The sequence below is a fragment of the Trichosurus vulpecula genome, chromosome 3 (genome assembly GCF_011100635.1).
Source record: "Trichosurus vulpecula isolate mTriVul1 chromosome 3, mTriVul1.pri, whole genome shotgun sequence".
Lineage (NCBI taxonomy): Eukaryota > Metazoa > Chordata > Mammalia > Diprotodontia > Phalangeridae > Trichosurus > Trichosurus vulpecula.
In genome coordinates this window covers 265,832,663-265,904,751 of record NC_050575.1, presented here as the reverse complement: position 1 = coordinate 265,904,751, position 72,089 = coordinate 265,832,663, and positions in this window count along the sequence as shown.

Genomic DNA, 72,089 nt, shown 5'->3' with positions numbered 1-72,089 from the left:
ATATGGAGGAGTGGCCCCATTTCTATTTGAGTTTGACACCACTGGAGAGGAGTGTATAAGCTGTCACACTTCGTCTCTGTGTTGGTTGGTTTTGCTTTACTCTTTATTCTTCGTTACAAGGGAAGTTTTTATAGCTCTGCATGGGGTGGAGATGGGAGTGTGGAGATATATTTGGGTAAATTATTGTGGTGTATTGGGTCTGCATCTCCTCTTCTGACTACCAAATCTACCTCGTTCCATTTGCTAGCTGGGCAAGTCAACTAATTATTTTGTGCCTCTGTTTCCTCATCTTTAAAATGAGGTGGTTAGACTCAATGGCACCTAAGGTCCCTCCTAGCTCTGAGTCCGTGATACTGTGTGCCCTCAGCCAGGAAGCAGTCAGGTTGTAAAGAGCTTTAAATGCCCATCTGGATTTTATATTTCACTCTGGAAGTAATAGTTTATTGAGTAGGAGGAATGTTATAAGTAGAGAGACGCTTTGCAAAAACTCACTTTGGCAACTGAGAGGAATATGGACTGGACAAAGGAGAGACCTGAGGCAGGGGGATCAGTTAATTGGAGGGCTATTGCAATAGACCTAAGAGAGATGATAAGGGACAGAACTTGGGGTTTATAAAAATAAAAGTCATCAATAATACTTTTAAAAATTAAGATTCCTAAGATTCTATTGTAAACTTGATTTTGTGTATGGAATTTTCCTCCTGAGGCAAATTATGACAATTGCAGGACTAAGTTCTTTTATTTAAATTTCAGATACAACATACAGTAATAAATAATTTTCTTGTGGAAGGAAGATTCTCTGTGAGTAGAGAATATTGGTTGTCACCTATGGATTTTAAATTTATAAGAAAGCTGTGAAAAAAAGGGAGTCACTGGAATGTTACCTTCCCCAGAGCCAGAAGCTAGAAGGACTCGCAAGCAAAAATTAACACCAGGTAGTCAGAAGGTTAAACTTCAATCAACCCACCAACAAACATTTGTGAACTTAGTGCAGTTGAAAGAGAATATATCTCAGCTAGAATCTGCAAATGAGCCCCTGACATTCTGATAATCTATGAATGAGTCACTGGCTCCTGTTGCAATAGGATTTGACTCGGTTTCAAAGTTCCTTAACTGGTGCATTGGATTTACTTCTCTTCTGACTACCAGTCTTGCCTTGGTTCACTGCTTGGTCTTGGTAAATAGGTGACATAATGAATAGAATATTAAACCTGGAAGCAAGAAGACCTCAGTTCAAATCCTTCCTCAGATACTTTATTAACCAGTCAAGTCAATTTATTGCTTTGTTCCTCAGCTCCCTCATTTTTCAAATGAGGAGGTTGGAATCCATGACATCTAAGATCCATTCTATCTCACTGAATCTATGACCCTGTCAGTCCCCAGCTCCAGTATATTTGCTATCTGATTCCTTTGATGTTTACTTAGCTTTTTATCACCACTTTTTCATGACCTTGAGCTTCTGCATAGGCACTAGCCCCTGAGTGCTGTTCAGATATCAAATCCACTATTCCACCTTGATTCCCAACTTCAGTATATCATTTGGGTCTGAATTATTCCCTTGAAGGGCTATTACCTTTCAACTCTAACTTTAATAACTCACATTTATTACTATTAAAAACCTTGCTTGGCTCTCCCAGCCCTGGCTTCCAGCCCTCCTCCATGATTCACTGCCTCCTATCGTACTTGTGTGAAAAGAGGAAAACACATAGTTATGATGTGGGCTTGAGATAAAGCATGAACCACTTAGTTTGGACTGCAAGATGATAGGAATCAAGATACCCACCGTTTGCCATCTAATGGTAGTGTGCCCTACTGAGAGGAAAACTCTCTAAGTGAAGGAAAAAAAAACTTTTCCTGAATACTGAAAAAACAAAACTTGGTAACAGTTCTAAAGAGATGTGCAGAGAACATGAACAAGACTATCAGTTATAATCTCTGCATATTCAACGGTTGACAGAGGTTTTATACTGGAGAGTAGTGTTTAAGTAGTTTGGGTAGGTAGAATTGGACCAATCAAAAATTTAACAGAATAAAAATATATGTTTACCGATAAACATATTTTTGTAGTGACACAAAATACTTCATTCAGAGAACATGTATTAGGCATCCGGTATATACAACATACTATATTAGGCACTAGGAAAGATATTAAGATAAATAAGACATGGTTACTAGACCCCAAAACTTACAATCTAGTGAGGGAATGAATGAATAAAGTATCTTTTAATAAGTATTTACTATGTGCAAAGCACTGTGTCAAACACTGAAGGTACTAGTAGAAAATGAGGATGGTTTCTCTTCTCAAGGAAGTCACATTGTAATGGGGGAGATAATACATATAGAGGGTTAAGAGGTCAAATGGATTTTAGGGTGCACTGTAAAAGATTATGATGCATATTCTTTAATGCCATTCCTATTGATAAAACTCTATCTATTTCTAACGTTAAACCAATTGACATGAGTGAAGACTTTGATGGTGAGGGCTTTCTTTTCTGCAGTTTTTGGTAGCTGTGGCTGCTGAGGAGATGGGGATGGTAAAGGACGTTGCTGGCTATGTCTCCATTGATGGTGTTGCAGCAGGGCTGGAAGCAGGACCACTGGTCCAGGGGTGCAGCAATTCCTGGTGCTATTGTGATACCTTCCCTTAAGTGGCAGTTGGTATTGGTAGTGGGAAGCTTGGCTGGCCACTTCTTCCATAAGAAAACAATGGATTCCCTGTGACAAATGGATATGGGAACTGGGCTAGAAATAAGACCAGTGGTCTGAGGACAGTGGGATTCGAAGAGCTTCTGGGCTCAACATCTTGGACTTTCTCCACCAAAGTCTGAGGGGAGGTGGTAGTTAAAGTGGTGATGGTAGTGGGACCCACCTGGCACATGCTGCTTCCAGCCTGTCTCTCAAGTGGCTTGTCTGCCTTGTTGGTGGCAATGATATGTACATAGGGAAGTCTTATGTAAACAGACAGTTATGATAAATATTAGAATAGAAGAATTGAATGGGAAGAAGGTGAAGTAATATTAGATCAGATGAGGGAAAAAATTCCATTACAAAAATTTATCATTCTATCTTTTTCTGACAGTACACAACATTTTAGGTGGAATTAACACACTAGTAAAGGCCTCAATTTCCTCGTCCTTAAAATAAGGGGGCTGCACGTAAGCTAAATAATGTTAGAACAATGACAACAGCAATAAACAATATTTATATAGTACCTTAAAATTTCTAAAGCTCTTTGCATATATTATCTCATAAGGAAGGTTTTACTTCCTGCATCATATGGATACTACTAATAATGAGGCACCTTTGTATAGCACCTTGAGGCTTACAAAACACCTTCCCTACAACCCTCATGAGATGTAGAATATTACAATCTCTGTTATCAAATGAGGACCCAGTGATCCACAGGGATTAATTGGAAGTCCCGTGGTCATACACCTGGTAAATATTGGAACTGGGATTTGAACACAGATTTTGGACAGGATATGCAGCTGCCTAGCACCATGCTATCAAGCTATTTGTCCAAACTGGATCGGACACTTAAGATCATCAACACTAAGGTTGTACCAATTTCATTCTAAATTAATATATAGCAGATAATTTAGTGAAACAAAGCAAGGGCATATACACCTTGCATCTAAACATGTCATAAGTGCTATACTTAGTCATTGGCATTGGTCCTAGTTGCTTTCTATTGCTGCTGGCTAGGCACTGATTTTTAAGCCTGAGTTGTGTGGCTTTGCTTTAACTGTCATTCGCCGGTCAGGCCAACCTTCACATGCACTGAAGCAATAAAACAAATTGACATGAAACTTATCTGTTTGATTTTGGTACATGTTAGACATTCTAAATCTGAAGATGGGGAAATCAAAGCCAGGCAGTGGAGATGACCTAGCTCTCAATGAGAGACTAAGTCAGTTATTTATGGGTTGTAACTTAGTTCAAGGTCTGGTCTGGGGGTGGAGGAAATTGAACCAATTTCTAAGAGCAGACTTCACAGCCCTATTGACCCCACTGTTAACCCACTGGTCTTCAGCAATGTATGGAACAAATCTGTACCATCAGAAAAGAATAGAAAGATAATATTCACATGCATAAGAAATACCATACTGAGTTAGAACAATGGTATGTCCATCTGTTAATTGCACCAAGACTTGTTTTGTGGATTGACCTTCATGGTATTACCACTGTTAGAACAATTTCCCAAGCATCACAGATGTCATCTAATGAAGTACTATGGATATGTCATCTATTAACTAATGAATCTAAGGCTTTTTTGAACCCTTTTGTATTATTAGCCTTGCCATGCGTTGGATGAGTTCCATAGTCAGTCAATAAACATTTACTAACCTCCTGCTATATGCCAGGCACTGTGTGAAGCAGAATACAAAGTAAGGCAACAGACAGTCCATGCTTTAAAAGAATTCATAGTACCAAAATTTATCATGAACTTTGCAAACTTTTAAGCACTATGTAAATCTCCATTTCATTGCCGCTGCTGTTACCTCATCATGTAAAATAGGTTAGTACTTGTATTTGCCTCAGAACTATCTTTTTCATATTTCAGAGTATACCTACACCTTAATTCTAATCCTAGAATTTGGCTCCTATCAATGGCTTTCATGACTTTATGACCTGAAAAAAATCTTTTTTTTTTACTATCTTAATATTGGAGTTTCTTAATCACACTAGTTAACCTATGGACATTTTCCAGATCTCTCATGTATTTGCTTAGTTTTTAATAGCTACTTTCTATGGTAATACATAGACTCACTCTAGTTTTACTAAAGGGTAGAAAATATTTTCTGTTTTGTTTCTGGTATTTTTCCTGATAAAACTTAACATTTGTTGGCACATAGCAGCACATCATATTTATTCTAATCATTTATTTTCAGTCCATAACCTAGTTTCCTGTCTATAACCAAGCATTTTCTCCAATCCAATGGCAACCAACTCAAATCATGTTGGATGCAATCAAAACTTTCTATAAACCCAAATAAATTGTGCTCACCAATTTCCCTTTATTCAAACGCTTATGCCACCAAAGGATTTTAGTAATAGCAGTAGTGATAAATTGCATTTTACAATACTTTATGATTTACAAAATGTTTTTTTCCAACAATAATTCTATGAAATAATAAAAATTTGGAGATGTTGTACAAAGACACTCATAGACTGAGATAGTCTAAGTTATGGAGAATCTGAGATTTACATTGATATAAGAAGTATCCATACCAATGAAGTTTTATATATTAAGTATGAGTATACTTCAAGGATCTGGAATTTTTCCTATTTGACTACTTTCTCTACCAAAATAGACTACAATCCTTTTAATAATTTAATAGATGGTCTTTGAGATTTCCTATGGCTCACAGTTTTCCATTACTCTGTGACCTACCTGGTGAAAAACTTCTTTGAGCTTTGCTCAGTTGTTCCTGAGGTCCCAATTGCTCCTCTCTGGTTCTGAAATCAGAACCTTTGCAGCTTGGTAGGACCTGTCAGAGCTTGAACTCTGTGGACATTGTCTTCTAGGGCCTGGGACCACTTCCGTCCCATAGTGAGACATTGCCAGAGGACCTCAGGGGCGGGTCTTATTATCTACATTTTGTAGATGAGGAAACTGATGATTAAAGAGGCTAAGTGGTCAAAGAGGTTAAGATGGTCAAAAAGGCTTAACAAAAGGGTTAAGTTATATTTCCCATATTGACAGAACCTGAGAGTGATAGAGCTGGGAGTCTAGTATTCCTTCCTTCCAAAAATGATGTTGCCATCGTCCCAGCATCTACTTTATTTTCTAGTAATCTTACCCTTTCTTACGGATTCTGTACCACCCCCCCAAATGCTTTTTAATAATAAGCACTATATTTCACTTCTGAGCAATCTCAAGATTTTCACCTCTAGTAATAATAGAGCACATCACATTTTATGTATAAGTTCATTCTCTTAGTGTTATTCTGAAAACAATATTGTACTTTCTTTGCAGCTCTTCATACCCTCCCTCTCATGAGAGGATATTTAAGGCACCTCCTACTGCCTACATACTGCTGTGAGCCATCCCTGTAGGTACAGGAGATTCCAAGCAGTGGAATTAAATTTCTTAAAGCAATAGTGTCCAGTAACCCTGTCAACAGAAATGACAAATTACATAATGTAAGGAAAATAAGATTAGAGTCACAAACCAAGAAATGTGATTTGGCTGGATGCAAGATGACTTTCTGGCCAACGAGTGAGAAATTATCCAAAAGTAACACATGTGCCAATGTTATGACGTGGGAAAGAATAAAAAAAAAGTCTATGGCATAAGATTTTTCTTCATAAAATAGCCTGGAAAGCTGTTTGAGCTGCCTCTGGTAATGTGGCCAGCTGGGCTTTGTGAATAGAAAAAGATATAATCAAGAGACTTATGAAAATGCAGAACTTTGCTACATATTAAAAATCTTGTCATGAAAATGGTTCTCAAAAATATAGAAATAGTGACATAGCAGTGAGTGTGGGGAGAGAAAACACAAAACACCAATGCTGATTGATTTCCTATCATTAAAAATCAAGTTAAAAAATACTCTATGTATGAACATTCAAATAAACCAGTGTTTCAGTTGGATCTATGATCTCATTAATATGAAAATTCCCTTCAGGGCTGCAGAGCATAATTCAAGCCTGACTAGCCTATATGACTCTTGTCCAGTCCTATCATAGGTTCACCACAGGTGAATGCACCCAATATGACAATCATCTTCCAGACCTTTTCTTCACATTGTGAATATGAGTGGCATTCACCAGTTATATCATCATTCTCATCACGTGACCAGACCATCTTTTTTCATCATGTACTTCTTTGACAATATTCTTTGCTTCAATCAATCAACATTTATTAAGTGTTTATTTTGTGGCTGGCACAGTGGTAGGTACTAGTATTTCTTCCTCCATTTTTCTTTCCTCCATTCTGAGGCAGCTAGATGATGCAGTGGATAAAGTGTTGGCATTAAAGTTAAGAAGATGTGTGTTCAAATTTGGCCTCAGACACTTACTAGACTTGTGACCTAAGGCAAGTTACTTAACCCTGTTTGCCTCAATTTTCTCAAATGTAAAATAGGTATCGTAACAGCATCTACCCCATAGGGTTGTTGGAAGGATCAAATAATATAATATTTTAAAAGTGCTTAGCACATTATAGGCATTTAATAAATGTGAGTCTCTTTACCCCCTCCTTCATAGTTTCAAAAATTTTATTTTACATTACAGCCCACTCACAATCCACTTCCCCATAGCCTTCTGAGTGATACTCAGTTTAAGTTCTTCAGAAAATATAGTGTTCCATGACTCATAGCTATATAACATGCTCAGTAGAATATTAGTGGGTTTCTTTAATGGTCCTTTTCAGGGAGAACTTTAGGATTATTAAAAGAGCTTTGCAGTTTTTCATAATTAATCTATTCTGCTCCCCTCCTTTTTTTAGTCTGGTTGGAAGTAATTATCTATTTGCAGCATCTGTCTAAGAGATATATGCTGATGAGTGAGGATATTCAAACAAGGTTATCTCTGTTATAATATTCAAGGTATTTTAAATAATCTTTATATAGAGATACATGATTAGGAGAGATCCTTTAAGGTAGTGTCTTGCTCAGATGCTTTAAAAATAAGCCAACAATTAGTATAGTTGGATTTTCAGTTCCTTATAATTTTTCTTCAAATGTATGATGCTAAAGATGTGATCTGCTGTTCAATTTAACTTGTGAAGGCCTGGCTGCTCCTTTCTAATACCGTTACTGAGGGTGATCTTGGTCTGTATGTGAATTATTCTCATAAAGTATTATACATACGTGAAAGTAGGTCGGTAGTTATTAACGTTCTCTGAGCCTCCTTTTTTGTTATTGAGGTCCAAGATTTTTTTTCCTTGTCTTGAGTATCTTCTCCTTTGATTTATTGGAAATTAAAATCTCAATGCCCTCACAATTATCTTGCCACCAGAATGGATCTCCTCTATCTACATCCTCTTGGTCTAATACAGCTGCTTTTTCCATCTTCGGTCTACATAGTTCCATTTCTGCCTCCTTTAAAATAACATCTGGCAAAGTGATGCTAGATTCTAAATATGTTGGCTTCACTGTCCTAAATGGTAAAAAGCAAATTGTTATAAAAATATTTGCAGATTTTTTCCTTTTCTCTCTCTGTTTGTTTTCTTTCCATTTTCATCTTTACTTCTTCCATATTCATCTGGGCTGACTGTCTATTTGAGCCTCTTGTCAGACTTTCTTAAAACTAGGACTATTTGTCTCTCTATACGTAGCCCATTACTGGTCCTCACCCTGGAACACCACACTGAAGTTCAGGCCCCTCCTCAATCTGCCCTGATTCTATGACCTGGAACTGGATAATAGCTACAGAGCTTCCAGTTGGCACCTGTTCATGGCCTCTACATAAATTTAGGTAACTCGATGCTGTATCTAGGACATCTTCTTTTCTTGGTGCACAGCCTATCCATATGCCAGAATGTTACAGATTGTGCTACTGGTCAGACCCCGTGCATAGTGCCTGCAGACCTCTCTGCCTCCTTATGTCCTGGGAAAAATGACTCACTGTTATATTTTTCTCTTGGATTCCTATAATAGAATTCAGTCTGGTGCATTTTCTGTTTCAGGCTCGATGAGTTTGGAGAGGAGGAGAGAGCTTACTCCACTTCATTTTGCTATTCCTCCATCTTGGCTCCACCTCCCTGCAAATAACTCTATTCTAAATCAGTGTTGTCCTTGGCTGCCATATCTCTATACTTGACAGGTAAGCCAAGTTTTTGCTATGGTACTTCCATTTCTTCCTTGTTATGGCCATTGCTTTATCCCTTTGTACATTAGCTTCCATATGAAATAATCATAGGCTATGAGTCTATGTCCTTTCTTTCATCCAAATCTTATTTCATTCAGTTTAAATAAGCAAACCATCTTATTTTCTAATTTTTATTCTTCCAGCTTTGTGTTAATTTTGGTCTTTGCTCTAAGAATGCAGTTGTCTGACTATATACAGACATCAAATTCTGAAACCAATAATGAGTCATTTACTGTCTATTAAAATATAATTAATTTCATTTTTTGTGATGTTATTCAGCCACCACCTTGTTGAGGATCTCTTGATTCTTTTCTCAAAGAAAGTATCTGTGATGTACAGACATGAATTTTCTGCGTGATATAAAAATCTTTGGTCTCTTTCATTCCTGTTCCATATCTTCTAACATATTTCACACTGCTTTTATCTCCATGGTGATTTAAATATCTATGCCTTGTCTGCCTGCCACAAACCAGTGCCTCAGTTTGGCCCTCTATTGTCAGGGAATATATCTAGTAAGTCATATTAGGGACAATTTTTATTCACAGCATGGCATATTTGATATTTGTAGATAGCGGAATTGATGGACAATGTAACCATACCTTTACAGCATACAGCCTGACCAGACAAGCAGTAGTTGGGGCTTTAATACATGAGTTGTGGAGGTTCTTTTTCTTGTCTTTACTCTCTTCTCTTCTACTGAGCCAAAAGACCAGGACTCCTTCTCTGTCCTGAATCTCTGCTTTATTACTAGTAGCCCACCTTATGGTTCTTCTAGTATTATCAAGCATCTGTGTGGCACACCTCACTGAGTCTAGAATAGTTATCAGGTATTAATCAATGTCCATTCTCCTACATTTATAAGATATTTAGGATTACTGTTTAAGTTCTAGACTTATTATTGTTTTAGGTTCTAAATTTATTATTTAAGGTGGTACAGTAGATAAGTGCTCATACTGGAGTCAGGAAGAACTGAGTTCAAATCTATCCCCAGATATTTGCTGTCTGTGCTACCTGGGCAAATCAAGTCACTTAACCTTTCTCCTTCTCTCTGTCCCAATTTCCTGCAAAGGGATAAAAAAGGAATCCAAAAAGAGAATAAAAATAGCACCTCCCTTCCAGAGTTATTGTGAAGATAGATAAAATAATATTTGTCAGGGATTTTGTAAAACTTAAAGTGCTATAAAATATTGTTATTAATTATTATTGTTAATAGGTATGTTTCTGCTGATCTAGGAATTTCATAGTATTCCATGTGTTTCATGATATAGATTAAATACTCCTCCTTATTTCTTGAATAGAGTTGTGTTTTTTTAATGGAGTTCAGTCTGTCAGATCCTCTCCTGATCTATAGTTTGACATCTTTGTGTGACTATCATAGGAAAATGGGCACTGCAGAGGGCACAGAAGCAAAAAGTGGTATAGATGGCACCTTGTCAGCTCTAGTTGATTATCCTATAATGACACCATAGTGTGACAACCATGGAATCAGTTGAACTTGGTGTTAGCTAATTCCTAGGACATCTAAAGGAGTCAGCAGAAAGAGGCACATATGTATTGAAACATTCTGCATGTAGTGGTATAGACCATGCGGTAAGGATGAATGGGTTAAGGACAAAGCAGGGATTTGGTTATAGAACTAGGAGGGGTGGTGTATTTCAGTTGCTTTGGATGATGCTTGATGCTTTCCTCCTTGTTTCATCATCATAGTAAGTGAGATTGTTCAAAGCATTCAAGTTGGTCCGGGATCATGACTAATGCTGCTCCAAAGAGCATATCCTGCACATACAAGATTTATAGGAGGCAATGATAAAAATTAGAGTCTAAAAGCTGTGTATTTATGTCATATCAGAGTCTAGGAGCCTCAAAGCTAAAAGGAACATCAAAGGCCATTTAATCCAACCTTGATTAGAAAAAAAGAATTGCCCCCCCACCCCAATGCCTGGAATTCTCTCCCTCATCAACTCTATCTCCTGGTTTCCTTCAAGTGCCAGCCAAAACTCTACACACTACAAGAAGCATTTTGGTGTCTCTCACATTCCCTCCTTCATTATCTCCAGTCTAACCTGTATATAATTTGTTTGTAAATAGACATTTGCATGTTGTCTCTCCAGTTAGAATGTGAACTCCTTAAGAGCAGGGACTGGTTTCTTTTTTTTTCAATTTTGTTTTTGTTTGTTTTGCCTTTCTTTTTATCCTCAGAACAAGTGCTTGTTGCCTCAATTCTACATCGTGCCTGACAAGTGGTTACCCAGTCTTTGCTTGGAGACTTCAAGTGTGGGATAGACAATTGTCTTCTGCTGTAGTCCATTCTATTTTGCATACCTTTAATCAGAGTTTTGCCTTGTGTGAAGCCTAAATTTCCTTATGTGTAACTTCTACCCATTGTTCCTAGTTTAGGCTTGCAGAATAAGCAGAAAATAATCTAATTTCTCTTTCACACAACATTTTTTTTTCAAATATTTGAAGAGAGGAATCATGTCCCCTTTTTTTCCTCCAAAAGTAAAAGCTTTCTATTTTGTTCAACTGATTCTTAAATGGTACAATGCTGATGTCCTTCACCAACTGGGATGTCTTTCTCAGGCTATTCTCCTGTTTATCAATGCCCTTGCTCTTGATGCTGTCTAATCAGGTCAGAGTATAGTACAGCCTTCTTTATCCTGAATGTGATGCCTCTCAATACAACCCAAGATCCAATTAACTTTAATGGCTTCCATTTCTTACTACTGGCTCATATTGGACATGCACTCTAACTCATCTCAGTTTTTTTTCAGCTAAATTTATTCTCATTCTACTATCACTGTCTAAGGGGTGCCTAGCAGTGGGCAAAGAGCACATGAACCTTGCTATCTCTAAATTCTATTCCAGGTTTGGCTACTTTATTCTCACTTACTTTATTTGTTCTATCCTTCCTTTGAGTGTTGATTATCTTAGCTCATTCTGTTTCAGAATACATCATGATGTACCTCTGGATTTCCAAAAAAACAGTCTTGACCTTTGCCAGCTTGCAGAAGAAATGACCATGTGGGCCAAGAAATAGCATGTAGTTTATCAGCTTTGAAAGCTAAGAAAGTATTACCAGATGTTTCAGGATGTATCATTTCATAGCCAGTATTGACATAAATGGGGAAGGGAGATGATCCAATATTAAATCCTTCAGGAACTTCAGGTGCACCAATTCTCTTCCCTGAATATTATATTTGGCGTTTTAGGTTTGATCACTTTAAATTTCAAAATAAGGTGGAATTATGATTCCAAGATTACAGTTGGATAGAAATTGGGATTAATATAAATTCAATTGAATTTACTCTATTTGCAAGGGAATGCATCTATTTGGTCATATTAGGAGCAAATTTTATTTATGGAATATTTGATGTTTGTGATTGGTGAGACTAAGGGAACTTCACTATATGAGCCTTCAGAGTTCTTTTCCTTGGCCTTACTCTCTTTTCTTCGACTGAGCCAAAAGAACAAGGCTCATCTCTATCCTGCTTCCTCTACATTACTAGTAAACCACAGAGTATCTCATGGCTCTTCTGCTGTTGTAGAGGACTGCAAAGTAGGCCTCCTGGGACTAGAACAGTAATTAGTCACTAATCAATTTCCATACTCTAATATTTATAGGATTTGTAGGAATACCGTTAAAGGTTCTAGACTTATTCTATAAGGTGAGGCAGTGGATAGAAACTGTTTCCCATGACTCCATTCAGGAGGGACTTCAAGTGTGCCATCATTCCAGCAAGCTTAGCCTCTTCCTTCCCTGAACTATATTCTCTGAGCTTCTCTTGGGGGAACCTTTCAGCTTAACTCAAATTGATCTTCAGTGGCTGAGATCTTCCTTCCTACCCACATTCTGGGCAGAAATTTTTAATTACTCATACTATCACGAGATTTCCAGTATACTTCAACAAGAACAGATAATACTGCCATGGAGCAAATAAATACTCTTGCATAGTTTGGACATTGTAAGGAAGATTTATGGCATTCTGAAACCACAATTTACTTCATATTTTTTTTCATTAAGAAGTTTAGGTGAGCCTAGTTTACATTTCTTCTACAAGAGCTTTTTCAGTGGTTGAAATAAAGGTCCTAAACCTCTCTCTCTCCCTCCCTCCTTTTCTCTCCTCCTCCTCCTCCTCCTCCTCCTCCTCCTCCTCCTCCTCCTCCTCCTCCTTCTCCTTCTTCTTCTTCTTCTTCTTCTTCTTCTTCTTCTTCTTCTTCTTCTTCTTCTTCTTCTTCTTCTTCTTCTTCTTCTTCTTCTCCTCCTCCTCCTCCTCCTCCTCCTCCTCCTCCTCCTTCTTCTCCTTCTTCTCCTCCTTCTCCTCCTCCTCCTCCTTTCTCTCTCAATCTCTTTCCCTCTCTCTCTCCCCCACCCCCCCCGCAATGTGCTTACTTCAGATGGACCACTACATGACCAAGTCAGATGTCCACTTTGAGAATGGTCAACATTCCTGAATCAGACATGGGAAAACTTCAAGGAGCATCAAAAATTTTCACTGTAATTGCCACCTGACAGAAATATTTAGTATCATCAGTAGACTTTAACACTGACTGCAATTAAATAGTTTGAACTTCCCCAGAGGTGTATACAAAGATTTTAAGGCTACTCTGCAGTGCTATGGCTAACTGTGTAAGAGTTTTGAATAATGCATAAAATGTATTTAGGAAATCAGAAATGCCATGTTTACCTAGAGGCTGATATTATCTTATTAATATATAGAATAAATCTAATCTCTTTGTCATTTTGGTCCTTATCTGGCCATATGTTGATGTTCAGTTTAGATAAGTATTAGGTATAAAGTACTGGGTAATATCCTCCCCAATCAAGAACAATTTAAATATTGGTCAAAGTTAGATTTATGCTTCTATTGAGAAAGGTAGTCATTTGACCTGTATAAGACTATATGCCTTGATTACATGTATTAATACAGAAAAGCATTGCCTGAGCCTGGTCCCCAGCTCTCATGACTGCAATTTAAGTGCATTATAATTACTTTATGGACACCAATTATGTTGTGAAGTCATTGTATATCTCATAAACAAATGATTATACTGGACTGTAAATAAGGTATAAAAGACCTTAATTCATATTCTCCCTTAGAGCAGGCATTAGCCAGCCTCATTTATTTAATTAAGAACCTGAAACCAAATGAGTTTCTGATTCTGGAGAGAAATACGATGTCCTTTTGTTTTCTTAGTGTGGGTAGATTTGTGTTACCAAATTATTGAGATACTATGCCAGTCTGGGTAAAGTTACACAATTTATAGTGTGTGTATGAAAACTGCTGCCATTTCTTCACATTGATTTTATTTTTTTTTCCCTGAACATAAAACTCTACCACATGTTTTCACAATGTTAGAGGGAAAGTCCTAATAGAGAAAAAAGATTGTTTTGTGTCTATTAGACCCGGGATACAGTCATGGTGAGAGCTTTCCCTCACCCTTCTTCAGCTCCTTCTCCTATGAGACTGCAAAGATTTCACATGAAGTCTCAAGCCCATCAGTGCAGTGGTGGGGGATGACACATAGAAGTTAATATTACAGTAGGATAAGATCATAAGATTTAGAGCTAGGAGGCATCTGAGCAGTCACCCAGTCTAATAACATCATTTTCCAGACAAAGATTGCCTTGTCTAAAGGTATAGACAGCATCCTTATTAAACTTGCAAATGACATATAACTGGGAGAGATTGTTAACAACAAAATAGGAAAAGATCTGATACATTAAAAATTTGGGTAGAATCTAAGAACATGAAATAAAATAGGAATTAGTGTAAAATTTATCACTTGGGCTTAAAAAGTTGACAAATGCAAGATGGCAGAGGCATACTTCAAGCAGCAGTTTGTCTGAGAAAAATCTAGTGATTTTAGTGGGCCACAAACTCAATATGAGTCAAATGCGTTGTTTGCCAGCTAAGCAAGCCAATGCAGTCTGAGGCTACATTAAAAGATGTGTAATGTCCAGAGATGACAGTTCCATTGACCTCTGCCCCAGTCAGGTCACATCTGCAGCAGTGTATTCAGTTATGGGTGCCACATTTTATAGAAGACATTTTTAACCAGGATAGTGTTCAGAGGAAGACAACAAACACAATAAATTAGTTTACATTCATGCCATGTGATGATTATTTAAAGTAAATGGAAATATTTAGCTTGGGAAAGATAAAACTGGGTGGGGAAGGTTGGAAGGAAGGAGAGAGGAGACATCATAGCCACTCTCAAGTATTTGGATGGCAGGCAATCCAATGAGATAACATTTGCAAAGTGCTCAGTACAGTGCCTGGCACATAATAGGATCTATACAAATGCTTATTTCCTTCTCTTCCCCCTGGCATGACAAAGGATGAGATTTGTCTTGTTCTAACTTGCAAGGCAGAAGGCAGAAAAATGTTGAGAAGTTACAAAGAGGCAGATTTTGGCTTGCATTTTTGGGGGGTGGATTCCTAACAATTGTAGTTATCTAAAAGTGGAATGGAGTGCCTCAAGAAAAGAGGGGTTTTCCGCTAGTTAGAGGCTCTTGAATAAATGAAGGCTAAATAACCACTTAGGAGTATTGTAGATTGATGGTCTTTTCCAGATACAGGTTGGGCTAGAAGGCCCCTGAGGACTCCACCAAACTAAAAATCTGTGGTTCTGCAAAACTATGGCCCTAAGAGGTAGCTATTTGCCCCAGATCACATAGATAACAAATTGCATTACCAGACTTCAATCAAGATCTTCTGACTATAAAGCTTTTGGGTATTCTAGCTCACCTAATTGTCATATGGCAGCACAAATTTAAATTTTAGTGCCCCCCCAAAAATTTTTACAAGGGTACTTCTACCAAATGTTACTGCCAGAATCATCCTTACCATTTTATTTTGAGGTTCCTTCTTTTTTTGGAGGGGGGAAGGCAGGGCAATTGGGGTTAAGTAACTTGCCCAAGGTCACACAGCTAGTAAGTGTGTCAGATGTGTGAGGCCAAATTTGAACTCAGGTCCTCCTGACTCCAGGGCCGGCGCTCTACTCACTGCACCACCTAGCTGCCTCCTGAGGTTCCTTCTTTCTGAACCCCAAAGCACAGTACAGTCTTCTTAGACAGTAGTAATTTCTATTCAGGACCCATTTGACAAACACTATTTAATTAAGAAACATCCATATTAGGAAGTTGTTCTTTCTTTTAGGTTAGATCACCAACCTCAAAGGATGGACTATTGCCTTTTTTTCTCTTCTTTGGCTGTAGAAATTAATACAAAAACACATTCTCTAAAGGATAGTTGAGAAGAAATTCACATCTAATCAATATCATTGAAAGACTACTTACTATTTCCACTGTTCCCAGGCATCCTTTTGATATATAGGATATTCTTTGGACTAAAGTTTGTCATCCTTTTGTCTTCTCAATTACCAAAAGTTAATTGGCTCTGTTTCCACTAGTTTCTGATGTTATATATGATATGAGATATGATATGATATGATATGATATATGTCCATTTGAAGAGGGTAAAAACCATTTCTTCATATTGAATTGTAGTAAGGAGTTCACTGACTCAGGGAGTGTGTTGGGATTTAAGGAATCCTTGGGATTACTTAGTCAAACCTCACTGAAATTTTGAGACTTGTCTAATTCTTTTTTAAAGCCCCTTCCAGCTCAAAAATTCAATGAATAAAGCCCATTGTACTTCCTAGTGATAAGAAGGCTGTGGTAGAGTGAAAAAGGTATCACAAAGACTTGGATTCAAGTCCTGATCCAGGCACTGGCTCATTGTGTGCCCCTAGAAAAGTCGTTTGACATGTCAAAACCTCAATTTTGTTCATTCACAACTGAAACTGTATCTCTAACACGCCATCTGGCTCTGACCTTCCCTACTTATGTAGCATTCGAATACGAAGACTGAAATCTTCCAGTTTTCAACATATGCTGGTTTCCTGTGAGTTAAAGACTTGTTTCCATATGTGCTATGTGTGTTTAATTCCTCAGTGGAAGGTTTATTTTCTCATAGCAAGACGTCTTGTGGAATTTATAAGAACTGACCTCATTTAATGCACTTTTCAGGGAAGGACTTGCCCCATAAGAAGCTATTGCTGTAACTTCTACTTGGATCATTTATTGTGCAAAATATAGTGTCATTTGTCCAGGAATTGAATTCGCTTTTTAAAAAGGTTCTGATCCAATTCTATTTGACAAATAACTACTATTTTTAAGGCATATCATGAGATTTTATACTATTATTTTATGGTTTTTAAGAGGTTTTTTAAAAAATAGTTTCTGCTGCTATTCCCTAAACTGCCTATGTCTGTCATTATAAGGGTCACAACCACCTATAAAAGTGAGCTCATGAGACAGCATTGGGGAAAAAAATCAATATGACTTTTGAATTAATCATTTTTTGGTATCATCTATTTGTGTCAGAGGCAGCCAGATGACAAAGTGGATAGAGTGCTAGACCCAGAGTTCAAATCCAAGCTAAGCATTAGTATTTCTTCCTTCATTTTGAGGCAGCTAGATGATGGTTAATGTGGATAAAGCATTGGGCCTGGAGTCCCGAAGACTTGAGTTCAAATCCAGTCCCATATACTAGCTGTGTGACCTTGGGCAAATCATTTAACTTCTGTTTGCCTCAGTGTCCTAAGCCTAAAATGGCACCTATCTCCCAAGGTTGTCGTGAGGATCAAATGAGATAATATTTGTAAGGCACTTTGCAAATCTTAAGGCGCTACATAAGTAGTAGTAATTATTGTCACCTATATCTCCTTTTTTTCATTAATGCACATGACCAAGAATTATTTATTTTATAAAGATACTTAAAGAGTACTTATGGACTTGTTTGCACTTTGGAAAAGCATGTATCAAGAAAAGCAAGTGGAACCAAGAGAAGGAAATATCACAAAAAAAAGAAGAGATGATATAAGGGAAAGGGTGGTCAACAGTGTGTGGCCTCTGCTAGCCTGAATCTATAGACACGTGCTCTTATGTGACTACAGATGAAGCTGAAGAGAGGGATGGTGAATATGGAAGCCAAGGAAAAAGCATGAAAGCATGTGAATTATCACAAAGAAAATAATGTGTCCAATGGGAATGCACTTTTTCCTAGTTCCAGAACTTTGATATTGAATCACCTACAAGATACAGCAAAAACACTGGTAAATAAGCAAGACAAATGCAAGGGGTTTAGCTACTTTACTGGAGTTTAAAACTTTCTGGTACTGGAATCAGGAAGAGAGATTAGGTTGAACTTGAAAACAAATTTCAAGAGGCTTCTAAAGAGTTGTGGCAGCAGAGAAAAAGACCAATAACTAAAGAATACTGCCAGTGGCCCTGAGAACTGTTTTCTGTTACCAATTCATTTTTTCAGTGTAGATTTCCTGTCTCACCCTTCTCTCCAGGAAAAAAAAAAACAACCAACAACTCAACAAAAAATAATATTTATTTTCGTTGAAGGCAAATATCCCCAAAGCTTCACCTGTGGGGTGTTGGTCTTCCAATGAGCATCACTGATGCTGATAGAAAACACTATATATACTACAACTAGCACGAGGTGAAGAGAACTTTGCCTCTGGAGTGCTGGGTTTGGAGTCAGAACGACTTGAGTTCAAATCCAGCCTCAGACATTTACTAGCTGTATAACCATGGGCAAGTCATTTAAACTTTGCTTACCTCAGTTTCCTCAACTATAAAATTGATATTGTTTAGTCATTTCAGCCGTGTCTGACCCTCCATGTCCCCATTTTGTGGCTTTCTTGGCAAAGATACTGGAGTGGTTTGTCATTTCCTCCTCTAAAACTGTAAAATAGAAAATAAGAATACCACCTACCCCAGGGGTTGTTGTGAGGACCAATGAGATGATCATTGTAAGGATACATTTTCTGCTCCACAGTAGGCACTGAATGCTTATTTCTTCCTTCAGGGTGCCAACATAGAGTAGGGTTCTTCCCATCAAATTGGACTCTGATCCTGTACTTTCCCTCACATTCTCCAAAGGGTCCTCTGTTCCTATGGGAATCGCTGAGAGACATTACCTCCTGTGCGCCATACCACCTTCCTCTTTCCCCACCAAACTGCTAAATTTGTCCAAGGCACATTTGGGGGCCATTGCAGACGCTGGCTTCTTCACTCTGCTGATGAGGAAACAGGTGAAGTAACTTACCTAAAGACCCATAACTCGTTGGAGGTACAGCCAGAATGAACAGCCCAAGTCTAACTTCAGAATGGTTGTAACTCTTTCTTTACCTTCTTCTGGAATATAATCTTGGTGCTCAAGTTCAGGGCCCTGTGCGACTTGTGGATCCCTGAGTTCCTCCATTTTAGCGATTCACTTAATCACCAGGTTCCACCTGCTGATCTCTCCTTTGCTGCTTTTCATGCTGCTGACTGCTCCGTCCTCAGCCAAAACAATTACTGAGACAAGTGGATTATGGGGCACTCACCTATCACATTCTCCACAGGTAAATTGTGCCTCTGTTTTATGAGATCCATACTAAACACCTGCAAGGCTTCCTTAATAGCATCTCCCAAACGGCACACAGCATTAAAAAGTGCAAGTATCTTTTGTTGCTATAGCAACATGATCCACCAAAGGCATAAACCTTCCCAGCACAGAGCTTTAAGACCTGACTCTCCCTTGGATTGTTTAATAGCAGTGTCCACGTTAAACCGGCAGCTTTCCATGAAGAGGAATCTGTTCCCTGCCAAGCTCTTGACTTCCCTTCTCTTCACCAAGACTGGAATGGCTAGAAACCCCACCTCTCTCAACATCAATGATCTTACTCAGCTGAAGCCGTGTGTAATGTGGGTCGCAAAAAGAGTTAGTTTGATATTAGGTGCCATTAACTATCAATAGAAACACAGTGCCCATGAGATTGGGGATGATAGTCTCATACTGTTCTGCTCAGACTATATGTGGACTATTATGTCTAATTCTGTAAACTAGATTTTAGGAGACATATTAGCAAACCAGTGCATCCAGAGGAAGGCATTGTACATAAGGAAGGGCTGAATAAATAGGGAATGTTTAACATGGATTAGAGAACACTTACCAGGGACTTGATAGAAGTCAGTCAGCCATTGGGTATTTACTAAAGACTTGCAATGTGTCAGGCCCTGGAGATACAAAGATACGAAGAAATAATTCCTGCTCTCAAGAAATTTACACATCTAAGGGTTTTCTTTTTGTTTGTTTTTGTTTTGTTTTGTGTGTGTATTTTGTTTTATTTTGTTCTGTTTTTACAAAACACGTGGTCCCCCAAAAGTTCTAGTGCAGTTTCAGCTTTTTTAAAAGCTTGTCTTTTGGGCCACTCCAAACATAAGGGATCACATATATGCAGGCCTGTCACACATGTGACTTCATTACATGTCTCTAGAGATGAGACTAAGAACTTTCTAGTTAGATTTGCAACAACAACAACAACAAAAACTGGCATGAGATTTCTCCAGGCTCAGCAAGCTCCCTTTCATTGATCTAGTTCTTCACACACACCCATTCCTGGAATGCACTCCCTCTTTGCCTCTACCTTTTAGAATCCTTGGCTTCCTTCAAAGGTCAACTCCAGTGCTATGTTGGCAACATGGCACAAAAAATACATTCTATTTATTTCATACATCTTTTGTATCTATTTATATGTATAAATGTTGTCTCCCCCTTTGCCTGAGGCATTATTTTTCAGTGGTTTAGTCATATCTTATTCTTTGTGACCTCATGGATCATACTTACCATGGGGTTTTCTTTGCAAAGATATTAGAGTGGTTTGCCATTTCCTTCTCTAGTGGATTAAGGGAAACAAAGGTTAAGTGACTTGCCCAGGGTCATGCAGCTAGTAAATGTCTGAGGCTGGATCTGAACTCAAGTCTTCCTGACTCCTGGCTCAGCACCGTATCCACTGAGCCATCTAGCTGTCTCTCCTGATGCACTTTGGGGAGTCCAACCGGTTGTGCTTCAATTTTAAAAGGTTGGGTTATAAATAATATATTCGCGACCATTTTAGAGACTACATTTAGTGCTATAAGGATTTCAAGTCACTAATCTGGACAGAGTCCGTCTTTGAATATATAACTAGTATAAGGTCAGTTGAGCTTTGTCTGACATCCGTAAGGATGTATGCTTCCTCCATATAGCACTGGCCAGTTAGAAGACTGAAAGGCATAGACCTATCAAGACCCCTCTACCAACTGCTGCCAGCTTCTGGCCGCCTTTTTGGACAGTTGTGGACTGGCTAGAGATACTTGCTTCTATTTGTCTTTGATTTCCTTCACCATTGGTCCCACTGGGGTCCTTTCTGTATATTGGTTGGAATTTGTATAGGAGTATTAGTTCAGAGTGCTGGGCCTGGAGTCAGGAAGATTTGAGTTCAAATTTGACCTCAGATACATACTAGCTGTGTGACCGTGGGCAAGTTAGTTAACATCTGTTTGCCTTAATCTGCAGGAGAAGGAAATGGCAAACCACTCCAGTATCTTTGCCAAGAAAACCTCATTGACATCAGGTAGACATCTAATAAATTATTTTCAATTTATTGAGGTCTTATCTTTTCATGAATGTAATGTCCCTAGGGACCTCTACTAGGCAAAATTTTGTCAACCAACTGGTTGTTCCCACACTATGCAATTCAAAGTAAACAAATTAACAAACAAAACTAATTCTTTAAATCGCATAAAAATATATACTTTAATTTGAAAAAGTATAATAAAGACCACCACAGAAACACCACATTAATCCAAATTAATGAATTTATTATTTATTTAATACATATCCACTTTGTGCATGATACTAGAAAAGGAAGCAGAAGAATCACAATGTGGAGGGAGTATATCTATACATATGCATATATATATATATATGTGTGTGTGTGTGTGTGTGTGTGTGTGTGTGTGTGTGTTATATTGTCTTGGGATCAAAACTCACAAATACATATATACATACACATACATATATATATATACACATACATATCTGTGTGTCTGTATATATAAAATGTATGTTTGTGTATATGTATAGATAGTGTACGTGTATGTGTGTGTAAGCATCTCATCAGTTTGATTTCAAGAAGTCAAGGTGAAAGCTCTATGCTCCTCCAAATAAATCCACAGACTTCTGATTCAATGTGATGTGAAAGATCATAGAAGAACCTGATACTTTCATACAGATTCCAGCCAATAGACAAAAAAGGACCCCAGTGGGACCAATGATAAAGGAAACCAAAGAAAAATAAGAACAAGTGCCTCTATCTCTAGTCCACAGCTGTACAAAAAGACAGCTAGTAGTTGGTAGCAGTTGATAGAGGGGTCTTAATAGGCCTGTGCCTTGCAGTCTTCTATCTGGTCTGTAGTACATGAAGGAAATATACATCTTCACAGATGTCAGGTAAGGCCCCACTGATATTGTGCTAGTTACGTATTCAAAGGTGAACTCTGTTCAGCTTAGTGATTTGAAATCCTTACCGCACTAGAAATATAAATGTAGTCTCTAAAATGGTGGTGAATATATTGTTTATAGCCCAACCTTTTTAATTTGAAACACGACAGATTGGACCAAAAAAAATAGAACTTCACTTTAGGTTAGCTTATACAGTATGTATGTTTTTTTTTAAAGAACAAGACATTAAACCTGTTGGGAAACAGGAGTTGTTTTAGATATGTTACTTTAAACAAACCAGCGTTTTCTGTGTGAAATAAGGGAAGGAAAGCTAGATTGGGAGTCTGGAGACACCTTAATTTGAGTCTTGTCTCTGAAGCTTTCTAGCTGCATAATCATGAAAAGATCATTTAAACTTTATGAACTTTAGTTTACTCATCTATAAAATGGGGCTCATATTACATCTAGCACCAGTCTCACAAAACTATTTTAAGAGTCCTAGTCCAATGCCTCTTTATAGTGTAGAGGTGATTCTGGATTCTCAAATACTATTCCAGAGGAGCACAAGCTCTTCTAGTTTCTATCATGTTCCTACGGACAGCTAGCTGGTGCAGTGGATAGAGAACTTGGAGTCAGGAAGACTTGAGTTCAAACCCAACTTCTAACATTTAGTAATTGTGTCACCCTGAGTAAGTCACTTAACCTTTCTTGGTCTCTATCCATTTCCTCAACTGTAAAATAGGAATCATATATCATCTACCTCTCAGGGTTGTAAGGATTAGATGAGATCGTATTTATAAAGCACTTAATACAATGCCTGGCATGCAGTAGGCACTCGATGAATTTTTATTTCCTTCTTTCCTAGAAAGGCTTGGAATAAGGTGTTGGCGACAGACTAAGGCTGCTTCCAAAGGTCAGCCTGATTAAGCATAGAGAGACTTAGCAGTAGTAGAGTGGCTACTCAGAAATGGATTCGCTGGCAACTCAACAAATATAGAAAAATACAAGACTTTAATCGTGCATGGCCCTCTTACACTTCTGCTCCCACCACTGTGATGGTGGGAGAGTAGTGGGAAAATGGGGCAAGGGGGATAAAAAAGCATACAATTTTTAAACTTTCTTTTAAACTTAAACACGGCTGTTGGGATTTAAATAAAAGACCCTTGCTCAGTAAACAAAAAATTAATAAAATACTGGAAGAACTAAAGGGTATTAATCTGGACATTCTTTCTACAGGTGAAACTACAAGAAAGAAGGACATTTCAGCAAAATGGTAGCTCATGGGTGTTCCTTGGATAGGAAAATCGAGGCATTGCCAGAATTGATTTGACAATGTGCCCAAAGGAAACCAGAAATATTATTTTAGGGAACATTTTGTTATCTCGTATTGCTATGTACATAAGTATTTGAAGGGAAAAAAGGTCACCATCAAAATAATCTTATCTTAGCGATATCTGTTTCAGGGCATGAAAATATAGAGAAATTCTATGAAGAATTCAAAAATCCTCTCCAAATTAACTTAATATTTTCTTTGATGCATGCTGACTTGAATGCAAAGATAAAAATATATGAAAAGAAGAAAAAGCATGTTGTAAAATGTGGATCAGGAATAGGCAATGAGAAAGGCCAAAGATTATACTGAACTGGACACTACAAGTACTAAATATTATCCAAAAAATGAAATTGATTATATTTTACCAGACAGAAACTGACTTTTTAGTAATATGGAAATCTTTCCCTAATTAGCTATTAGACCTTTAAATTATTAAAGCAATGATCAAATTTAGGACAGAGAAGAATAAAAGTTTAAAAAATGACAAACAAGTAAAATAACTATATTCTTATTTACATAAATTATCAATGAATATAATGTAATGTTGATGGAAAATAGGACACACACACATACACGCACACACATATACACACAACCCACAGTGATTTCACACAGGTGTTTAACTGGTACAAACATGTTCCTATAATGACAGTCTAAATAGTCAAGAAATAATCTATTTGACATTTAAAGAGAAATACCAGCAAAGAGAAGCATTTAAAAAAATAAAACTAATTTGTAAAATTTCACAGAGAACATTCATGAAAGATTATGAACACTAATACTTTGTGAAACAGAGAGAAGCATTGGTGGGTAAAGATAGTTTAAAGAAAACTTGTCAAAAGATGAAAGTAGGCAGAATCATTCCATAAGCAGTTAAGGATGAAAACAGAAGTGCAATGAACAGAGAAAAATGTAGAAGATCTGCAAAAATTTTTACAAGAAATTTTATCATCAAGAAAAGTGGAACCATCAAGAACACCTGGAATCCTTAAAACAGTAAAATATCAATGGAACAAAGAAATATTTGGGGCATCTCTCCTCTTAGACTAAAGTGAGATGTACACCTATATAAAGGTATGTATCATATATTAATTTTCTCTTGGTTAGTGCATAATATGAAATCCTTTTATTTGGTAGTTACATATTTTTAAAAGAAGACTTCTTACAAAGCCACAAGAATATTAATACCCCCAACCTGCAATTTTCCTCCTTGGATCCTTATTCAGTTGTCTATGAACAAAATGACCTGGTACAGTTTAGCTTAAATGAATAAATTACTTTTTTTTCAGCTTTCTGAGTTTCTGAAAACATTTTTATATACACATTTTCTTCAACTATTCCTGAAATATCCATGTCATGTCCAATAGAAGTAAGAGATACAGAAGTCTAGAAAGCTATTTATTTTTATTGAAAGTTACAAAACACAAGTTTGGGGTCAAATAATGTTCCCAATTACACATCTTACATTGTAATTCCAAACACTTGTTTTAAATCTCAAATGGATCATAAGAATCCGTAGATCATAATGGATCATAAGAATCCATAATAGTCCATCTCCGTTATATCACTATATGCCTAAAGTTAGTTTTGCACTGTGCAAAGGTGAGGGACCATTTAAAGACACTCAAAAACAATATTCACTGTACTATGTTTGAGAAACAATGAATTGAACAAATTGCTGGCCACTTGGGATCTAGTTTTGCTGCGCTTCAACTTCATTAAAACAATCCTTCATGTCTCATAGTTTCCTAACCCTAGGTAAAACTGTCGCTTTGTTGATCCCACTAATCACCTATCAAAAGTTCATTGAACCAAACAGTTCTTTTGATTTGGAACTATGCCCAAAGGGCTATATAAAAATGTGTATACGCTTTGATCCAGCAATACCACTTCTAGGGCTGTATCCCAAAGAGATCATAAAAATGGGAAAAGGACCAACGTACAAAAATATTATAGCAGCTCTTTTTGTGGTGGCCAAGAATTGGAAATGGAGAGGATGCCCATTGGGGAATGGCTGAACAAGTTGTGATATATGAAGGTAGTGGAATACTATTGTGCTATAAGAAAAGATGAGCAGGTGGACTTCAGAAAAATCTGGAAAGACATATATGAACTGATGCTGAGTGAAATGAGCAGAAACAAGAAACACTGTACACAGTAACAGCCACATTGTGCAATAACTAACTTTGATAGACTTAGCTCTTCTCAGCAACACAAGCATCCAAGACAACTGCAAAAGACTCATGATGGAAAATGCTATCGACATCCAGAGAAAAAACTATGGAGTCTGAATGTGGATCAAAGCATACTATTTGCACCCTCTTTCTTTTTTGTTTTGTTTTGTTTTTTCTTTCTTGTGGTTTCTCCCAATTCATTCTAATTCTTCTTTACAACACGACTAATGTGAAAATATGTTTAATAAAAATGTATATATAGAGCCTTTATCAGATTGCATGCCATCTTGGGGAGGGCAGAGGGGAGGGAGGTGGAGAAAATTTAAAACTCAAAAGCTTATGGAAGTGTATGTTGAAAACTAAAATTAAATAAATTAATTTAAAGAAAAAGAAAACAGTGCTCTTGGTTCTCTTTCAATATACATTGATTCTGAATGGCCCAAATCTTATGATGCCTTCTCTTGGGTAGGGCTAAGCTGAACATCTGCCGACAGGCTCATCAATCTGAAAAGGCAAACTTTTTGAATGTGGCCTTGACTTGTACCAAAATATTATCTCACTTTCAATAGGCAAAATGGCTTGAGTTGTTTTTCTGTTGGTGGTGAAAGTTTTATGCTGATCAGCTGATCAGTCCCCACTATCCTAACCAGTTTCTCCTAATGGCATGCATTTGCATAACAAATGCCAAAGAACACAGACAAAATCTGAGATCAGGTATAGTGCAGAGATAACTGACTTCTGTGTTAATCAACACCATGCCAGTTAACATATTCCTAACTACACTGACAGATAGGTGGCACAGCGGACAGACCACCAGCCCTGGAGTCAGGAAGACCTTACTTAGTTCAAATCTGATCTTAGATACTGACTAGCTATATGACCCTGGGCAAGTCACTTAACCCTGTTTGCCTCAGTTTCCTCATCTATAAAATGAGCTGGAGAAGGAAATGGCAAACCACTCCAGGATCTTTGCCAAGAAAACCCTAAATGGGATCGCAAAGAGTCAGACGTGGTTCAACAACAACAGCAACAACATGAAACAAATAGGCAGCCATCAGAAATCTCTGGACTTGGAGTCTAAAACACAAATAACAAGTGGTCATCCAGACTCATTCTCAAAGAGGACCATGACATTAGGGAGGTTACGCCTTATTTGCAACTGAATTGGATCTAAGTGAGGGAGGGATGTGCAGTCACCAGCCTTAGCCTATTCTCCCCAGCTACCTGGGTCTGGTGGCAAGATATAGATCCGGATGACTGCAGATGGCCCCCATTTGGCAAGTAGATCAGAAAAAAAAAACAACTCTGAAAATCTTTGACAAAGGAATATGTAAGGAAGATAATGCCAGTCCTCCCTCTGACACATTAACTGATCTCCATGATTAGGTTACTTAATCTTTCCAAGACTCAGTATGAGCAAAGCTAAGAACTGAAACAAAAAACCCAAACAAAACAAAATAATTTAAATTATATTTGGAAGAAAAGGCAAACCCAAGAAGAGCTAGAAACTTTGCTTGGGGTAGATGGCATGATGATAACTGACCACACAAAGAAGGAAGAGCTGCCTAATTTTTATTTTGTTTGTTTTCTCTAAAATGGAGGAAGATATTCACACTGAAAGTGACTTGGAGGTGGAAATGGAAAATGGAGGTCCTCAAGCAAAGGATAGATGACCACTTTTCTGGTATGTTCTAATGGGGATTTCTTCTTGGACTAAACAGCCTCAAAGTTTCCTTCCAACTCTCAAATCCTTTGATTCTGGGATATTTTGTTTCTGGGTTCTTTATTTTATTGAAGAACAAAATTTCCTGCTTTAAATATTTTGGAGTATAAAGGGTACTTCTTTCTGTCTTTGACATCATTGGGATATGTGCTTAGTAAAAGAATCTGTGAGTCAAGATGTATGGACATCATAACCACTTTTTTTAAGCATCATTCCACATTCCTTTCTGTAAGGGTTGGACAAATTCACAGCTCCGCCAACACTGCATTAGTGCTTTCTTTCCAAAAGTCATTCAACATTGACTAATTTGTATGTTTTGTCATCTTTGCCAATTCCCTGGGTGTGAAGTAAAACCTCAGAGCTGTTTTGATGTGCATTTCTTTTATAATCTATGAGTTGAAATGATAGTTTATGTGGTTAATTGTTTACAATTCTTTTGAGAACTTTTTTTTCCATTTCTTTGACCAATTATCCTTTGGGGAAAAACTCTTGGTTTTTTATATTTATATTAGTTCCCTATATAGTATGAATATCACACCCCCTCATCTTTCATATCTGATCTTGTTAATTTCATTTCTGATATGTCCTGTTTTAATGTATTTTTCTATTAAGGCACCTTCTTCTATGAGTTAGTGGAATATCAAATGACAAAGTGGCTAGTGGGACACATAGACCCAAAAGTGTGTTTGATTCTTTCAGCCAATTACAAGACATTTTCTATGTGGAGATAAGTTTATCCGATTCTCAAAATACTTCATCTATCCTAAATTAAGGCCTTCTTCATATCCAATTTATACTTTTGGTTTTCTAATACTGTAGAGGAATCTTTGACTTGGTCATATTTAGTTTATACCTTTGATTGATTGATTTAATAGAGAAATTTGGAATTTCTGTGTTTAATTGAGAGGGTCAAACACCACCCCCCCTTAGAAAGGGATTCTATGATCCCTCTCTATTCTTCTTCTTCTTCTTCTTCTTCTTCTTCTTCTTCTTCTTCTTCTTCTTCTTCTTCTTCTTCTTCTTCTTCTTCTTCTTCTTCTTCTTCTTCTTCTTCTTCTTCTACTTCTTCTTCTTCTTCTTCTTCTTCTTCTTCTTCTTCTTCTTCTTCTTCTTCTTCTTCTACTTCTCTTCTTCTTCTTCTTCTTCTTCTTCTTCTTCTTCTTCTTCTTCTTCTTCTTCTTCTTCTTCTTCTTCTTTTCTCTCTCCCTCTCTCTCTCTCTCTCTCTCTGTCTCTCTCTCTGTCTCTCTCTCTGTCTCTGTCTCTCCCCTTATTGCTACCAACCCAATACAGGTTTTCATTACCAGTTGCCTAGATTATTATAACAGCCTCCTAAGAATTTTTTCCTCCTCTAGTTTTTCCTCCTTCCAATCCATCCTTCAAGCTGTGGCCAGATTAATCTTTCTCATTCCACAGATGTGACAGTTTCAGGGATGTAGCAGGCAAGAACAAATTCAAAGCCTGAGATAGGAGGACAGAAGAAAAGAAGAATAGATTACTGTGGAGAAAAGTCAAGAAAATAACACAGAAAGAGCAACTCTGGTTGACAGTGATGTAAACTTTCAGAGTCCTTTTAGAGCAGCCATATGTTAGCTAGCTACATAGAGTGTCTGGCCTAAAGTCATGAAGACTCATCTTCCTAAGTTCAAATCCAGCCTCAAACACTTACTGGCTGTGTGACCCTGGGCAAGTCACTTAATCCTGTTTGCCTCAGTTTCTTCATCTGTAAAATGATCTGGAGAAGGAGATGGCAAACACTATAGTATCTTTTGTCTAGAAAATCCCAAATGGGGCCACAGAGAGTTGGACACAATTGGAAAAAAAATGGCCAGACCCCTGCCTCACTCAGCAAAAGAGGCAAAAGCTGTAGCCTCTGATGTTTACCGAATGATATTTGTCTCTTTGCCTTATATTATAATTAATTATAAAACACCTTAAGATTTACAAAGCACTTTTCTCACAACCCTGGAAGGTAGGTCATACAAGTATCATCATTCCCATTTTATTAACAAGGAAAGGAACTTATCCCCAGTCACACACCCAAGGAAGGATTTCTTATGGATGTTTTTCTGGATCTTTTTTTTTTCTTTCCCAATGGGTGCCAGAATCATAGGATCATAGAGCTAAAGGGAAACTTAGAAGTTATATAGGTCAACTGCTACATTTTACAGATGAGAAAACTGAGGGCTAGGTGAGTTAAGTGACTTGCCCAGGGTCATACAAGTTGTAAGTGTTAAAATAGACACTTCAATGGAAGTCCTCTTAACTACAAATTTAATATTTTTTCCACTACATTATGCTGCCTTTCTGATCATGTCACTGCCATGCTAAGGAATCTTCAATGGCTCCCTATTGACTCCAGGCTCAAATGCTCAGTTTAACATTTAAAGTCAGTCCACAAGCATTTACTAAGCACGTACTGCTCGCTAGGCATTATGCCAACCACTGAGGATGCCAAGAAAGGCAAAAAATAACCAAAAGATCCCAATTCCTGCTTTTAAGCAGCTCTCTGTCCCTCACAATTTGACCCAGGTCTACCTTTACAGATTTTATTGGACAGTATTTTCCTTCATGCCCTTTATATTCCAATAATACCAGCCTGCTTGTTAATTCCTGCCTTTACTGCATCCAGGCCTTTCTCCAGGCTGGCTCATATAGCTAGAATGTATTCTTTCCTCAAGGGCCACCTCCAATGGACCCCAATCCCTTATCTTGATCTCCCTAATTCTTAGCACTTTCTCTCTTCTCAAATTATGTTGTATTTATTTGTTGATGTAAATTTGTCCTCCTACCCCTCCCAGGAGAACGCAAATTCTTTGAGGGGAAGGATTTTTTCCTTATCATTTTTGTACCCCCACCCAGTACAGAGCCTTGATTATAATAGACATCCCATAAATGCTTGTTATTGCTTTTGCTACCCTCTTCTTATCTCTCGTTCTTCAATACCCAACTATCATCATTATGCCATAGATAGCAGCTAGGTGGCACAGTGGATAGAGCACTGTGTCTGGACTCAGGAAGATATAGGTTCAAATCCAACCTCAGACTCTTACTAGCTAGGTGACCCTGAGCAAGTCACTTAACCTCTGTCAGTTTCTTTCCTCAGCGATAAAATGGGGATAAGAATAGTAACTACTTTCCATGATTGTTGTGAGGATCAGATAAGAAAACATGGGAAGTGCTCAGCACAATGCTCAGCAAACAGTAGGCACCTAATAAATGCTTGTTCCCTTCCTTCTTTCCCCTTCCTGGTTCCAATCCCTGGCTGATCCTATGCAGGCACTATTCCTCTCCAATAGATAATAATTTCATTTGAACTTTTAAAATAATCTATAGAGAAAGGCAACTTGATAATTAAAGAACAGAAATCCAGAAGAGCGATACCTGTGGGCTTCAGTGTTAATCCAAGGTGGTTTTATCAGGGCTTGTAGCATGAGGCTTCCTGAATGGAAGGGCTTTAACTGAATTGTAATCCCTCCAAACGGTATTATAACTGGGGAATGGCTATAATGGGGAATGACCGTTGCACATTAATGTAGTAGATTTCTGTACCATAAGAAATGATGATTTTGAGAAGTTTCAAAAAATCCTGGGAAGATTTATATGAACCGATGCAGAACCTAATATACACAACCAGGAAAAAAAAAATATACAAGATAATAACAGTATAAATAAATAGAACAAAAGCAAGAAAATAAAATTGGACACAGTGTGATTATAATGACTTGGCCTGAAAAATAGATGAAAAAATGTACCGTTTTCCCTTCTTTGTAAAGGTGGGGGACTATGGGTATGCATATAGGCATTTCATATACTTTCAGACTTAGTTGATATGTTAGTCTTATTCAACTGCCTTCTTTCCGTCTTTTCAAAAATCCTTTCCTATACAGATGACTCACTGGATAATGAAGGAGAAAAGAATATACTTGGAAAGTAATGTAAAAACAAATGACAAAAAATTAAAATAAAAAATTATTTCAAAATAATATAATGACAATCTTGTTTTCCTCCTTTGCAAGATGAGAAGGGTTGACTTTGATGGCCTCTAAGACCCCTTCCGGCTCTAAATCTATCATCCAGTATAATTTGAACTCTCCCTAAGATTTTATAAAGTGTAACGGCTTTGATATATAAGGGAAAAATCTTCCCATATGAGTAAACATGTGATGCTATTGCTTCTTTAAGAGCTAAATGGTAAGCACGTAAAGGGAACACATAAAGAAACCTTGTTTCCTTTTTGTATTTGAAGGGACTGGTTTCAGAAGCTTTTTATTAGGCCTATTGCAACAGACCCTTGAATCCTTTGACATCTTTGCTTTTAAAGAAAACCTCTTCTGCTGTCAGAACAATTTAACAAATTAGTTTAAAAGAGGTTCAATTATCATTTAGGATAAAGAAATAAGTAAAAAGACCATTAGCAGATAAACCAGTGCAGTCAGTTGTTAAGAAGAGAAAGGAAAGGCCATTTGAAGTGAAAAGAGCAAGAGCAGGGTCAGAAGTGGCATGAAGGGCTACCCTGTTTGGTCTCCAGACCTTACATAAGGAAGGACTTGAGGTAATCTTAGAGATAACATGTCTCTTTATTTGATAGAAGGAATATGCATTCATTAAGCACCTACAATGTATTAAGACACTGTGCTAAATGCTTTACAAATATCTTATCTGTGCCTGGCACTTAGTAGGTACTTAATAAATGTTGACTGACCCATTGAGTAATTGATTGATAGGGGAGAGAAGGACTTGGGTAGGACCTGAGATGCTGCAGGGAATCTGGCTCCCTATTATTTCCCACCAAATCTTCTCCTTTCCATTTTCCCCTCCAAATCTAAATCACTTGTTTTCACAGTAAAGTCAGCCAATAGAAACAGAATGTTCTCAGGGGCATTTTGCCCTCATGTAATTGAGAAACAAGATGGTTTAAGGATGAGAAGGTGTGATGTCTGTTTTACACTCTAGAAAAGGTAAGCCTGTGCTTTTCCCCGAACATGATAGAAAATGGTATTGTACTGCATTTAAAATGGTCTTTTGATATACTGCAATTTCCTAGCAGAATTTGGGCTCTGACTTACATATGCCCTGCACTAGGCAGTCTTTGAATAGCTCAAGTGAAGCCATTTTTAAGATCCTTTCACCTAACCATCACAAAGCAAAATTTCTAAAGGCATTTCTTTCTCCATCAATCTATTGTTTTTTCAATCCTTTAAATCATCTTAGTTGATTACTGAGATGCTTCCCTCTGAATGACACTGTGAGTATATGCAGAATAAAATTCAGAGTGAATGATGCCAAATGGATTGGGCATTAATAAATAGAGGTGAGAATTTTTCGAAAATAGAAATGGAAGCTGACGTGCTTCATTTAATAAGGATAGGAAAATTAATCTGTCAGCACAATTTCTAATCTCCAAATGCCTTCTGATTATATTTCCACTCATAAGCAGCAGTTTCCAAAGGGAAAGGTGTTTAGCATAATGCAAGTGCGTCCAAGATTTTGCTTTGGCATTACTTGCTGAACTATTAATATCAAGCAGCATAAGCATGTGAGAAAAGATAAAATGGGAAGATAGAAAAGTAGCAGTGGAAATAACATGGGAATAAGTGAGAGCAGTACTGAAATACTTTGGCTTCACGTGGATGAGAATGATTTAGCATCATATGAGCGGTATCTTCTCCCTTCCCCCTCTGTTTCATCCTACACTGCGGACAGCTGAAAATTGCTAAAACCTATAGCTCTGATCACATCACTTCATTGCTCAAAAACCTTTAATGGCTCCTCATCATCTACTCTTTAGTCTGATGTCCAAAGCCCTGCACCACCTCCAGCCAAGCTATTTTTCTCTCTTCTCCCACTACTCCCACTTGTAGACCTTACCCTCCAGCTATGCTTGCCATTCGCCCAAAATGTGCTTGTACTTTTTCATCTAGGAACCTTTGCTTCTGGGCAGCTAGGTGGCATAGTGCATAGAATGCCAGGTTTGAAGTCAGGAAGACTCATGTTCTTGAGTTCACATCTGGCCTCAGACACTTAGTAGCTGTGTGAACTAGGCCAAGTCTCTTAACCCTGTTTGCCTCAGTTTTCTCATCTATAAGATGAGCTATAAGAGGAAATGGTAAACCACTCCAGTATCTTTGCAAAAAAAACAAAAAACAATGGAGCCAGGAAGAGTCAGACACAACTGAAGACAATTGAACGACAACAATAGCTTTTGTTCCCACCATTCCCTATGCCTAGAATGCCTTCCACCCTTTCTTTCCCCGCCCCCCTCCCAAACAAACTTCTACACTCCCAAACACATTTCTCATCAAATTCACCTTTGTATATTATAATCCTACCCATCCTTCAAGGATTGGTGAAAATTTCATTCTGTCCACGAAATCTTTCTTGTTTCAGAAGATTCAAGGAAAGGACAGGAAAGGATAAGGAAAGGATCCCACAACTTGTGAGTTTAAAAGGGAAGTCTACTCAAGAAGGGTGGAAAGCTCTCCAGAATGGAATTCTGATGACATAATCATACATTATTAAAATTTTTAAAAAGAGAATAATGCGATTGATAGGGATTTCCTAGATTTTAAACTAATTTTAAAGAAAATGTATAAAAGATGAAAATAGGACATATCAATGATCAATGTAAAAGAATGGCATATTCCTATGAGATTACTACCAGGAAGGCTACTTAATGTATGACCCTCCCTCTTCCCTAGACTAGAGATCATCTAGTCTAAAATGTGTTATGTCAAGAACCCATTCTCTAACACTGCTAGTAGAATGTAAGCTCTTTGAGGGCAGGGCCGATTTTTCATTTTTGTCTTTCTATCCCTCGTCCCTACCATAGTGTCTTGTACATAATAGGTACTAAATGATCGTTTGTTGGATTGGATTGGTTTACCAACTTTCATTGGAAAATCTCTAACGAATAGAAGTCTACTGCCACCCAATGCAATCCATTCTACTTTTAGACAGGTCTAATTGTTAGGTGAGTTTTCACTATATTTGTTTGAGATGATGTCCTGCAACTTAGATAATGGATTATTAAGATGATATAGATATAGAGATGGAAGGAACCTTATGGAATAGCTCGAGTCACTTTTCAAAGGTCTCACAAGTAGGAAGTAGTAGAACTATAATTTGATCATAGGTCCTCAGACTCACTGCTTTTTCCATGGTACTGCTTCCTTTATAGTTACACAAGTGAGTCTGAAAAAGAACTGGGTATTTTGTGGATTGTCAACAGTGTGATATGGCAGACAAAAAAGATAATGGGGTCTTAGCTCACATTAAGAGATGAAAGGGATAAGAAAGGTATAGTCTTATTCAACTCTATCATCTTCAGATCCCACCTGGAATGTTGGTGCTGCAGTTTTAGAAAGTGAAGAGAATGGTGAGTGGTTTTGAGTTCATGACGATGGACAATCAGCTGAAGGAACAGGGGAGTGTTTAGTCTGGAGAATAGAAGCCCTGGGGTGGGAGAAGGGGAGGGAACAAGATAGCTATTTTAAAGATATAATGATGATAATGGTGATGTTGATTGTGATGGTGGTGGGGATAGTAATGATAATGATGATGATAATGAGAAGAAGAAGGAGGAAAGAGGAAGGAGGAAGGAGGAAGGAGGAAGAAGAAGAAGAACAAGAACAAGAAGAAGGAAAGAAAGAAAGAAAGAAAGAAAGAAAGAAAGAAAGAAAGAAAGAAAGAAAGAGAAGAGTAGCTAGCATTGATATAGATCTTACTATGTCCCAGGTTCTATGCTAAGCATGTTACAAATGTTATCTCATTTGGTTTAAAGGAAGAGCTGTCATAACCTAGACTCTAGGGACTGGGCTTTCTCTGCATAGCTCCAGGAGACAAAGCTAGGAACAATGAGTAGAAGTTGACAAGAGACCATTTAGGACTTGATATAAATTGAAACAAACAAACAAACCAACAATGTCCCCAACAATAAGAAGTATCCCAAAGGGAATGGGTTTCCTCAGTAGTCAGTAGATTCCCCTTACTCTAGGTCTTCAGTAAAAATCGGGATGACTACTTTTCAGGTGTGTCATAGTACATATTCTTTTTTGAGATATGATATGAGATAAATGACCTTCCAAACCTGACACTTTGTAATTCTATAGTTCCTTTTTACTTCTACCCCTCTAATACCAAAGAGAACCAGTCTAATTCTTCTTTCATGTGATACCCCTTCAAATATTTGATGACAGCTGTCATGTCCCCCTTCACTCTTCTCTTCTCCAGGCTCAATATCCCCAGTTCTTTATATCAGTCCCTATATTGCATGGTCTCTGGTTCACTAAGCATCCTTAGGGAATGCCTTTAAATAGATATGTTCCAGTTTGTCAGCGTCCTTTCTACTTACAGGGAATTGAAACCTGAGACCAGGGATTCTTCATCTGGGGTCCGTAGACTCCCAAAGGGACTATTAATATATTTCATGCAATTTTAAACTAGAAAAAAATTACACATTTATTTTTCCAAACCTTTATTTTCACTTGCATCTAACTGAAAGTTAGCATGTCCTTCCATTATGAATGAAAGCAACAAACATTATTCTGAGAAGGAATCCATAGCCTTCACCAGACTGCCAAATGAGTCCTTGTCACAAAAAAGGTTAAAAATCCATATCATAGATGAATGAGAAAAAAGCAAGAGAGTGCTTAGCTGCCCTAAATTAGTTCCAGTCAAATGGAACGTCCACATAAATTACACCCCGGTGTACTGAAAGAATCTGAAGATGCAATGGCTGCAGATGTGATTTTGCAATTATGGGGAATGGAACAAGAGCTGTAGAACTGGAGATGGACAAACTCTTCTGATTTCTTTTTTTGGGGGTGAGGAAATTGGGGTTAAGTGATTTTCCCAAGGTCACATAGCTAGTAAGGGTTCTAGGCTAGATTTGAACTCAAGTTCTCCTGACTCCAGAGCCAGTTGCTTTATCCATTGCACCACCTAGCCACCCAAACTCTCCTGATTTCAGAAGTGGAGAGATTCCAGAAACTCTAAGGCCAGTGACCTTGATATTCAATCTTAGAATAAATGTTAGAACAGATCATTAAAAGTGTCATTTACATTAGCACAGATTAGTTAGTAACAGTGGAGAGTTAAGTCAATTCCACTCAACAAGCATTGATAGAGCAGGAGCCTGGAGTCCTGAAGACTTGAGTTCAAATCTGGCCTCAGACACTTACTAGCTGTGTGACTCTAGGGAAGTTACTTAACTCTGTTTACCTCAGTTTCCTCGGCTGTAAAAACAATGAACAAGAGAAGGAAATGGCAAAGCACTCAAGTATCTTTACCAAGAAAACCCCAAATGGGATCATGAAGAGTCGGACACGACTGAGATGACCAAACAGCGACAGCTATGTGCCTGGCATTATGCTGAGAATTGGGAATATAAACATAAGCAAAAAGAAAGACAGTTCTTACCCTTACCAACAAAGAGCTTGCAATCCAATGGGAGAAGACACCACATAAAATGAAGTTGTAAAGTCCAGGTGGGAATTCACGGGGAAAAAGAGAAGGTACTTGCCCAGGGGCATAAAGGGATAGGAAATCTGGAGAGTCAGGAGTAGGAATGGGAGAGGAATAAAGGAGTTAAACATAGCTAGCCAGGACATTGCCTTAATAAGGGAGAAAGGATTCCAGAAGGGGGCAGAGGTATTTTTCTAGGATGTGAAGATTACAGAAATGAAAGCCATATTCGAAGGTAAGAAGGCTGCTCGAAAATCATGATGGCAGAGGCATTTTCGAGGATGAGGAGCTTTCTGGGACATGGTAGAGAAAGATGTATAGGGTTAGAAATAAAGCTAGAGGAGTAAACAAGAGGAAAAATAAATAAATGGATAAAAAACATGGCTGAGGACTGAGCTCCAAACACGAACTCCATCATTTTCCACTTGCACTTTGACTATAGTAGAAAAAAGAAGCAGTATGTCCTAATGTTTTGATATAGTACAGGAAATCTAGACCTTAAAATTCATTCTGAACATAATCACATCAGATAAAATAAGCATTTTCATATTGTAGCACACAGCTGTCCAAAATGCGGCCCGCCTACAAGCATAGAAATTTACATAAATGCTTTAGTAAAGGAAGCCCAGCTACTGCAGAGCTCTCACTAAAATGGCAAATCAAAATATATTGTGTATTGTTTCAATAAAAACCTGAGGTTGGACAGCCCCATTGTAGAGCAAAGAGCCAGGTTTCCTAACAACACTTCCATTTTCTCACTTGGAACTCTTCCTACTGATGGCATCTCAGGAATCACAGTTGCCAGTACCCTGGGAAGTGGTTCTTCTGGGTTCAGTGATTTGAACTCAACCAAGGAAACCTCTTGGGACTATGGTTTCAATTCCATTTTAGTTCTAATCTTTGCAGTCTTCAAATCATTCTCCTTGTAGAGAAAAGAGAAGTAAAAAAAGAAAAGTAATTTCGACTTCTTCCTGTCATTTGTCATATAGGTCCTATGTATCCTGATAGAGGGTACAAGTCCTGCCTTTGGCACACACTGGTTATGTGACCCTAAGCAAGTCACTTAACTTCTCTAGTAATTGTCTAAAACTATGACACCCCTGATGAAGAGGAAATACTTTGGCTGTTGCATGCTTACTGGATATCTTGGTGATTCCATAATCATCTCTTTGTCCGTGCTGTTGTTGTTCATCCTTCTTCAGAATCAGAGACAGCATATTCCTGAAAGCAGAAGTAAACAAGATTGTCTTACATCGCATATACATGTCCTAAGAGGTATATATCTGATTCTTCCAGTATATTCAGGATGAGGAACTCCTGGTACAGGTAGTGAAATGTGCTTTTTTTTAACACTTAGAAAGGGAAGCATAAATTATTAGCCAGAATGAAGTCATTGAGATTAACCCATTTCAAGTTCACCTCATTTCCTTTATATTAAAATGATAAGATATAGACATAGGATACACAGATTTCAACATGGCCTTTGACAAAAACCCACATTTTGTCTTCGTGAACAAGAGGGAGTAATGTGAACTGGGTACTTTATTAATTCATTGATTCATTTAGTGGCCTGAAACGTACTACCTGCTCACCTCTTCTTCCTCCAGTCCTTCTCTTTCTTTAAGACCAAGCTCAAATACTAACTCTGCATAAAGCTTTTACTGATCCCCCAAGAGTTATTGTTATCTCTCCCAAACTATATGATTCGTATCTCTTTTGTATTTATTTGCTTTAGTTATTCTTTATATAGTTATATGTGTACTTATTGTCTCCCTCATTATAAAGGAAAGTCTTTGCAAGTAGGGATTGTTTCAGTCTTTGAACTTTGAACTTTAAACTTTCATCCCCACTGCCTAGCATGGTGCCTGGCCTACTTAATGGATGTTTATTGATTGATTGCAGAGCAATGTTCTAGGTGCTAGAGGAAATCTAGAGTTTATATAAGACACAATCCGTACCGGCATGCACTTGGTTGTTGTATTTCATTCTTGAAGAGGACCAAAATGACATCATTATGTTAGAGTCAAATTTACAGTGTGTTTGTGACTGATCAGACCAATATGAGCTCGGGGTACTCTACTACAAGTCAGACACAAATAGTCCATATGAACATTTTGGGTGGATTCTCTAAATTTGTGTATTTCACATTTCTTTTGAGCTACTACAATTCTGCCTTGCTCATAGGGCCCAGTACCTTCTTTGATGTAGGTACTCCATGCTGAGTGGTCCTGGGCCAGTGTCTAACATGTCTCACAATTAATTCTGAAGTTCTTCAGAAAGACCTTAAGAGTGTTCTTGCATCACTTCTTCTGACCACCATGTGAGTATTTGCCTTGTGTAAGTTCTCTATAAAATAGTCTTTTAGGCAAGTGTACGTTTGGCATTTGAACAATGCGGCCAGCCCATCAGAGTTGCACTCTCAGAAGCAGAGTTTGAATGCTTGGCAGTTTAGTTTGAGAAAGGACATTAGTGTCTGGCACTTTATCCTGTCAGATGATCTTCAGAATTTTCCTAAGATAATTCAAATGGAAGCAATTTAGTTTCCTGACATGGTGCTGGTATGCTGTCCAGGTTTCACAGGTATACAATAACGAGGTCAGTACAATGGCTCTGTAAATGTTCAGTTTGGCAGACAGTCTAATACCTCTTCTCTCCCACACTTTCCTTTGGAGCCTACCAAACACTGAGCTAGCTCTGGCAATGCATGCATCAGCCTCATTATCAATGTGTACATCCCTGGAAAGTATACCGCTAAGGTAAGTGAACTTATCCACAATACTGAAAGCTTCTCCATTTGCTGTAACTGATGGTTCCATGTATGGATGGTGTGGTACTAGCCAGTGGTTTTGATTGTTGGGTCAAGATTAGCACAAATAGCAGAGAATTAATGTATACTCCATTGCATCTCAGCTCCAGAGGCTGCATTGAGTACACAATCATCTGTGAATAAAAAATCATGCACCGACTCTCCTTCCACTTTAGTCTTGGCTTGTTGCCTTTTAAAGTTAAATAATTTATCATCAGTGTGGTAGCTGACCTTGATGATATGTTCATTCTTATAGGAGGCATCTGACAACACTGCTGAATATCATGTAGGAGGTAAATATATAAACACAAATAACTAAAACATACAATGCTACATGATAAGGGCTTCATTTTGGTGTAGAAGTAATACTGGTTTCTCAAAGCCAATACCAGATGAACACAAATCTGGTAGATAATATAATGCTAGAGAGACTTCCAGGGTATCCTCAGGTGACAGACAATATCTTTTATTCAAGAACCCACTTAAGTTTAGAAGGTTGGCCATCAGATGACGAATTATCTAGCCATAGCAATCTGTACAACAGATAGAAAGAAAAGATGACTGTCCATCTTGTGTTGCCTGTTTCTGCTTCAGCATTGATTGTGATGGACAGTGGAGAGGGGACATAAGGTGTTGAAACAGTAATGTTTTTTTTTATTTTAAAAATTTATTCTTAAAAATTTTCCCCCAGTTACATGTAAAAACAATTTTAACATTAATTTTTAAAACTTTGAATTCCAAATTCTCTCCCTTCCTCCCTCCCCATGCCACTGCCTCATTGAGAAGGCAAGGAGTTTGATATAGGTTATACAGGTGTAGTTATGATAAAAATATCCATAATATTCATGCTGGGAAAGAAAACATAGACAAAAAACTCAAGAAAAATAAAGAAAGTAAAAACATAAGTATTTTTCATCTTTTATTCAGATACCATCAGTTTTTTTTCTCTGGGGATGAATAGCAGTTTTCATCATAAGTCCTTCAGAGTCATCTTGGATCATTGTATTGGTGAGAATAGCTAAGCCATGATCACAGCTGATCATCTTACAATAAATAATGCTGTTACTTTGTACACAGTACATTTCATTTCGCATCAGCTCATGTAAGTCTCTTCAGGTTTTGCTGAGAGCATCCTGCTCATCATTTCTTATAGTATAATAGTATTCCATCATAATCACACACCACAACTTGTTCAACCATTCCCCAATTGATAGGCATCCCCTCAATTTCTAATTCTTGGCCCCCAGAAATGAGCTGCTATAAATAGTTTTGTATATGTAGTCCCTTTTCATTTTTTTTTGTTATCTCTTTTGGGATGTAGACTTAGTATGGCTAAGTCAAGGTTTTATAGTCCTTTGAGCATAGTTCCAAATTGTTCTATAGAATGGTTGAATCAGTTTACAATTCTACCAACAGTGCATTAATGTCTCATTTTTCCTACATCCCTCCAACATTTGTCATTTATCTTTTCTGTCCTATTAGCAATCTAATAGCTATGAGATAGTACCTTAGAATTATTTTAATTTGCATTTCTCCAATCAATAGTGAGTATTTTTTCATATGGCTATAGATAGCTTTGATTACTTCACCTGAAAACTGATCATATCTTTTGATCATTTATCAATTGAGGAATGGCTCTTAGTTTTATAAATTTGATGCAGTTCTCTATATGTTTGAGAAATGAGGCCTTTTTCAGAGAAAGATGCTTCAATTTTTTTTCACAGTTACTATTGCTAATTGTATTTCCTTCCACTGCACCCCCCCATTTATTCTGTTCTCTTTCTTCTTTCACTCTGTCCTTCCTCAAAAGTGTTTTGTTTCTGACTATCCCTTCCCCCAATCTGCCCTCCCTTCTATGACTCCCCTCCTTCTTTATCCCCTTCCCCTCCTACTTTCCTTGGTTTGCTGGGGCCCAGTATGTGTTAGTGTAGTCTATGCTGGACTGCTCCTCTCTCACCCTGGTGCAGTACACCTTTCTTGTCAATCTTCCAAGTTGTCTTGGGCTGGTAATTTGTTTCACTCCATATTTTTGTGGGTTCTGTTGTTCTGGATTCTGTTTAGACTCATTTTTAAAGGTATTGGAGGATTTGGGGGGAGAGCTCAGGTGAATCCCTGCCTTTGCCATCTTGGCTCTTCCTCTTGAATTAGAAGTTTTTAAACCAACTTGAAATATTAATTCGATCATTGGCACTCAATGTGAAATATCTGTCCAAGAGTAGCTATACTATCAGAATAATCAAATCACATATATATATATATATATATATATATATATATATATATATATATATATATGTAGATATATGCACACATTTATACACATATGTGTATATAGATATAGATATCCACATATGTGGATATAGATATAGATATTGATATATCCTTCACTCTTTGCAATACTCTCAACTCTTCAGAGATCTCTGCCATGCCTCAACAAGCTTCTCGCCCTGGAAGAGACATCTGTCTGTTTGACCTTCCTATCCTGAAATGTTCCTATGCCCCTGTGACTCCCTCCTCCTTAACCCTATAATTTGAGGAAGCACCCTAACCAGCTCCATACTGACTACCCCATTCCTCTCCCAGCTCCACTCCTGACTCTGTAGACTTCTCCACCATGCTCCATGGTACTGTCCTCTATCTTTTATGTGTTGTCTTTTCAGTACCCTTTGTATGCTGCCTTTACCCATTAGAATATTAACTTTGCGAGGGCATGGATTGCTTTTATTTTTGCTTCCATTTCTATTCCCAGCAAAATGCTGAAGGCTTTAATGATTGGACTGAATCTAATAAGAGCAAATTAAGTCTTGATGAATATAAACTTATATTTGGGTTAAAAAATTCAATTTCATAAGTACAAGGTGAGGAGAAATGAATAGATACTTTGTCTAAAAGTGATCTGAGTATCTTAGTGGACTGAAGACTCAGTATAAGTTAGCAATATAGTATGAAAGCTACAAATGCTAATGCGATTTCAGGCTATATTAAAAAATAAATAGCTTCCAAGAAAATTGAGGGGATAGTCTTGTTGTATGCCTTGGTAAAACCATATCTGAGGATTAGGTTCAGTTCCGGGAATGGCTATTTAACATAGACATCGATAATCTGGAGAGTAGCCAGAGGAGAGAAGCTAAGATGATAAAGGTCCTCGAGTCCATGCTATAAGGAGATCAGGTGCAAAAAGAAGAGAGCACTCAGGGGAATAAATGATAGTAATATTCAATATTTGAAGAGCGGTTCTGGAGAAGAGCTATTCTATTTGCCCCCATAAGAAACCTAAACCAAGAACAATGGTTAGAAATTGAAAGGGGAAAGATTTAAGCTTGATGGCTGACAGAAAAATCCTTTCATTTATAGCTGTTCAAAAGTAGGATGGGATGGCTCAGAAAGGAGGTGAAAAACTCTCCTTTATCGGAAGTCTTCAAGCAGAGACTCAATGACCACTTGCTGAGTATAAGATAGTGGGGATTTGTTTCTGGCCTGTTTTGCACTAAATGTCTGTTGATGCTTCCAGCTCTAAGAATCTGTTATATTCTTTCCATAAATGAAACCAGAAGACATACAGAAATGGTGATTAAATGGAAAGAAAATCCACAAATTCTTTCTGGAAGGGCAGATAAAGGAGTTGAAGGTGTTGTTTTTATCATGTGCTTACATACAACAAGAAATACTTGATTCAATACTTGATCATCTTGCTAACAGTGCTCAGGATGACTGTAAGTAAATAGACTGCCATGAAGACAATTGGAGCTTATGCACCAAAATCTGGCAGAGACTGGGACAGGAATTCTACAAATAACTTGACAAAGTCCTCTAAATGAAGTCAACATATAATTTGATACTTGGTGACTTTAAGGCAAGGGGGATTACAAGGTAGGCCTGGAAAATATGTTAAGTATGGTTTAAAATTTAGATATGAAAGAATCCAAAGGCTTGCAGATTACTCAGAAACCTTATCTCTGTGTCTTATGATGACTGTCTTCATGAAATAATGGAGAGCAAAATGAACAGAACCAAGTTATATAAAATAACAGCAATATTGTTTTAAGAAAAATTTTAAATGAAAAAGTCATTTTTACTATTATAAATACCCAAATTAACTACAAAGGGCATATGAAGGAAGGTGCTATCTGCATCCAGAGAAAGAACTCATAGAATGATATTACATATATAAATATATATATAAATATATGTGTGTACATATATATGCACATACATATGTACACACATGTTTATGTCTAATGGTAGCCATCTCTAGGATGGGGGAGAAAAAAAGAAATTTACATGATAACTTTATTATACATTTAAAAGGAATAACAAATTGTACATAATAGATTTGCAGTTTCATGTGCAATTATCTTTTTATTGTACGATGTTATAGAAATGCTTGGTTTTTTACAAAATTAAAAATAAAATAATTAAAAATAAAAGAGGAGGGACCTAGAAAGTGGTAAACACACTAAGTACTAAACATTACCAAAAAATGAAATTGATTGTATCTTAACAGACAGGAAATGACTGCTTACTGATGTAGGATCAATTATCTATATTCAGCCAGATAATTTATTGTTTAGAACATAGATTACTTTCAAATTAATAGAGAGAATAAATATAAACAGAAAGTGATTGTAATATCTCCAACCCAACCTATTTAAATAAGCTCTTTACTCTGAAAAATGGGGAGTAGATAAATGTAAAGACGCTGACTTTGATTATCAGTATTTTTTAAATAGGTTGAATAGAAATAGTTGCTTCAAGAACCAGTTGACTACAGGGCTGAGAAACTATCACAATGATAAAATACTTGACATACATTTTTGGTTATGTCCACTCCATGTTTTTTCCCTTGAATATACCTATTTGCTACAGGGTTGGGTTCTCCCCTATCCCAGATTTGAATTTTTTTTTAAATGTACCAGAAGGAACATAAGGTAGTCAAAATGGAAGCACAGACAAGCAGGGAAGTTTTAAAAGTAACTTGTGGGATTTCTTGTATATTTTAAAAAACAATTTGGTGATATAGAATAGAGGTTCATAGTTTCATATACAAGTCTCTTTTGGTGTTCTACTGTGTACATGAAAATGATCATTTTGTAGTGTTTAAGTTCATAATAAAAGAATGATTGTTAAAGTATGTGTTTGAAACTTTAAAATATTCTGAAAATGTCATTATTCATTTTCATTATTTTGATTTCCTTCTCCAAAAAACAAACTAAACCCTCTAGAGATAGGATCAGGGGTCAAAACAGAGGAAGAGGGGGCTGGGGAGGGGGGGTAAAAAGAAAGAAAGTGGAGCACCCTTTCCTTTTTCATTTCCTCCACCCTGGAAATTCCCTATTCCTTCCACTTCAAGTTTAGCTTAACAGATCCAGATCTTAATATTTTGAAAAATTTTCTAAAGTACAGTATCATCTTATTTTGCCAGCCAACCATGTGAAGCAGTATTTTCCTTCAACTATTTCTGAAATGATTACTTTGAGGATACCAGTGTTCAAGATATTTAATTAGATATTTACCATCAGCTCTTAAATTACAAACTAAAAAAAAATTATACTGTTTATATTTCTACAGGAAATATAATATAGCTTGAATAGGAAAATAATTGACTCATTAGTTTGGTTAGACATTTCAGGAAAGCTTTTCAGAGGATCACATAAGCTCCATGTCTATAGTACCCTCAGTGTTGCCTCAGTGGCTTAAAAGAGTGGCTGGCTGGGCCTTTCGAAATAGGAAAGGTATAATTTACCATTGTAATCTGTAATCTGGTAGAGTACTGATTAACTATAGAGAATGGGCATTGCAATAAAAAGTCTATTCTCTTTAAACATTATCTATTTTTTCAAGGCAAAGAAATCTTATTTACACCATTTTATTCCTAGTAGAACCACCAGCCAGTCTGTTTTTTTTTTTGGTTGCCCAATATCTGCTCATCTTTTCTTCTTGCCATGATTTCCCATAACAAAGCACAATGTTTGATTGAGGAAAGGTGGGGTACAAATCACTAGATACACATATAATATGTCCATTGTAAACTTTGCTACCTACTGACTTTACTATTCCAGTGGCTCTCAGGGGCCCTTCAGTTTTGGTTGGTTGGCTGGCTGGCTTTTAATTTTCCTGAGCCTATTTTTTTGAGAAGTATAACTACTACTACCACTACTACTACTACTAGCTAGCTAGCTTTAAGGATCGCAAAATATTTTACAAATATTATTTCATTTTATCTTCACAAAATCTCTGGGAGGTAGGTGCTATTATTATTCCAAATTGCAGATGGGAATAATCGTAGAGAAGTTAAGCGACTTGCCCATGTCCACACAGCTAGTTTGAGACATCAATTTGCTTACCAAGAAACAAGCAGGAAGTTGTTTTTTCCTTATGCAACCATACCTGGATGAGGAACATTTTTAGTATTCTAAACAAATAGCAGTCATTTTTTTAAAGGCTGTAATGATTTCATCTAACATATTTTATGGTTAATTATGAATAGCTTTCCAGAGAGAGCATTTCATAAGATACAGTGCTTAGGGAAAAAGGTATTGGATGCACCAAAATCTCACTGCAGTCCTTAAATCAAGAACCACTTTGGGGGAAAGGACATATAGTAGGAACATTAAAATACCTCCTAACCAATAAGGCAACTTGCTTGATGAACCATCAGAACAACTAAGTCAAGTGGACCAAAGGTTTGAGTTACAGTACATGAACAGATCTGATGTTCCTCACCCTCTGACAGCATAGTGTTATTGCCAAATATTGCACGACACTATAATGAATAAGGACATCTAGATGACCATCTAGATGGTGAAGGGTGAAAATATCTAAAAACCATTTCAGTTACTTTAGGTGTAAAATGAGGGACTTAGACTAGACAGTCTTTAGGGTCCTTTCTAGCGCTAAAGTTTTTACAGCACTAAGAATGACATTCAAATACAAAAAATCACAGAACCTCAGAATTGTAAGAACTTAAAGATCAAATAGAAATTTATTCTACATCTGCTCCAATAAATGGGGGTGGAAATAGCACTGTATTTTGAGTCAGAGAGGTAGAGTTTGGGCATTTAAAAAAACTTATTTAAAGAAAGTAATAGGATCTAAAATGAAAAAAAAAAAAAGGTGGGCAGAGGTCCAAACCAAAGATATGCCCAAGGAGATAGAATGCAATTGGTGACTTCAGGGATGATTTCAGTACATTAGTCAGGATGATCCTCAGAAGACAATAGAAGAAGAAAGGATGCCAACAAGGGGTCTGTGAAAGGTCATCCTTGAATTTATAACCTGAGGCTTTGCCAACTTTTCGTTACTCTTCACAATCCATGGATAGGGTCACCTGAGAACTTTGCTACTTCTAACTAGGGCACCTCTGCACTAGGACACCCCACGACCTAGGGAAGCCTTGGGCAGCCCAAGCATTGTGATAGGAATGAAGTTGGTGAGGATCATGAACTTTGGAATCATCTTCAACTCTTCACTCTCACTCAACTCCCACATCCAATCCATTGCCAAGTCTTGTCAATTCTACCTCCACAGCATCTCCCACATCTGCTCCCATCTCTGTACTCACATGGCTACTCCACTAGTCCCCCGCCTCATCATCATCACCCCCTGGACTATTTCAACAGCTTCCAAAATAGTCTCACTGTCTCCAGTCTCTCTTGTCTCCAATTCATACTAGGAAAAGCTATCAAAGTCATTTCCTAGAGCAAATGGATACCATATTGTCCCTGTTGCCTTTGGGACCAAAACCACACTCCTGTGTTTGGCATTCAAAGTCCTTCATGACTTGACTCCACGCAGCTTTCCCAGTCTTATTATTCATTCCTGCCTAGAACACCAACAAGAGTCTCAGAATATGTTCCACTTCACTTGGGATTTGATTCTCTAAACTTCTCTGTTTCTCTGGCAATTCCCTGTTTCTGCCACCTCTGTTTTTCTGCTTCCTTTGTATGGCATCTTCTTCCCATAGAATGTAGTCTATTTTAGAGTAGGGATTGCCTTGTTTGCTTGTGATCGTATTCTCAGGACTTATCACAGTGTCTGGCACATAGTAAGCACTTCATAAATACATTATTTAACCATCTAATTGTCTGTCTATCGATTGCATACTCTGCGATTCTTGATATTTCTTTCACATGGCATTCCATCTACCATGTCTATGCCTTTGACCAGGTTATCCCCTATGCCTGGTATACTTCCTCCTCCCCGCTCCCTCTTAGAATCCCTAGCTTCCATCACAGCTCAGCTTAAGTGCTGTCTCCTATATGATACTTTCACTGATTACCCCTCCCTCTGCCAGCTACTAGTGCCTCCTGTCCAATATATGTGTGTGTATTTGTATCTACTTGTATGTGTACGTAGTGTCTCATAAACAAGATTCTTATTGGTCATCTCTCTCTGAAAAAATAGGTGGAAAATGCTAGAGGTAAGCTAGCAAATCCCTAGGTCTATAGCACAGGGCAAAGAAGTTTCCAGAAATTAAGAATCCAAGAATATAAGATTGAAGAAAAAAAGTAAAGCAGAGGAGCCTGTTATAATTGAGACTTATGGATTTCTGAAATCCAAAAAAAGAAGACATTTTTTCAGACCACCAAACAGCCATCTAGATCTGCCTCTAAATAATTTCTAAGACTATATCAAATAATAATGATGAAAATGAATGTCCTTGCTTTAGATCTGAGCTTATTGGAAAGGCCTCTAGAATTTACCATAAGTCCACTTATGCTCTTAAATTCTTATGCTTTTTAATGTTTCTAACTTAAAGGAGTTTTATTTTGTTAAAAGCTTTTTTGCATCTATTATGGATATAATCATGCAATTTTGCTGTTTTTGCTATTAATGTGGTCTATTACATTTTTCATTTATCTAATATTCAACCTGGTCATAGTGTACAATAGAATCTTTTAAAACATAGTTCTAGCCTCTTTGCTAATATTTTATCCAATATGTTTGCATCAGTATTCATATTGTATTTACAGATAGGTTGTTCTTGGCAATGAGAAGGGTTACCTGTATACCTGAGAGTGGAGCAAAGGAGGCAGCAGTCAGGGAATACATCTGAGTGGCATGAGATGAGGGGGCAAAGGGGAACAACTCACAGTGAATAGCTTCATTTATTTATTTATTTATTTATTTATTAGTGAAGCATGAACTGAGGTCCTCAAATGTAAGGTTGAGGTAAGGGAAGTACCACAGGAGACTTGAGGAAAGACCATTAGTTTAAAACAGCTGGTGGGATAGTTAATCAATTCGGGAAGCAAGAATCATTACCAATGTTGCGGTGAGGTCAAATTGAGGTTAGATAACTTAAATGTGCAGGGTACCCTATTAGTGCTATTTTATGATTCCCTCCAGCTCATTCAGCAGCATGTGAATGGAAGCAAAAGAAGCAACTATAGTTGTAATCTATGGTTGGGATCTGAAAAGGCATGACTGAAGGGTAAAGGAGGAAGAGGAGAGAGAGGGAGAGATGGAGAGAGACAGAGATAGTAAGACAGAGTAAGAGAAACCAGAAAAACAAACAAAAATTCAACTGAGTACCAGTTCAAACTCAGATTCAGTCATGTCCAGTTCTCCAAAAATTTGCCAAACATTAGTAGGGGTGTGTAATGGTAATGTAAATTTGAAGATCTTCCCATCCATTAATAGACCTATGTGACCTGCTTATGTTATAGGAAGCCTAAGTTACATGTGGTGGGAGGAGCTTGCTGAACAAGTGGAACTGGAAAGGTGGAGCAGGAAATGCTGAGAGCAAGTTAGAACCATGGGAGGAGAAGGACACAGGCAAGGAGGGAGCTAGCTCTGCTGTGAGTGTGTTTATAGGAAGGCCTCAGCAGGGGGGCGGAAGGCTAAGATGGCAAGGCTCCATGCTGTGATACTGTGTTTTAAGTTCCTTGCTGTTATGATAAAGTGGGCTTACTGGTTTTGGGAGTTAGTTGCTGCCTGGATGGGTTGGACTTATTGGTTTTGAGATTTGGTTCTCTGGTGTCTAAATAAATGTTTTACTTCTTCTACCTTCTGTATGGAGAGTCTTTTATATTTTGTGATACAGAACTATACAGGCATATTCACAATTATCGTCGATGTTGTGATTATTGCCTTGTTGATACGGGGTGTAAAACACTGTACTAGGCACTGGAGGAAATACAAAATTAAAATAATAATCTTGATAGTTATATAGCACTTCCAAGTTTGTAGAGGAATCTACCTATGTTATCTAAATTAAGCTTCATAACAATCCTTTGAGGTCAATACTACAGACAGCATCATCCCCATTTTATGAATAAGGAAGTGGAAGTACATAGGGGTTAAAAGGCTTACCCATGGTCATACAGTTAGTAAGTGGCAGAGACAGAATTTGAACCCAGGTCTCCTCTAATCTGGCTAAAACTCACTAACCACTATCCCACCAGATCACTCAAATAAGAAATGGTCTCTTTCCTTATAACTTTCCTTCTTGTGTTACCACAGACAAGTTTTTGAACTTCAATATACTCATCTGTAAGATGAGAGGGTTGATATCAAAAGGGGAAAAATAATTAAAAGTGAAAAAACCCCACCTTTGCTGGCAAGGTTATGAGGGTATTGCATACATATCTACTGATATTGGAATTCTAAACTTGTAGAATCTTTTCAGAGAATAAGGTGGCAATGTACAGTAAAAGTTTTTTTTTTAATCATGTCCTTTGACCTAATAATACAATAGTTTGGAATATACCTTGACAGCATAATAAAAAAAGACAAAAGGAGGCTATTTGTTCAAAGATGTTAATCGCATCACTATCTGAAATTACCCCAAACTATAAATAATCTAAATATCCAACAACAGGCAGAAAGTTAAATAATTTGTAGTAATGAAATATTATAATGCATTTAATGCCAAAGGGTATAAGATATACGAATAAAACTTGAAAGATCTATATGACATAATGCAAAGCAAAAATAAAATCATGACCAGGAGTATGGAGTATAACCATATGAAAAGAAAAGAGAATGAAAGTGAATTGAAAAATAAAGAACCCTGATGAGACCTTAAAGATAGTGAATGATTAAAAATTCCACAATATTTTATGCATTTCAATTAAATGGTATAAATGTAAGCAGTTTCCAATAAAGTTAAACTGATTATGTTGGTGTTCGCTATAGATCTTTTTTTAAAAATTTAAAAATAAAATCAATAGAGAAAAAACCCAAGAGCTAACAGTCCTTCCCAACTTCTAATCATCAATAAATATTGCATATATACCCTCTACCCTATCTGAGCACCATAAACTTGAAGCCAGAAGGTTCTTTTGAAGCTATCTGTTCCAGAACCTTCATTTTATATATGAAGAAATATAAGCACAAGTAGGCTTATTATTTTTCCAAGGTCATACAGGTAGGAAGTAGCAGAGCTAGGATTCAAATCCAAGTGTTCTAACTTGAAATCCAATGCATTCTCCACTATTCCACCCTGCTTTTATTCAAGTCACTATTTAAAAAAGTTATCCTGGATCCAGAATCCAGTAGGAACCAAGTTGTTATCTCTTTCTCACATCAGATCCCATATTTGAGTATGTTTTCTTTAATCAATGAAACAATTATTCCATCCAGCTTCCATTTATCAGGCTTGGTTATGAGATCATCATATGTTTTGCTTGTAGTTTTTAAGAAAACATGCTTAGGCCATTTCACAAATATTGCTTGATTCCCATAAAGAAATGGAGAACACAGCAATTGATGTTGGGTCTGTCCTTCATTCTTGATGAGGACCATGACATCAGGGAGATGATGACATGACTTGCAGTTGACTTTGATTTCAATGAAGGAAGGCTTTGTAAGGTCACAAGCCTCACTTTCTCCTCCAGAGCCATCTGGTTCCAGTGGCCAGATATTCATCAGGATGACTGGGGATGGCCCAGGATGCAATGGGAGACCATGACCCTTTCAAGCTAAGTTCTTTTCAGATTCACACTTTGAGTGATGTAAATAGTAACTATTTCTCTTTTGCTCAGCAACCCTGTGGGTCTTCCCCTCCCAGTTTGATTTTTTTTTTATTAAAGGGAGCATCCCTTGACTCACAGGAATTGATATGTGTAAGGATTATGGTCATGACCAGGGGTAACAACAGGAGTGTAGATGGGATAGTGAAAATCATCAGGCTTTTTCAAGATTTCAAGACCAGAGAGATGGGCATTTTTAAAGCGAGAAGGGAACAGTTGAAGTTGCTATATTGGGAAGGAGAGATTAAGTGCACGCTCTGGTCTTATAGCAGCTAGTTTTGGGGGACTTGGAATTTTCCACAGAAGAGGCACACCAACCAATAGAGATGCTAAAAGCAATCTATTTTTACTACAATGGGCACATTTTAAGTCACACAAAGGAAGGCTTGTGGCTTAACTGGAGACACGTAGGGAGAGTCAATAGTCAGTGAACATTTACTCGGCACTTACTACACACCAGGCACTCTCCTAAGCTCTGGGGATATCATAAAAGGTAAAAGACCATCCCTGGTCTAAAAGAGCAGGTAAAAGAATCTAATGGGGGAGACAGCATGCAAATAACTATGTACAAACGAGATATATACAGGATGAACTGGAAATAGTTAACAAAGAGAAGGCACTAGAATTAAGGAGAATTGGGAAAGGCTTCTTGTGGTAGGTGGGATTTTAGCTGGAAATTGAAGGAAGTCAGTAAATGGAGATGAGCAGGGAGAACACTCCTGTTATGGCAGAAAGTCAGTGGGGAAAGCCCAGAATCTTGAGACGGAGTGTTTTAGGGGAGCAATAGCAAGGAGGCCAGTATCGCTAGACCAAAGAGTACCTGGGGAGAGGCAACTAAGATGCAAGAAGACTGGAAAGTTAGGATGGGGCCAGGTTTGAAAGTCTTTGAACACCAAACAAAGGATTTTATATTTTTTCCTAGAGGTGATAGGGAGCCAGTGGGGTTTATTAAAGTAGAGATGTGATATGGCCAGACCTACACTGTAGGAAAATACACTTTAGGAATATTTGACAGCTGAATGGAGGATGGACTGGAGTGGATGATTGAGGCAAGGAGACCAACCAGTAGGAGTTAATAAGGCATTTGTACCAGGCTAGTGGTAGTATCAGAGGAGAGAAGGGGGCACAGGCAAGAGATTTTATGAAAGTAAAATCAACAGGCTTTGGTAATGGATTGGATGAGGGGCTGAGAGAGAATGAGGAAGCATGAGGAAGAGACGGGCAAAGGATGTATCATAGTCATTTGCTGTGACAAGGACAAAACTACATTTCAGAATACACATGCAACCTTACTAGGGGAAAGCTATACTGTTGCCAGGTGCAATGATCTTTAGAACATAATAGGCAGAGAAAGAGAATCAGCAAGTCTGCCAGAGGTGGTATAGGCCTGGAATCTAGTTACCCATCATAGTTTGGTGTAGCTGTGCCTGATTTGTCTTATAAAACAGGAAAGCAGGGGAATATGTTTTTTTTTTTGTTTTGTTTTGTTTTTTGGCAGGGCAATTGGGGTTAAATGGCTTGCCCAAGGTCACACAGCTAGTACATGTGTCAAGTGTCTGAGGCCGCATTTGAACTCAGGTCCTCCTGACTCCAGGGCCGGTGCTCTAATCACTGTGCCACCTAGCTGCCCCAAATTGGGGGAATATGAAATCAAGGCCAGGGTTATCATAAAGAAGTACAGTACTCTCCCTGATACATTCATATATCCCCCACAAACACACAAAGCATTTCAACTCCTGTCGCTGTGACTTTCTACAGGCCATGCCCGATTCCTGGATTGCATCCCTCTGTTCCTTGAAATCATTAGCTCTACTCAGCTCAAGTGCCAGCTCCTGCAAGATGCCTTTCTCGATCTTCTCATCATTAGCACTCTCTTCTTCAAAAAAAAAACCCAACAAACCAAAAACCATCTTTGTATTTATTAGCTTGTGGGCAAATATGCCCACAAAGACTCAATATGTCTTTCACACTCCTCCCCAGCATCCCCACCCATGTGCAAGTTAGGATAGAGTAAAGGAAAGGGAATAAGCATTTACATGGTATCTGCCATGTGCCAAGCCCTGTGATAAGCGCTTTTCACAAATATTGTCTCATTTAATAGAGTACTGGGCCTGGAGTTAGGCAGACTCAAGTTCAAATCTGACTTCAGTTGCTTCCCAGTTCTATGACGCTTCACCTGCCTCGCTTTCTTCATCTGTAAAATGGATAATAATAGCACCTACCTTTCCATGGTCGTGGTGAGGGTAAAATAATATTTGCAAGGTACTTTGCAAACTTTGAAGTGCTATAGAAATGCCAGTTATTGTTACTCATCATTGCCATCATGTGACAAGAAGATAAGTACCAATTACTGAGATTACATGGAATATGGAAGTTTTCAAAACAAGGAAGTTTTCAACTTTGGAGAGTTCCAAAGGAGAGAGTTGGTATTAGTGTCTCCAGGGGCAGAGGCAATCTGCAGCAAAAGAGGATCCGGATAGATTTAGAGCTGGAAATGGCCCTAGGGGGCTCCTAGTCCTCTGCTTCATTTTTAAGATGGCCAAGAGGGATGCGGTGGTTTGCTCATGGTCACATAGGTAATTAGCATCAGTATTAGGATTTGAATGCAGGTCTTCCCAGTCCAAATACAGCACTCTTTCAACTCATTGCCTCAGTCTAAGAGGGGGAGGTATGTATTTTGGGAGAGGGAATAAGCAATTACATAATATCTGTGCTTTTTGCACACATTATCTCATTTAGTCTTCACAAAATCCCTGCAGAGAAGGTGCTGTTATCATCCCCATTCTGTACTTAAGGAAACTTGGGCAGACAGAAGTTAAGCGACTGGTTCTCAGGGTCCCACAAGTAGTAAGTGTTTGGGACTGATTTTGAACTCAGATATTCCTGACTCCAGGCACAGGGCTCCATTCACTGTGCCACCAACTGCCTCTAGAGAGCCTGAGAAGAAGAAAAGAAGAGACATAGCATAGGTGGATGGTGGATCATGTAGATTTAGAGACCAGGAGGAATGTTTCTTTTTCTTGACTTACTAGGCAATAAGAATATGTGAAGACATAGGCTACGTTTAGGTGAAGAGGCATTAGGTCTGAGCACTCGTACCAGGTGAGCTTTGGACCATGGAGAATCACACGGAATTTGCTCCTGTGAGAATGAAAAATATATGTGGCCAGAAATGTGGGAGAAAAAAAAGGAGATTTTATACTTAAACATAAAGTTTGGGACAAGCTGCTATGAAAAGAAAGGCAAGCATGAGTGATAGGATCGTTTTTTCATGGAAAGGACCATCTAGTTCAACACATTGATTTTATAGATGAAGAATCTGAGATTCAGAGATTAAGTGACTTATCCAAGGTAAAAAACAAAACAAGCAAACATAGTAAGTGGCAATGCTAGGATTCAAACCCAGGTCTACCCACTCCAAATCCTGTGCTCTTCATAATAGTTTTTGGAGGTAGCAGAGACCTATGGCTTTAATTATATGACCTTCCTTAGCATCATGATGCACGACCAAAAATGGAAACAATTGATGGCACACAGGAAGGAAGACAATAGCAGAATTAATAACTAACAAATTTAGGGGGTTAAGTGAATCAAGGGTACATATTTATTATCTCACTTACTATACTGTAATCTCCGTAAGTGGATAGATTTTTAATTTATTTGTGTAATGCCCACCTTTGCTTGCACAAATTAAGACAATAATTTGAGAAGTTGTGTTGGCAACCAAAAATGGGCTCCTTAGCACTTAGTCAACAAGTGGCCTTGACTAGTTTGGCTTTTTCCCCTGAACTGAATACTGTTTGTATGTTGGATTGGAGTAAGCTTGTCGGCCCCTTCACCTTGCTTCCCTTGCTTAAGCTGATGGAAAGAACCTGTGCTTTCCCGGTCAACCCCTTCACCTTGCTTAAGCAGATTGAAAGAACCTGTGCTTTCCCCGGCGTACCTTACACCCCCGCAGAAGCTGGATGGTTAAAAGCAGCTCCCGTTGGAGCCAGAGGCGGCTATAGCTACAGCCACAGCCACAGCCACAGGCACAGCTGAAGCAGGAGCTGCCAGTAGCAGAGCTGACCTACGGGAGGAAGCTGAACAAAGACTTCAGGCCAGTGGGTAATCTTATTACCATAGAGGGGGAAGCATGATTTTGCTTTACGCAATCATGCTTCTCTGTAGCCTCCTGGTTACTCTTTCAAGGCGTACTTATTGGGCCTGGAAGCTTTTGATCAATATATCAAAATGGGGTTGCTGGTTCATGGGTTGGTTACTGTGGAGCCTAAATATATGTTTTGATTCTTCTACCTTCTACTTTGAGAGTTTCTTATATCCGGCGGTTCCGAACCTTTCAGACATGTTTATGATCCTCTTTGAGATTATAAACTCTGCCCTCCTAATACATTTGGTGACCAGGATGGGATCGCTAGGTATAAGATCTCTATTTAGAAGCAGAACAATTCCAGAGGAAGAGATGAATATCCCAGGATGGGAGGATCCATTTTATTCCTCCCTAGCAAAAGAATTGGCTAAAAAAGCTGGACCCTGTGAAAACTGGGAACCAAGGCTACAGAGAGGAGATCCTAGGGATTTAGAAAAGTGTTTACAAGAAGTTGGGATTCAGTCAGGGGCATCACTATCTAGGCAAAGCTGGATAGTGTTATCAGCCTACCAGCTAGTATACGAAAGATTGAGATTAAGTGAAAGACATGGGGGCACTCCTACCCCACAGCAAGAAGGGGAATCTCAGATAGCAGGAGACCAAACTGACTCAAATGAGAACTTTTCTATTAATGTGGCTAAGAGCAACAGGAGACCAAAAAAGCCCAGAGTGCATTTCAACCCAGCCCAGAAAGAGCCTGACTGCCTGCTTCGTCCTAGCCATGGTGGCAGAGGAAGTGAGTGGGGGGAAAATGAGACAATGTTAGGGGCTGAGGCACAAAACACTATTGGGGTTCAGGATGTCCCTCACACAGAGAATAGGAGATGGTTAAATGATCAGACAAGGGCTCGACCCATACAAAGGAGGAAGACAGAAACCCGAGGTGAAGATTCAGTTACAAGGGAAATTCAGGAAGATTTCTCACCGCAAGAGGTCACAGATATTTTGAGTAGATTCAGCCAAAGAATAGGAGAACCATTGATATCTTGGATGGTAAGACTCAGTGATCAAGGGGCCAGTGGAATATCAGTAGATAGGACATACTGCATGAGATTCATAGGTATCAGCCATGATCCTCTAGTTCAACAAGCTTTTAGGGAACATCATCAGCAAGGAGATGGTGATAGCAGGACTACTCTGTTGGCATTAGCCGCTGTGGGATGCAATAAGAGATATGCTACTGATTCTATGTGGCCCACTGAGCACAGACCCTGGTATTCACTTAGAGATTGTATCATGAGACTAAAGGAGGAGGTAATGAAGACTGCCATAATGATAGGAACTGCAGACAAATATTACAATGATCCAATGGGACTGCCTCATAGGAATTTAATAATTAGGACAGCTCCCCCTGCTTATAAACAACTAATTTTGAATTTATTACTTGGAGAAGTAGGGAGCCGTCTTACAACAGTGATAAATAAGATTTTACAGTTACATGACTTAGGTGACTGGGGAAGGGATAGATCTCCTCGAGAGAGAAGGGTAAATAACCAGCAAACTTGGCGCCAAAGGAGAGTAACAAGGAAAGAAATGTTTACTGCTCTATTGAGAGCAGGGGTAGGTTTTGAAATGATAGATGGCATTCCAACCAATGAATTATATAGAATGTATAGAGATAACGGACTTGATAACAGGAGAGATAGGGAAATAAGAACTGCTCCTGCAAATACTACAGATGTTGAACCTTCAAACCCAAGTGAATCACATGAAAGGGAATACTAGGGAACAGGCCGAGCCCCAGTCCAAATTAAGGAAATACACAGGCTGGATTGCAGACCTCACATTAACTTGACCATATTTTGGAAAAATGGGTCAAGTACGGTAACTGAGGCATTAATAGATACTGGGGCCGAGGCCACCCTTATTTATGGAAATCCAGACAAGTTCAGCCATGGAACTCCTATTACCATTACAGGACTAGGAGGGACTGAAATATCAGCCAGGCAAGTTAAATTAATGATGAAAATTGGACAGTTGCCCAAGAAAGAATATAGTGTGGTTATTGTGCCTATTCCCGAATACATCATTGGAATAGACATATTGAAGGGTATGACCTTAAATTTACCCGAAGGGAAATACCAATTTGCTGTGAGGAAAATGGGCATTAATGCAGTCTTAGTGGGGAAAATCAAGATGGATCCAATCACTTTGCCCGAACCTTCTAAAATAATTACTTTGAGGCAATATCGTGTGCCAGGTGGGCAAGATGAAATTGCCAACACTATAAGAGAATGTGTTGAGGCAGGAGTGTTAGTCCCTACAACTGCTCAATGGAACAACCCTGTCTGGCCAGTCCGAAAGTCAGATGGGACATGGAGGATGACAGTAGATTATAGACAGCTGAACAAAGTGACTCCTCCCTTGTATGCTGCTGTTCCAGACACGGTTACTTTAATAGAGAGAATACAAAAACATGAAGGGACTTGGTATGCAGTTATTGATTTGGCCAATGCCTTCTTTACAATCCCAATAGACCCCAAGCAATGGAATCAGTTTGCTTTTACTTGGCAAGGCCGACAGTATACATTTACACGCCTGCCGCAAGGATATATTCATAGCCCAACTATTTGCCACAGGATTGTAGCTGAACATTTGGATGAATTAAAGTTACCTGGTGTACAGCTTACACATTACATAGCTGACATCATGATACAGGGAAAGAATATAAAGGAGGTGGAGGAGAGTTTAGCATTATTAATTGACCATATGAAAAGCAAAAGATGGGAAATCAACCCCGCAAAGGTTCAAGGGCCAGCTCAAACTGTAAAATTCTTGGGGATACAGTGGAATAGAGGACTGCGAGAAATTCTCCCACAAGCTCGACAAAAAATCCAGGATTTTCCCACCCCTACCAATAAGAAAGAGGCCCAAAAGTTCATAGGGCTATTTGGTTATTGTCCCACATTTGGGACAGATTTTAAAACCCTTGTATAAAGTCACCAGAAAGAAATATGAATTTGACTGGGGACTTGAACAAAGTAGAGCTTTTGAGGAAGCAAAGGCTGCTATCCAATTAGCTCTAGACTTATGGCCTATGCAAAATGGGCCAGTGGAGTTACAAGTGACTGTACAAGATGACTATGCAAATTGGAGTCTGTGGCAAAAACAACAGAGCCGAAGTGTACCTTTAGGCTTTTGGTCAAGGAAACTGCCCTCATCTGGAGTGCAATATACACCTTTTGAGAAACAGCTGTTAGCTGCTTATTGGGCTTTAGTAGAAACTGAGCAACTAACTCTGGGTCATGAAGTGGTATTAAGGCCTGGAATTCCAATTATGACTTGGGTAATGAGTACCCCAGCTTCTCACAGAATTGGACATGCACAAGAGGCAAGCATAATCAAATGGAAGTGGTATAGTCAGAATAGGTCCAGAGCAGGCAAAAATGGAGTTTCTGCTCTACATGAATCTGTGGCGAACATTGATACTGAGAGCAATGAAAAGCCCCTTGAATCTAAGCAACAGATGGTACCATCCTTAGTGAAATGGAATAATGGATATGATGGACTAAATGAAGAACAGAAGAAACATGCTTGGTTTACTGATGGGACAGCAAAATATTTAGGACAGAAGAGACATTGGAAAGCAGTAGCCTATAACCCCTGTACAAGGAGAACTCTGGAAAGTTCTGGGATAGGTGGAAGTAGCCAATATGCTGAACTGATGGCAGTGCATCAGGCCATCAGAGCAGAGAAAGGAGGACAGTGTCATATATTTACTGACTCGTGGGCGGTAGCTAATGGATTAGCTACGTGGATGCCTATATGGAGGAATCAGAATTGGGAGATTCATGGCAAACAAGTTTGGGGTAAAGAGTTATGGGAAAATATATGGGACATGTCTTTGGTTACAGATCTGTCAGTTTTCATGTTGATGCTCATGCAACCCTGACCACACCAGAACGTGAGTACAATGCACATGTGGATCGACTAGCAAAGATTGCTACTGAATGTATTGTCCCTACTCTGACTCCAACTGATGACCCAGCCTTAGCAAGATGGGTCCACCAGACTGCTGGCCATTTAGGGGTCCAGGCCACCCATCGATGGGCACAGGATCGCGGTATCAGTATTTCTCATGCATTGTTAAAACAAATAACAGAGGAGTGTTGTATATGCCAATTAGAAAAAGAACGAACTCTTCCTAGGATAGTTACTGGAGAAATAGCAAGGGGAAAAGTTCCAGCCCAAATTTGGCAGATAGATTATATTGGCCCACTACCCCAGGATAAAGGATGTAAATATGTATGTACGTGTGTTGACACCTATTCAGGTGTACTAGTGGCTTGTCCTTATAAAGACGCAACTCAGAAAAACACCTGTAAAACTCTAGATATTGTAAGTTTATATTATGGAACCCCAATGCAGATTCAAAGTGACAATGGGTCACATTTCAAGGGCAAAGAAGTGAAAAGATATTGTGTGTTGAATAATATAGAATGGATATATCATATTCCATATTACCCACAAGCATCTGGGCTAATTGAAAGAATGAATGGATTGTTGAAAGAACAGCTGAGAAAATTAAGCTCTAATAATTCATATCGACATTGGAAGGATAATTTGTCTATTGCCTTACGTAATTTGAATAATAGGCCCTTAGGGGGGAGTACACCTCTAGCCAGAATGATGACCCCAAATCTGCAGATCAGAGAACAGCAAACATGTGAGATCCAAAACATTGAATTTTGGACTGTGAGGGAAGATGTCCCACTACCAAGTCCAGGAACACCTGGTTCAGCAGGATATGATTTACATTGTATAGAGAATTTTAGGTTGAATAGGAAAGAGATAAGAAAAACCCCTACTGGAGTATGTATGAGAATCCCCAAGAATCATTTTGGATGGATATTACCTAAACCAGGATTAGCGGCTCAAGGAATACATGTATTGGCTGGAGTGATAGATTCTAATTATCAAAAAGAAATTGTTGTGACATTCCAGAATACGGGTAAAAAACCTGTACAATTTTGTAGAAATGATAGGATGGTTCAAGTGATTATTATCCCCTGTGAAAAAATACCCTTTGTGAAAACTGACCCTCCTCCCAAAATAACTACTAGAGGGGCAAAAGGGTCTTGCTCCATTGATAGAATAAAGTCAGGAGCTAAGGTATGGGTAAAACGGAAGCCAGATGATATTCCAAAGGCTGCAGAAGTTATAGCCCATGGGAAGGACAACACTGTAACAGTTGTCTATTCAGGGGAAAATAATTACCAAATCGTACCCCTGAACCATATATTTTACCGTGAATAGGTTATAATAATAGATTCACAGACTCCACAGGTATGGCTGATGCTGGTAAATGCCATAAGCCACTCAGAGGAAAGGTGACCTTGTGTGATTAACGGATGAAAACTTGTACTTTTGGGGAAAGGCTGGGAGGACAATCCTAGTCTCTATCTAGGATGGGATCCTCTTAGTTAAATTTTCCCATTGTGTTTCCTTGTACATCTGGGGAAAGGCTGAGAGGACAATCTTAGTCTCTATCTAGGGTGGGATCCTCTTGGCTTCCTCATTATGTTCCTTTTTGAAAAGAAACATTTCCCACCTGAGTTTGGCTCTGATGTTGGATCTTTGCATAACTGAAATCTCAACCAAACTTGAGATGATTTTATTTGAAGAATAATAGTCCATACTTGTCTACTCTTTTTGTCCTTTGTTTTGGCTAACGTTGTTGCTAGTTTTGTTTCCTTTAGGCTTAAGCACCCTGCACTTTCTGGTGACTGCCTAAGCACATAGCATTCTTGGAATTCCTGCCAGCTCGTTAAAGAACTGACCTCTGGAATGGGACTTTTTGGGGGCAGGGCCATCTCTACATCCAATTTCAGCATGAAGAAGCTATGGAAAATGAGATCTTCACCCCTTACCCCAAGATTTTGAGCCCCAATCGTTCAAGGGGGGTGGGAATGATGATAGTGTTCTATGTTTACTTATTTTGTGTTATCTTTGCTATGTTGTTTTATTATTATGATATTATTGATCCTATGTAATGGATACAAGGATTTAGGGGTGGACATTTGAATTATTAATAATTATTTTGGGGATGATTGATTGAAGAGATTATCTTGCTGGGACCTAGGGGTGGATCACATTTGAATCGTAAACCAATATTTAGGAATGTCACCAAATGATATGTTTTGCTTTATAATGAATGATATGTTTTAGTTTCCTTTGTAATTGGATCACAATGTATGTTCTAGGATACATGGCTGATTAGATTATGTATCCTATAACAAGGGGTGGAGAAGTGTGTTGGCAACCAAAAATGGGCTCCTTAGCACTTAGTCAACAAGTGGCCTTGACTAGTTTGGCTTTTTCCCCTGAACTGAATACTGTTTGTATGTTGGATTGGAGTAAGCTTGTCGGCCCCTTCACCTTGCTTCCCTTGCTTAAGCTGATGGAAAGAACCTGTGCTTTCCCGGTCAACCCCTTCACCTTGCTTAAGCAGATTGAAAGAACCTGTGCTTTCCCCGGCGTACCTTACACCCCCGCAGAAGCTGGATGGTTAAAAGCAGCTCCCGTTGGAGCCAGAGGCGGCTATAGCTACAGCCACAGCCACAGCCACAGGCACAGCTGAAGCAGGAGCTGCCAGTAGCAGAGCTGACCTACGGGAGGAAGCTGAACAAAGACTTCAGGCCAGTGGGTAATCTTATTACCATAGAGGGGGAAGCATGATTTTGCTTTACGCAATCATGCTTCTCTGTAGCCTCCTGGTTACTCTTTCAAGGCGTACTTATTGGGCCTGGAAGCTTTTGATCAATATATCAAAATGGGGTTGCTGGTTCATGGGTTGGTTACTGTGGAGCCTAAATATATGTTTTGATTCTTCTACCTTCTACTTTGAGAGTTTCTTATATCCGGCGGTTCCGAACCTTTCAGACATGTTTATGATCCTCTTTGAGATTATAAACTCTGCCCTCCTAATACAGAAGTGAAAGTGAAAAAATGGTATTTGAGTTCAGGTTTACAAAGAAGGGCAAATGATTTTGGTGAATCATGTTGTTGTAAGTTTGAAAATCTCAGTAAAGTTGAAGGAGAAGTTTGATGTAAGTGGGAGAGGTGATGGGCAAGGAGGTTCTGACTAGAAAGGGAGAATGGCGATTTAGAGATGTAGGAGGTATAGAAAATGCTTCATGAGGAGAATAAATGGCCTGACCTTTTTGGTGTGAAGGAGTACCCCAAAGCTCCTCTAAACTTGGTGTTGGCTTTATCTGCATACAAAAACATAAGGAATATAGTTAGCAGGTAGGAAAGTTAGTGACTTGTCCCCTAGGCTTAGCTCTCTCACATGGGAGAATAGAATAGACATAGAATGAGCAAATTAGGAACCTTGAAGTCAACAATATTTTGGTAGGTGGGACAAATAACCATTGTTTATATAGGCTTATATTTATATTGTGTTATATATTATAAATATATTAATATTTATATTTATATAGGCTTATTGTCTAGCCTGCAAAGGTTGAAAACTGGGAAATATATGGCATGGCAAATAGATAATCTCAGAGTCAGGAAGACCTGGGTTTCAGTTCTACCTCTGATACATGCTACTTGTGTGACCCTGGACAAGTTACTCAATCTCTCAATGTTCAATGCAGCTCTGAGTTGAGCCTATAAGTTGCAAGAAAAGTGATGAATTGCATTGGTAGAGGGAGTTTCCAATGAAATCAGAGGTTCGGTATTTAGTTCTCTATGTAAAATAATTGCCATAAACTTGGGTGATAGAGAAACTCAAGTCTAGGAAGTAGATCAAGTGGAAAAGGCATTGATTACAGCTGGCAAGAACTATTGGTTTTGATTTTTCCAAAAGGCTTTGTACCTAGAGATGTGACTATCCCATTGCAAAGATGAAAGGCATCAGTAGCAAGATTCTTAGGAAACAAAATAGGGATACAAGGGGAGAAACTTTATGCCAGTTCCCAGGAAAGGCTGTATTTTTTTTTTTAATCTGAAAGAGCTAGAACCAGCCTATAGACTTTATGCTTACAGAGCAGGATGACACACACTCTTTCAACAGGAAGAGAAAGCCAAGGATTTCAACAGAAACAGAAGCTGCAGGCAGCAGAGCATCCAGTTAGTCAGTGTCTGGAAGAGACTACATGCCCAGTGGAGCTAAATGGCATTCAGAAGAAGCTACAGCCAAATAGCATCCGGCAGAAGAGACGAAGCATCTGCCTAAGCAAAGTCCAGCAGAAAATTAGACACCAGAGTGGAACATCCAGATGACGTCACAAGAAAATATCAAGTCTTTTTGCCATCAGTGTATGACTTTCCCCTTCGCAATGTGCCCTGTCCATATATTTCCTATACATGAGCCACTTCCACTTGGGCACCCTGTTCTCATAAGTTCCTTACGTATGTACCTCTTCATGCATGTGCCCTAGCTACACACATTCCACATACACATATACACACATATACGTGTGTGTACATATATACACACATACATATGTTTATATGCATATACATACACGTATATGCATATACATGTATATGCGCATACATATATGATTTTCCACACATATTCCTTACATGCATTCATCCTTCCCTCTTATAATCTTTCTATTTGTGGGAGACATTGATCTAAGTTTATAAGGAAAATTTTTGTTGCTAATTTTCTTACTATGTCACTTCATTAAAAACATTTACTTTAAACTAACTCTGTCCAGACTAACTATTAAAGGTAAACACATCGATAGGGTCTCATGAGAGACCCAACAGGATTAGAATGAAGCTTTCATTCATGTGGTGTAGGTGTAGTAGATATAGCATCAGTTCTGCAGTCAGGAACACTCATCTTCCTGAGTTCAAATCAACCTCCGACACTTAGTAGTTGTGTGACCCTGGGCAAATCATTTAACACTGTTTGCCTCAGTTTCCTCATCTGTAACACGAGATGGAGAAGGAAGTGGCAAACTATTCCAGTATCTTTGCCAAGAAAACCCCAAATGGGGTCACAAAGAGTCAGACATGACTGAAAAATGAATAATCTTAAACTTTCATGAGATAGAATTTTAGGGGATGTGCACTGACAGAGCAGCTTGAGGATGAAATAACCGTTTGCTGGGAGACCAGCCCTCAAGTTGGGAGAGATTATTTCCAGAAACTACATTAGTGAGTGGCTGAAGTAGAGATAGAAGAATGGGAAGATGAGGAATCATGAGGACAAGGTGTCTGAATAGGTACCAATATGGACATTGAAGTTATGGAGGTTGCTGTTGGGAGACAGGGTAGAGTATGAAACCACGACACAGGTGCTGAAGACACAGTAGTTTCTCTGTCCATCTCTTTTGCATTTCCATTTCCTATATAACCAAGTAGCCTGTAGTCTCCAGTAAGATTGGCATATTGATCTTTGTACATTTCACAGTGACTCAGACAATACTTGGGTTATAGTTAGTCGTTAATACATTTTTGTTGAACTTTAATTTTATTGACTCTGTAAAGGCAGACATACATCCTGGGGTTAGATGGATGATGATTTATAGAAGGCTGAAAAGGTGAATGGGTGAATTTCGATATGCTTAGAACCTGAGTAGTGGAGCTGAGATGGTGGAGAGAAGTCAGGAAGTTGCCTGAGCTTGCCCTAGTTTCTCTCAGGAACTATGTTAAATTAAGCCTTTAAATGGATTCTGGAGTGATGGAACCCATAAAAAGATGAAGTGAGACAACTTTCCAGCTTAAGATAACTTAGAAGGACTTCAGGAAAGGTCTGTCTCACTTGGGTAAAAAAGGACCCCACCCCAGGGCAAATGGTATCTGGAAATACCAGTGGGAGACTCTTAGCCACAGCACAGATCAGCAACCAAGGCCCTTTGGTACTAGCTCCAGAGGCCAATGGCACAGGCCAATTGTCAGGCCTCCAACCCCAACACAGAAGAAAAAACTACAATCCATGGAACCCCCGGAACAACAGGCATTACAAAAGTCAGGCTACCCCAGTGCAGTAACAAGCTGCACCAGCATGGAAAACCAGTGACCAGACCCCTGGCCACCAGTGCAAGAAGCTTGGGACAGTGCCCCTTATGTCCTTGGAGCACAGTTTAATTTTAAAAGTCATGAAATAAGCTAAAAAATTAGCAAAAAAACCCTGACCATAGGAAGCTGCTATGGTAATAGGGAAGATCAAAACACAAACTCAGAAGAGGATGTCAAAATGCCTATGTGTGAAGCCTCAAAGAGGAATATGGATGGGTCTCAAGTCCAAAAAAAACTTTTTAGAAGAAAGGATTTGAAGAATCAAATAAGAGGGGTAGAAGAAAAACTGGGAAAAGAAATGAGAGTCATGCAAGAGAAAATCAACAGCTTGGAAAAGGAAGGACAGAAATTGACTGAAAAAATGAATTCATGGGGGTGGAGCCAAGATGGCAGAGTAAAAGCAAGGACTTGCTTGAGCTCTCCCCCAAACCCCTCCAAATAACTGTAAAATATAACTCTAAACAAATTCTAGAGTCATACAACCCACAAAATGACAGAGTGAAACAAATCTCCAGCCCAAGACAACCTGAAAGTTTGACAGAAAAGGTCTATCATATGGGGTGGAGAGTGGAGCACAGTCCAGTGTGGGCCACTCCAGCACAGATAGGGCTGGAGCAGGCCTCAGGGGATTGAATCACTGGCAGCTGTGACAGCTTCCAGACTTCTCAACCCACAAATGCCAAAGATAATGTAGAAGGTCAGTGGGAAAATTCTGTCAGACCTGGGTAAGAGAGGAGCATCCTGCTGCAGCCCCAGGGTGGTGGAGGTGGCAGCAGCAGCGGCAGCAGCAGCTGCTTCCAGAGCTCCAGGCCCACAGATAGTGGGGGGACCAAGCAGCTGATCAGAGGGGGATTACAGGGATCTCTTTGCTGGTGCTCAGGCAGGATTCTCTTGCTTTGCCCTGCTTGGATCTGGGTCTCACTCTTGAGTGGTGGTCCTGGGGTGAGGAGGAGTGCTGGCATGGCAGAGCTTGTGGCACCTGTGGAGAAGGAATCCTCCTCACATTTCCAAGGCAGAAAAGAGTACTTGAGGTAACTCACAGAGCAGAGCACAGGCCAGGAGAGGACTAAACACCTCTCCTTTGATCATACTACCTTAGAAGAACTGAAAACTTACAGGTACTTGGAAGTATCTCTGAAAACAGCTGCACAAAACCGCTGAAGGTTGGTACAGTGCACCCTCCACTCTGGAAGCAGAGTCCTACCTTGCAAAGAGCTCAAAAGTCAAATAATTGGCTGGGAAAATGAGCAAACGGTGTAAAAAAATCAGACTATAGAATCCTACCTTGATGACAAAGAGGATCAAAACTTACAAGGAGAAGAAGACAACAAAGTCAAAGCTCCTACATCCAAAGCCTCCAAGAAAAATATGAATTGGTTGCAGGACATGGAAGAACTCAAAAAAGGATTTTGAAAATCAAGTCAGAGAAGTAGAGGAGAATTTGATAAAAGAAATGAAAGTGATGATTGTGGAAACACAATGAGGATAACTCAAAATCCAGCAGCTTCTACATTAAGTGATTGAAGGCTTGGAATATGATATTCTGGGATCTAAGAAGCTAGGATCAAAACCAAGAATCACCTACCCAGCAAAACTGAGTATAATGCTTTAGGGGACAAATGGACATTCAATGAAATAGAGGACTTTCAAGCATTCTTGAAGAAAAGACCAGAGGTGAACAGAAAACTTGTCTTTCAAATACAAGAATCAAGAGAAGCATGAAAAGATGAACAGGAAAGAGAAATCATAAGAGACTTATTAAAGTTGAACTGTTTACATTCCCACATGGAAAATAATACTTGTAACTCATGAGACCTTTCTCAGGATTAGAGTAGTTGGAGAGAAATACACACACACACACACACACACACACACACACACACATATGTACACATATATACATATACACACATGTGTATACATAGATGCATACATACACACACACAGCATGGGGTGAGTTGAATATGAAGGGATGATATCTAAAAAACTAAAATTAAAGGTTGAGAGAAGACTATATTGGAGAAAGGTGAGAGGGAGAGATAGAATGGGGTAAATTATCTCACATAAAAGAGGCAAGAAAAAGCTTTTACAATGGAGAGGCAGAGGGTGGAGGTGAAAAGGAATGAGTGAACCTTACTCTCATTGGATTTGGCTTAAAGAGGGAATAACATACACACCCAATTGGGTTTTTTCCCTACAGGAAAGTGGAAGGGAAGGGGATGAGGGGGGATGATAGAAGGGAGGACAGATTGGGGGAGGGAGTTGTCAGAAGCAAACTGTTTGAAAAGGGACAGGATCAAAGGAGAAAATAGAATAAATGGAGGGCGGGATAGGATGGAAAGAAATATAGTCTTTCACAATATGGCTATTATGGAAGTGCTTTGCATAACTACACATGTATAACCTACATTGAATTGCTTGCCTTCTCAATGAGGGTGAGTGGGGAGGGAAGAAGGGAGAGAATTTGTAACTCAAAGTTTTAAAAACAAATGTTAAAAATTGTTTTTACATGCAACTGGGAAATAAGATATATAGGCAATGGGGAATAGAAATATATCTTGCCCTACAAGAAAGTAAGATGGAAGAGGATAAGGGGGGTGGTGATAGAAAGGAGGGCAGACTGAAGGAAGGGGTAATCAGAATTGTGCAATCTTGGGGTAGAGGGGAAGGGAGAGATGGGGAGAAAATTTGGAACTCAAAATCTTGTGGAAATGAATGTTGAAAACTAAAGCTAAATAAATTAATAAAATTTTGAAATGAGAAACCAATTCCTTAAAAAATACAATTGGTCAAATGGAAAGAAAAATTCATTGAAGAAAACAACTCCTTAAAAAGTAGAATTGGCCAAATGGAAAAGGAACTAAAAAAACTAACTGAAGAAGATCATTAAAAATAAAAGAAAATGTAAAATATTTCATTTGAAAAACAATTGTCCTGGAAAATAGAACCAGGAGAGACAATTTAAGAATTATTGGACTACCTAAAAGCCACAGTCAAAAAACAGCCTGGACAGCATCTTCAAGAAATTAACAAGGAAAACTTCTGATACCCTAAAACTAGGGGATAAATTAGTCATTGAAAACTCCACCAATCACCTCCTGACAGAGTCTTAAGATGAAAACTCCAAGTAAGGCTGTAACCAAATTCCAGAAATATCAGGTCAAGGAGAAAATATTGCAAAGAGCCAGGAAGAAATCATTCAAATATCATGGAGCCAAAGTCAGGATTACACAGGATTTAGCAGCTTCTACATTAATGGATCAGAGGGCTTGGAAAATGATATTGAACATAACCTTTCAGTGGGAAAGGGAGCCATTCAATGAAACAGGGGACTTGCAAACTTTCCTGATGAAGAGACCGGAACTGAACAGAAAATTCCATCTTCAAATACAAGACTCAAGAGAAGCATAAAAGGTAAACAGGAAAGGAAGAAATGTTATTCAATAAGGTTAAACTATTTACATCCCCACACTCGAAGATGATAGTTGTCATTCTTGAGAACTGTATCTGTATCATGGCAGTTAGAAGGAATAAAATAGATTGAGGATGCGGGTATAAGTTGACTTTGATGTGATGATATAAAAAATTAAGGGGTGAAAAGAAGGATTGTACTGGGAGAAGAGGAAAGGGGAAGGCAGAACAGGGTAAATTGCATCACATGAAGAGGCACAAATGACATATTACAGTAGAGGGAAAGAAAGGAGGGGGTGAATACTGTTCAAATCTTATTCTTATTGGATTTAGACATAATGGGTGAGTCCATAAGCAAAGTAAGAGAGCAAAAAAATAGTTTACCTGTCAGATCTATTGAGAAGGGAAGAATTTATACCAAACAAGAGATAAAGAATATTATAAAATGCAAAATTGACATTTTTGATTACATGAAATTAAAAAGATTTTGTACAAAGATAATGCAACCAAGATTAGAAGGAAAGCAGAAAGTTAGGAAACAAGAATTGCTGATAGAGGCCTCATTTCTAAAATATGTAGGGAACTAAGCCAAATTGATAAGAATACAAGTTATTCCCCAATTGATAAATGATCACAGGATTTGAACATGCAGTTTGCAGATGAAGAAATTAAAGCATCTAGTCATATGGAAAAAATACTCTAAATTACTATTGATTAGAAAAATGCAAATCAAAACAATTCTGAAGCACCACCTCACACCTGTCAGATTGGCTAATGTGACAGAAGGGAATATGATAAATGTTGAAGAAGATGTGGGAAAATTGGAACACTAATGCATTGTTGGTAGAGTTGTGAAATGATTCAGCCATTCTGGACAGCAATTTAGAATTATGCCCAAAAGGCTATAAAACTGTGCATATCCTTTGATCCAGCAATACCACTATTAGGTCTGTATCCCAAAGAGATCATAACAAAGGGAAAAGGACCCTATACTTTAGATAATATATTACAAGATATTTATAGCAGCTTTTTTTTGTCATGGCAAAGAATTGGAAATTGTGGGGATGGCCATCAATTGGGGAATGGCTGAACAGTATTTGGTGTATGAATGTAGTGGAATATTATTGTTCAATAAGAAATGATGAGCAGGCAGATAAGTCTGGAAAGACTTACATGAACTGATGATGAGTGAATTAAGAAGAACCAGGAGAATAGGTACACAGTAACAGCAACATTTTGTAATGATCACCTCTGATAGATTTAGCTCTTCTCAGCAATACAATGATCTAAGACAATTCTGAAAAGACTCACAATGAAAAATGCTATTCACATCCAGAGAAAGAGTTATGGAGTCTGAATGCAGATCAAATCGTCCTATTTTTTACTTTTTTTTGTTTTTTTTTTCTTTCTCGTGGTTTTTCCCTTTGTTCTCATTATTCTTTCACAACATGACTAATATGGAAATATGTTTAACATGATTATACACGGATAACCTATATCAGATTGCTTGCTATCTTGGGGAGGGCGAGGGAAGCAAAGGAGGGAGAAAAATTGGAACTCAAAATTTTACAAAAGTGAATTTTGAAAACTATCTTCACATGTAATTTTTAAAAATACTATTAAGTGGGGAAAAAAGAAAAAAGTATTTTTAGAACCCAAATGAATCTGTATCATTATGTTGTATGTACCATCCCCACAGCTTTTCACTGCTATATAAGGTCATTACTTTTATTAAAGAACAGAATTAAGGTGTGCTTGGCATGATTTCCTTTGGACAAATCCTTGTTGGCTGCTATTTAACACCTCATTATCCTCAGGGTGCTTACAAATGGATTTTTAATGAATTTGCCCCAGAACCTTTCCAGGTGTAGAAATTATGCTAGCTGTTTTCTGCTTTCCAGTCCCTCTTAATTCTCTTTTGTTCTTTTCTTTTTTTTTTTAGGTGATACCACATTAACTGTGAACTTAAAAGCATTTTCTTTCCAATATGGAGAATCCACAGCAACTAGAATTTTAGATTTAGAAAAGTCAAGGAAAGCAACCCCACACTGCTCACCAGTAACATTATTCTTGGAAAGACCACAATTGGTAGTTTATAATAAAAAGGAACTGTTCACCATCACGTGGTATTACTCCATCTGGTGTCCTTTAACTACCTTCCAGATGGAATTAGTCTCTTGTCTCCAGAAGGATGAGGACAATCAACACAAAAAATCTGGCACCTTGTTCATCCATCACCCTCACCTAGAGACCCATGGTATTTTTTTGTCAAGAACCTTAATATTCTTGCCAAGAGTTTATTAAAAGACTCATGAGTTTTCTCATGACAACATATTCTGCTTATGTAATACCAGGACAAAGAATCTAAATGTTCTTGTCTTATTTTTTACTTCTCTTTGTGGTGAGAGTAAAATCTAGCTTGAAATTGTCTCTTTAAAAGAAAATCTTTTTATAAAAGGTTCTGTCCTCAGTGCTCTATACATATTCCTTGATAAAGTAATTTATTTTAACAAAGTGTATTTCATGCTTCTGCCATGATGTTATCTTGCTTGTTCCCAACAGGATTAGGATGATGCTTTCATTCAGTGTTCTGAGAGCCCATTTAATGCCTTGGGTAGTTATGGAGCTTAGAAACATTTATTATCAGACAGTAGCCAGTTAAGTAGCTCAGGTTGAGATGTCAAAGTAATGGCTTAGTTTAAAGCATTGCCCCAGTGAGAAATAAGGTGGCTAAAAACAAACTCAGGTTCAAGCCTTTTCTTTTTTGGTTTTATTATGTACTCATGACTTTTATGCTACCTACCTCTCAATCAAATCAAACCAAAAAAGCATTTTTTTTAAGCACCTACTACATGCCAGACATAGTGCTAAGTGCTGGGGATACAATAAAAGGCAAAAACATAATCTGCTTTCAAGGAGCTCTCATTCCTA